Below are 72,089 nucleotides of genomic sequence, written 5' to 3' on the forward strand. Positions count from 1 at the left end.
GAAAAGTGGTTAAGAGGAAAGACACCAAATCCATGAGCCCTCAAAACGGTTCACTCCCCGGTCCCTGTTCCAGGCACCCAAGTACAGCATGAGTGACTATGAAATGTTAACCTTTTATGGTTAGCTATGTGATTAAGTGGATCTTGTCTTGCTTCGTTTTTGTTTGACAGTGCTATAAACACACGAAAGTAAAGCAGCGCCCCAGCCAAACCTTCCCTGATGGATTTCTGTTGGAATTTTTGTGGGGAGCAGCAGAGGGAGGGAGACCGGGGCAGGGACTAGAGGGCTGAGATGCCTGTGTCTGAAACCCTGACGGCTGAAACTAAGAGGCGATTTGATCTGTAGGAGTTACGCATGGTACCTAGGCAGCGACCTCCAGGAGAGCATCAGGGTGGCCACTGAGATGGAGGGCAGGAACGGCTTCAGGCATCTCCATCGGCTCACCTGCAAGTGCGCGTCAGGACCCCCAGTTCCCCTAAAAGTGCAGTCTGTTTAACACACCTTCGCTATATTTCAACTCAGAGAGGTCCACCTGAGACAAAGTAGGGGAACATTAAAAGTCGGTATGTGACAGCACCTGCTCAGCATGTCCACGTGTGCCAAGCTCTGCAGGCTCGTTACCTCGCTGTGGTTAGACACCTTGCCTTGAGATCCAAGCAGATCACCGCTAAAAGCTTTTCCTTCCGTTCGTTACTTCCTACTTCAGTGTTACTCGCATCGATTTTCTTATTCTAACTGCCCGGCTCTAAAAGCAGAGCACTGAACTCCTAGTCCTGTCCTGCTTTCTGACTCTTTTCAGAAGCAGGGCTAACATGGCTACAGATCAAGCGCTGCGAAAGTTATTTTTCCTTGCTGCTTTTTTGACTGAAAGGCAAAGAATTTGGTTTGGTTAGGAGGTATATTATGTCATTTAAATGCAATGTGTCAATAGGGAAGATAGGGCACATAGGAACGGGAAGGGACAGAAAGAGCACATCTCTCTTCACTGTTGAAGACAGCAGGGAAAAAAAGTCAGATGAAGCATGTGGAGTTATGCTGCTGCGATACTGGGGCAAATAAGAAGAAAATCAGGCACTACAGAAAAGGAAACAGAAAATTACAGCTCTAATAGCAACAGAAATGCATGTAATATGCAGCATAGATAATATATGTACGCATGGTAGACCTTATTAAAAACTACAAATATTTTCTTCTTCTCCCTTCTGCTATTGCTCGAAAAATAGAATAGTCCTCGCTCTGTCAATAAATCACATTAAGGTCACTCTGAGGAGCAGCAGAATATAAATGTCTTGTATGCAAAATCAAACTATGTTTGGGGTATAAATGTGATACAAACGCCATCCAAAATATGCTTGAAAGAGAGAAATGAAGTACTAGCGCATTAGATTTCGCAATTTATTTACAGAGTGGAAGTCATTGAAATCTACTTCTCCCTAAACTATCTGTTCCCAAGCTTTAAACATTCAATAACTTCTGAGCCAGGGAATGCGCTTTTTTTTCCCTTTCCCTCTATTTTCTCTGTGGTTTGCCTTATCATGTGCTAAATATATTATTGCAACACATTAGTTACTTTGGTCCACGGCTTTGAAACCTTCACACAAGGCTCTAAGAACCTCACAGATAAATCACTGATCAGAATAAACTGATTGTCTATTCTGGATTCTCTTCTGTAGGATTAAAAAAAAAACCCAAAAGATAAGTTCGGAAAACAAACCCAAGTCTGTTACTTCTCAAAAGGCCATGGGTTTTCACCCTCGCTCTCTGCATTTTGGATTTTTTTCCAAGTCTTCTGCAGGAATGGCAAAAGCTGCATTTCTCTCAAGTTGTGGGACCATCGCCCCACAATCAGAACATACTTTTACGACGACAAGCTTGGGTTTCATTTGAAGTTTAGATGGACTGTGTATATCTTTTCTCAAACCAGAATTTAAGAAATTGCTTTTGTGACCTACTGAAGCAAGACATCTGCGCTGCTCTGCACTTTTGTTTTCAATAGACTCATATTTAGCCTGGTACAGTTGATGTATAGGAGAGAACATCTTGGAACAGATAAACCATGAATAATTCCAGATCCTCAACTACTACAAGCACCTTCTTTCGACATCCTTATTCTGAACAGCATCTTTTTTTTTTTTTTTTTTTTTTTTAAATTAGTCAATGGATGCCAGATTGAGGTTATGGACTTAATTAATTTTATGTCTGTGACATGCTCACTGTGTAATTATACCAAGCTGTGCACTATTAGATAATTATTTTTGGTCCTCAAAAGAGGAATTCAATTTGTTTAAAATTATTTTAGCTGCTTCAGAAAGAGCGATATTATTTCCCTTCGAAAAGCCATCAAACTAAGTGATAAAGCAACCCCATTCTGGTAATAGACGACTATGGCACTGAAGTGGTTACAAACCATTTTGTTCAACCAGACTATTTACAAGTAGCAACAGGGTATCTGTTTCCTGTCATCTCCATCATATATCTTGAGGCAGAGAGATTGGAGCCCAATTACAGGCTGATATCTAATCAATACACACCTTATTCCTAGAGCAGGAAGTAAAGGAGGAGGCCCTTGGGAGCCAGAGTTCAAATTACTCCGCTGTCGATTCCAGATAGCAGCTAATGATAGGATATATTTCTGGAAAGGGGGGTGGGTGGGAAGGGCAGCACGGTTTAATGGGATTGTTAATACAAGGAACACATACATATATTAATTTAGACATCTGCTTCTGAATTCCAAAAGCCCTACGCAAATCAGGAGAAAAGTGACCCAATTTGCTCTTCACTCCCATAGCTCTGGGGACTTAACTTTGTTAAAATAAAGCATTCAAGTGACAAAGCCAGTCCAAAACCTTTAAATGAGATCTGCAAACTACATTTGGTTAGATTCCACACGCGCCATATGCACTCCGCCTTTTCAGAGCTGCGTTTTCGTGAAGGACTAACTTGCATATGGATACAGACTTTATAGTGCTCCAGGGACCTTCAAGCAAGGCAGTGAGCAGTTCCCTCTCCCAGCTGACCAGTTAAACTTACTCTGTTGTGTGCATTGACCCACCAGACCAAATCCTGCACTTAACTGAAGGCAGCTGTCTGTCGACTCTCGGTCAGTTACTAGCTGTTTGGGAAGATCTCAAACAGATAAATCTTGGGACTATTTGTCCCTAAGCATCTACTGCTAATTTTGTCAACTAGCCAGAAAAACAACCTCTCCCATTTACTAATTCCTTTGTGTTCCTAGCAATGGTTCAAAAAGCTGCCTTTTGCATAGCAGTCTTTATGAAAATGTGGTTGTTTTTTTTTTTCTGTCTTCCAAGAATTACCCTAACTCAGAAATGTAAAATACGAAGAGCAAATAGCCTGAATAATCAAAGAAAGTCACATGCTACGCTCGGTACTCCGAGAGAGAGAGTGAAGCACGGGCATAATAAATCTTGCTAGTACTCAGCTTTCAAAACGGTCTGGAAGGCTGCCTGGTGACATGGATTCCTTCTAGATTTAATACAGGTTTGATTAGCCAGGAAATCATTGTCTTCTTCTAGGGAGCCAGACCACAGACCTACAAAATTCACAGCAAACAAAAGCAGGCAACCCAAATCTTATCCATGGTTTTCTGCTTGGAAGCACTGCAGGAGGCTCCAAGACTCCCAGCACCAGCGGCCACCACGCCGAGCACGGCTGCACATGCAAGGCAGGGAAACGCGCAGAAGGACCAGACCGACAAAGGCCTTCGGGTTCCTAACTTAACTTTCTACACGCCTAAATCTGGTCTTGGGTGGTGAAACGCCTCAGTTCCTCATCTGACATACTTGGGTGAGTAATCCTTCCACTCTCCTGTCTTAACTATTTGTCCATCTTAACTACTCACAATATAAATTCTTCCAGCCGGTGATCACTGCAATGTATTTGTACAATACTTAGCACAATTTCAGCTTGGTATTTCTTAGTCTGACTCAATAGTGCTATTGCTAAGACAGAGTTTCACATAAATGGGGCCCCAAGGTTGAATGATACCTCTAAGTGCTGCTGCACTGCAAATAAATAATTATATGATATACATAAATCTTGCATTTTTAATGCTGAAGTCCCACGAGACAGAAAAAAGATTTTAAACGAGACAAGAACTTTCTAATTATACTGCATGTTGATGATCTTGGAATAGGTACAAAAACCATTAAAGACTCTTGCTTTTTTTTTCCTGCCTCTTAAATAGGAAAAATCTTTTCATCAAACATAGATTGAAGCCAGTGATAATGTAACTCTGGCTTACTAAATAATAACAGTGCAGGGCTTTCTAAATAGCCTACTTCAAATAATGACTTATATTATCCTAAATTCAAAAGCAAACAACTGGGGAGAAGGAAATCGCTAAACGAAGAGCAATATTAAATTCCAGAGGGTGAATGTGTGCTGCTAAAGGTGTGGTCTTAATGGAATTTGACCTATATCCATAACTTTGCTGTCACTCAGCACCAGCTCTCCCAGCACAAAGACGGCAGATGAGCAGGGCGTGAACAAAGCAGGGCGCTGCCTGGAGCAGAAGGGCTCCTGGAGGCAGCGCGGGTACGCTGCCTATTCCCCTACCACCAGCCACGGACACCTGGGCTAGCTGCCCAGGCTAAGGTGTGCTGGGTGGTGGCTACTGCTCGGCACGGCTTGGCGTCTCCCAGAGGAGCAATCAGCTCCTCCAACGTCTTTGCAGCAGCCACCTCAATCCTCCCCCAAGCCCCTTTGCGTCTCGAGGTGTTGAGGACGCAGAAACGAAGAGGCGGTGGCTACCTGCTAGGGCCAGAGCCCTGGGGAGAGAAAACGAGATGAGGTTAGTGAGCTGCCTTTATCCCAGCTGAACTGTTGGACGAACTTCCAAAAATATCCTTGAATTGGCATTCTGCGTACAGCTGTGTTTATGAAAGGCAATATCATGTATGTAAATAAATTCAGATGCTGCTTGAGTTATTTTAAAACAATCAGCAGAACACTAATCATTTTATAGGCACAATCTCATCCCAAGAAAGTGACAACTCGGTGTGGATATACTTGTACTAAAAGTTAAAGACACTGTTACTTGCATCTCCGTACGGACACAAAACAAGACATAGACTTGTCTTACAGCCCCAAGAAAAGCTACTTTTGTATTCCGTGTACTTTGCTTGCTGATGTGAGCTTTAAATACAGCAACCTTAAAAGATCACTTAGCCAGAGCTCTAGGGGCCTCATCCGAGGCGGAGCTCGTTAGCGGCAGGTATTAGATGCCACCTTGGCAGCCAGAGAAAGCCCTTGCGCGAAGACCAGCTCCTCCAGCGCCACCCACCAAGGGGGAGAAGAGGAGCAGCGGCGGGGCGCCGGCCCCTCGCCAGCACCCCGGTGTCTCTCCCGGGGCATGGCCGGAGGATGCCCGAGCCCCGCTCTCCCGGGCAGGGCGGCTGCTTCCAACCCAGGCTAGAGCCAGCCCGCTGCTGGGGCTCGGCCAGCAGCCACGTGTATCGCAGAGCTCCCTCTGTTTAAATCCATTAATTATTGCGCCGTGTAAACAGTTTGAGAGTACTGCGGTCGCCTGCTCATGGGGAGATAATGCAGTTCCACCACTGTCGGTTCTAACTTCATCGCTGAAGAGAGACAGGGGAGGCTGCAGAAACACCTGAGCGAGATGGGGAGATGACAAACGCGTTTCCTGGCTTCGGCTCCTATCAGCCCACGGCAGCTTGAGATGGTATTTCACCTCGGCTGGACTGTGGCTACCGCCTGGGCTGAGTCAATGGTGACGCTCCCTCCGCCTTCACGGGAGCAAGGACATCGCCTCTTAAGAGCGCCTGAACTTTGCGCTTGTTTTCCTAACAAACACCACAAAACCAAAACTGTTAGCTTATTCCTAGTAGTCCCACAGTAATCCCATGGCACCCAGCAGTTCTCTGCTTAACATCCGAAACAGCAAAAGCCCTGAACAGGCAGTATATCTGGGTAGTCAAAATATATCGAAGAATACCCTGGTTATGCCTTTGTGCCCCATTATACCATACCAGAGCTCTGTAATCCAGGTGACTGTTCTATTAAACCATCACACACTGTTCCCCTTTATTCTTTCGTGATTGGAGAACAACCTGGGACAGAGGGGGTATAATCTGTCATAGTCTGTTATGTACTATGTTATCATCTTTTCTCCAGTGTTAGCCTCCAGAGATGACATGTCTGGAAATACGAACACTTCCATTAACGTTAGCTCTGGTTTCATTTACATTTTCCGTCCTGAGCAGAGCTCTGCACGGCCAGGTGAGCTGGTGATACGACGGACGGGTTACACCGCGAGAGGTAGAGAGAATACAGCCACGTAACGAGGTACATCAGCAGTAGATGGAAAAAAAAAAAAAAAAAGCTTAAATTCGCGTGGTGATAAAACTCAAGTCTACCTTGAATTTCATGTGTCAGCAACGCAACGCCCCTTCAGACACAAAACAAAATCTGGTGGCTGACCAGTGCCGCTGCCATTAACCTCATCCTCATCTCCAGGGCCCAAAGTAGGAACTTTAAAAAAGTTGTTTTGTTTTTTTTTATAGCACAAAAGCTACCCTGTAGAAGGCTACAAAACCGCAGGATTACAAAACACCGAGGGTTATTGCAAACTTCCCTCACAAATGCTAATGAATTGTTTTCTCTTTTTTTTTTTTTGCTCCAATCCTGTTGTTTCAAATGAAAACACATCGCCGCTTTGTTGCTGAAGACTTTCTCCCACAGTGCCCTGCATAAAGACTTGCTTGTGCACCCTCTGGAATGTGCTTATTCCGAGATGTTTAATTGTCATTTCTTCCACCTCACATCAGAAGCCTGTCGCGTGCATTAATTACGTCCATAAAAATATGCTTGAAAACCCTACCCGTTAAATACGAAAGAAAGAGAAAAAGAGAGAAACGAGCGCTGTCATTTCCAAGAACAACTAACGCCTGGCGGAAGTTAATTCTCCGGACTGATGGCCTAATTGCCACGGTGGCTGAGGTAAGGCGCAGGGTAAGATCCTTGGCTGCTCGGCAGTGAACGCTGTCTTACTAACACCCAAATGGCAACTTCGCAATTGGTATTTCCAACTATGAATTCGGTTTAAATGAAAGGTTTGCCCGTGGAACAAACAGCAAGCTGCCATTTGTTGACTACAGGCGCACAGAGGAAGGGGAAACCGGGTCCCGCCACGGGGGCCTGGGAATTAGAGAGGGAGCCTTTCCGCACGATTACAGAGGCAAAGCCGCTCACCAACTACATCGGAGGCTCACGCGCTGCAGCATCCCGTCTCCAGCAGCATTCAGCTCCGGACGCCTCCACGTAATGCGTGAGAAACCTGTAACAGTGAGCTCATTTTGACTCCCTGAAGTAATTTAAGACAGACCCTTCCCTAGCCGGAAAGCCCAGGCTGGATTGCCCTCTCACGATAATATAAATATGAAGTAACTCGATTTAACCCACTGACACGGCAGCAAGGATTTACTCCCTGCGAGGGTTGGGAGGCACAGCAAGGAAGATACGCTGAGCTTAAAACAGCCCAACTCGGGCAACAATTTTTTTAAAAGAGCTCTGCTCCTGCAGTAGCATTGACGTATCCGTGTACAGGAACGGTAGTTTCTTTTTCTTGCCCCGGAGAGGAGAGCTGGTGGCCAGGGCTACCTAAGGGCGTTTCCCACCTCACACCCCGCTCTGAAACATCCAGCACGATTTTCTGTTCCCACTCAGACACGTGCTTTCCCTACGGCTGAAGATGGGTGATGGTAATTATTCCCACGTTGCTGCTGCTCTGCCGCAAAGAGAGGGGTTGAGCAGAAGGGGGAGGCTGAGGGACAGGGCTCCAGAGCTGCTGCCCGCCGTCAGGAGCGAGCCGCGGAACAGCACTCGCCAGGCTGCAACGCTACTGCTGGAGTCCCCATGAATTCGGGGAAGAACCTCCCATGGAACACAATTTGTATCACAACTTGGGGTCTTAAGATGTATTAAAGCATACGAGGATATTAAGACACGTTCACAACACACGAAACGCCCATTTGCAGACCAAGAAGTAAACCGCGAGCGCTCTCTCTTTGACATTCCTGGAGAAAGTGTAACCTGTAGGACTAAATGCAAACGCAAATAAAATTCAACTTTAAAACTTTTGCGTTTTCTAGTGTTGCCGTAGTCTTACAGACTTGAGGGAATTCAACCGCTTGGATTATATAGCCCTGAAAAATGAGACTTATTGTTCATTTATCAACTTAATTCTCCCAGTATTAATGGCTTTTACTTTTGCCGGGAGAAAATTCTGCTGTTTGTTTAGAGTGACCAGAGATATATGCAAAACGTGCCCAGGAAAAATACACAGACAATGAATTGCTTTCTGAAAAACTAAACCAGGTTTGTATTAGTGCACCAACTGCATTTGTTTCCACATAATTCTGATATTCAGGGTTAAACCAAACGCACGTCTTTACAAAATACATGTAGAAATCTATTCAAACTGTCTCAAATAAAACATCTTCCACCAGCATTTCCGATGATCTGTATATCTTTTAGATTTATAGCAACACTTATCTGCGGAGGTCAAAGTGCTCTGTAACATAAAAAATTGAAACTCGCAACATCCCAGATGAATCGTAAGCATGATTATAATCTGTTTTACAATTCTAAATATGGTTTTACAGTAGTCAGACACAGAGAGGTTAAATACTTCGCTCAAAATAAACCCATGCAGCCTAGCTCTATCTCCTCTCCCCATTCGTGGCTTTGTTCCTCCACTTCTGCTGACCAGACAGAAGAGCTCTGGTGGCTTTAGCGACAACAGTTCTTCAATTCTCACCAAGTTATCATCCCCCAGCGTAGTCTACAGATGGACAAGCCTGACATCAGCACATACTTTGGGTTTTAATTTCAATAAACCATAAATTTTAATACTCGGATCAGTCAAAGTGAGCTCTCTCAGGCAATTAACTTATAATTAGACTAAGGTAATAATATATTTAATAGAATTCAAAGGCAATTGTTACAGGGAAATACCCATATTGAACCGGAGGCGGGCACAAACCCAGAAGCGAGCATCCAGAACCCTCACGCTTTGGAAAAACTCAAGGTATGGATCTGAATGATGCTGATGACCTCTCCCTCCTCACGGCCTCGCTCTGCCCACGCAGGTGAGGGTCCCGCAGCCATCCCGCAGAAAACGGCTGTTTACACAAGAGGTTTTGTAGGTCCAAAACCCACAGCTGAAACCCCGCTTCTGAAACTTCCCTCTTCCCCCTGAATAACTGCTAAAATCCAGATCAGATTTCTGTGTCTTGGGCCCCACCGAGATGATGCCCGTTTTCCCTGATGTGCTTTACCTTTGATTCGCTGCTCTGTGTTGAACCTCAATGGAGCTATTTGACAACAGCACATGTTATGACGCCAGTTCTACCGATGAGAAAACTGAGATACAATGCGACCAAGTGAGATGTCCAAGGCTGTACGTGACGTTTATAAGGGAGCTGGGAGCAGACCGAGTCACAGGCTCCTCTTTTTTCTCCCTACCAGCAGGATCCTATTTTCTCTTTATTTTTTTCTTCTCTCATGCTTAAAATACAGTTGTGGCTGACTGAGAGATTTAGCAAGGGGCACAGGCCAATCTACCTGTTTACCCAGAGACTGCAGTGTTTCTAGAAGATGCATACCTTGGAGCTATATGCTGCATGACACCTAAAGATGCCGGATGGCTCGCCTATACTTAATTGGTGTACATAGTCGTCTGCCAAATAAGTGTAACGTTTTGTGGTTGTTTTTTTTTTTTTTTTTTTTTTTTTTCAGAAAAAAGCTGGGGCAAAAAGGCAGCATAAGTAGGCTGGAAGAAGCAAAGAAGATCTCACAAAGATTTTAGATATACATACAGCCCTTCCACATCACCAGAACTTGCAGCAATGTCAAGCAAAGCTAGCTCATATCTGGCCCAAAAGCTTCTATCCCTTGAAAAAGGAGGACCTCTCTGTTATCATCCCCATTCAGATGATGATGACCTTTAGGGTCCATTCCTAAAAGAATCCATCAGTGTCAAATAGGACACCATTCCCGGTAAGAACTGTGTGTCGTGTGGAACATCTGACTCCAGTACTCCAGGGGCCACACGCGCTGATCGACGGTCTCTGGGTGCGTACTCAGGGCTTATTTTGCCCAGTGATGACTGACCACCGGGAGCTGGCCTCATGCACTCAGCGAAGGTTGGACCAAGCCTGAAGTAAAGCCCCCAAAAATGCAGAGAACTTGCTCAAACATTCGGTGCCACCGCGGTGACCAGCGGACAGGCTGAAGCCGCTATTAAAGAGGAGCAAGGCATACGTGTTTTGCTATAAAGCAGCTGCAAAATAGATATCAACTCTTTCTGCAGTGGTCCATAATTGCCTGATAACATTGTACTTTGTCCAGTAAGGCCCTCTTGATTTAAGTAGGAATTAGACAGTAGAGAGGAGCAATAATACCTATTAAGAAAATATTATCAATTTGATTTCCATTTCAGATGGTTATTTCCTATTCTGGTAGGAGGTTTTATTCTGCTTGGGGAGTATATTTTATACATATTTTTAATAAAATCATTGCAAAATTACCCACAGGCGGAGAGAGAATAAATTAACAGGCTACTTAACTGAGTTCTTTTCAAGATTCCTAGCATCAGCTGCAACCGAGTGAAATAAGGAGGCATGTAAAATTTGCCACTTTACAAGCCACCAGGCCATTTACTCTCCCGGCCCGCTCAATGCAGGAGTTAATTCTTAACCGTTTTAAATGAAAACACTAAGACTGATGCATCAGCTTGGTTACAGAACCACTGTACCCAAACCAAATGCCAATTTCAAGAAAAGGAAGAATCATCCCTCCTTTACTGCTTCAGAAGTCATAAACCTGAAATCTAAAGGGTGTCCAAATCCTTCTTGACCTCAGTGGACATCAGGGACCTAAAAACTTCTGAGGATCCAGGCCTCTGTTCTTACCCTTTCAGTTACATGCATAATGAGGGGGGGGGGAGAAGTCATTAATTTACTTGACTCTTCCAAACGCCAGAAACGCAAGCACCTTTCTTTCAGCTGTACTTTCAGAGAATCATTTGGAAAGATTCCTTTCCCAGCCTCAGTGAGACTGTCGGGCTTTTTAGAAGAACACAAAATCTTTCCCCCTTTGATTTTTACTTTAACATCAGTTAATTTCTATTTGTTCTTCCTCCCCAATTTCACTAATGCCCGTTTTTGTATACGTATATTTGTCCATTACAATCTACAGAACAATCACCCTAATTGATCTGGTTTAACCTCCAGCAGCCTGAGATCCAGGCTGGTTTTATCTATCGCTCAGCCCCAGTTGCAGCATTAATTCCCTCTAGTGCTTACCTCTCTGTCACCGTGGCCACCCGGCCCTTTTACAAGAAGCACCTCTCTAAATAAATGCCACCGTAAACCACCCTTACGAGAGGAGCGGAGGCTGTTGAAAAGCCCCCACTGTAGCAGTTTGTTTTCGCCTTGTGTTGTATATAATGATAAATTTCATACAGGTGTCACATTTTTTAGCGGGAGGTGAGGATTGATGGGGAGCGGTAGAACGATCCATCATCGGAGGCAGGTGGCACAGTATTGGAATTTCAGAAATCTGTTCCCAATCACATCCACTGCCGGATGACTCAGTAACGACCCTATTTGCGATGCGTTACTGAAAATCAATGTGCCGCATTCAAGGTCAATGTACTGTTAGAAAACTCCTTAAGCACTGATGGATGGATTGTGTTCATTCAGAATAAATGTGAGAAGAAAGTGACAGCTGAGCATCCCAACAGTTGTGCCAACTTTAAGAGAACAGCTTCCTCCTGGAGAGAGAAAGGCGATTCCCTCGGGGATTACATCATTCCGTACATCCTTTGTTCTTTCTCTTTTGAGCGTTTCGGTAATTGTTTAATGTATCTATCTTCGTGCAATTAGGTGACTTCAAAGTTTGAAGACAAATACTGATGAGCAACAATCTTTGTGGGCTTCCCTGTATGAATAATGTTAACCATTATGAAAGACTATCAAAGTTTATAAGGATTAAGTAGACAAGAAGGAAAAACATTTGAAGAAGAAACTAAACCCCGCACACAGGTATAGAAAAAAGCCTCTCCGCAAAGAGCTCTGAAGATAAAATCCCAAGTCAAAACGTGGTCTTGATTTTTCTGTTATTATAGCAGTGAACAAGATACTTAGTGTCTTTACATATCTTTACATATTTTTCAACTCTCTAAGTGGTTTTGCATAACTTTAAATGTTTTAAATTTGCTGGGAACTTGCCATGCATGGTAAAACAGATTTTAGCTTATAAAAGATCCATGCTTATAAATAAAGCTCGCTCACTTTTTCTTTTAGCAGTGGGATGGGATATCTTATTCAACTAGTTTGCTAAATATGAATTAATGACACTTCAGAGACTCCTTCCAGAGGGATTCAGAAATTACACTCCTTTTCTTTCCCGAGAAATAATGAAATTGTCTTTTAGTTGATGGGGGAAAAAAAGTAATCATCAGCTTCCAAAAGAAAAACAGGATTGATAGCTCAAACAAACAGGAAGGGGGGAAAAGTGTAATTTACCATGTGGTTCACCAGCAGCTAAATCTGTTCACTTGACACAATAAATGATGTCAGGCTTCCTCACCCACTGTGTCAACAAAATGGGTGTTGTCAAAAACATTAAGACATCTTATTGACAAACTCTCAAGTCATTATACTCTTTGAAGTGGTTTTGTCTTCTGCCTAAAATTATTGCACCGACAGCATCGATTCATCTGATACATTGATACTGCAGCAACAAGCTCCGGGGAGGATACTGAGCGCAGCCAAAGCTATCATCCAGGCAAAGCTGTTTTCTACTGTTTTGGTAAGATTCTGAGAGGTGGGGGGGGTTATCAGGGACGAGCTGCTCATTTTCAATATTCAAACATCTATGCTTCCGTAAGAAAACAATTTTTCGCTGTCATAAAGTAACTGTACAGAGCACTGTTAAAAAGAAGTTGCTTTGCATCAGGAGCTATCAACTAGGGGTTAATTGCAAATACATCATCTTAAACAGGTTGCTGCGCATTATTTCAGTCAGAATATATTGCTTATTCATATACTTTAGGGAGTAGAAAGCTTCCAAAGCTCCTTTCTTTACTCAAATAGTTGTACTGAACTCCATTAGACCAATGCAATAAGGAAAATCTGAACAGTTTTGCCAAAACAGTTACGTTTGCCAAAGAGGAGGATTTGGCAAATATATATATATTATATATATAAAAAAAAAATATATAATATATGTATAAAAAATATATATAAAATCACTGCAAGTTAAGAAGTGGGAAGGAATTAAGGCTTGTCTGGGTGTTCCAAGGGTGAGTGCGTAGAGCAGAGTTTCTTTCCCAGTCTAAACTGATGTGGCAAAGCACGGGTCGGGTCGGGTCAGGCAGGGCCGTCTGCACTGCTGCTGCCCATCAGTAACTCTTCTGCGGACAAAGAGGAGACATCAGAGGTGTGATTTACAAGTGCTTCTGACCCTGAAGTTTAATACATCCTAGGCCTAACCCTCCCTGTAGGCCAAGGTCACTCAGCAGTACCTCCATGGAAGCCAAGGGCATGATAACAGCATAAAACCAAAATGGGAGGAAAACCGATTTTGTATGGGATTGAGTGTCTATTCACCCCAAGAAAAAAAAAAAAAGGCTCATTTCTTGAGCCCTTCTCTCTGTCGTTCTGCCGTACAGAGGAGTCTCCGGCCAGCGCAGAGCCAGCACAGCGAACTCCAGCACTCCTTTTCCCCCTCTCGCCTTTCGGGAGCGGGGTCGGTGTGGTAGGTACCGCCCGAGGCTGCTGCATCCCTGCAGCTGCACCCCTCACTGACCGTCGCTTACGCTGCTCTCCTCCCGGTTGGGTTTGGCAGATCCCAGACCCGCAGGCCAGCATCGGGGACTAATAACCAGGTCGCTTGATGCCACCGCGACCGCGCACGCAGGCTCCAATCGTGTGCCGTTGAGCATTTGGCTCCCTGTCCTTAACGTAAAGTACAGAGCTGAAGAGAGAAGCAGGCTGAGAGTGCCAGTTCTGTCCACTGTGGATTTGTGATTAACTTTTGCCATTAAAATACGGTATATAAAACACTAATTCAAGCCAAAATTATAGACTCGGATAATCTATGGCATTACGGTGCCAACAATCCACAATAAAAACACACAGTACAAATAAGTGAAAGAATCTGAATGTCAAAAATATGGATAATGAAAGTAAATTGTATAAACGTAATTAGTAAAGGCTTGGAATGGAAATTTCCAGTGTGTACTGGCTGAGCCTAGATCCACTGGATATCCACAGACTCTTCTAAATTTAAGCTGGGACAGTAATGACCAGCTGCTCATTTTTTGTTTAAATTGTATCTTTTCTATCAGAAGGCATCTAGGAGTCTCCGCTAAATTGTTTTAATTAAACTAGCCATTATGTTTTATTAGTTCCCACTTCACCACATTCAGATGAGGAATAAAGACGCACGTAAAAACCAGACTTTGACATGAAGGGATCCACTCCTGCCCGCGCGTTCCCATCGGCTGCTGCCCCAGCTCTGCAGGTAACACCTACTCTTTTGCTGGACCTGTCCCGTAGCCTGGAAGGCTGACAGGGTTTTGTTGTGATCCATTTCCAGCCTGCGCAGAGCCTTTGCTAAGTCGTTGCTCTGCTGTGCTCAAACCCCTGAGCTTGGGTGGCCTCGCTGAAGGATTTTCAGATTCTGCTACTAAGATGATGAAGAAAAGAACTTTTTTTTTTTTTTTTTTTTTTTTTCTGCATGAAGTACCTTTGTTTAAAAAATATTACAAGGGGGAATGGCTTCAAACTGGAAGAGGGAAGATTTAGATTAGATATCAGGAAGAACTTTTTCACTGTGAGGGCGGTGAGCCCCTGGCGCAGGCTGCCCAGAGAAGCTGTGGCTGCCCCATCCCTGGAGGTGTTCAAGGCCAGGTTGGACAGGGCTTGGAGCAACCCGGGCCGGGGGGAGGTGTCGCTGCCCAGGGCAGGGGATTGGAACTCGATGGTCTTTAAGGTCCCTTCCGACCTAAACCATTCTGTGATTCTATGAAAATACGGGGAGAACAGGATAGGACACTGCCTACCTTCTTCACACCCTCTGACCTCCTGGCTTAGCGCTGCACGTCATAGGGGCAATTCCCATAAAAAACCATAGGAATTGGCACCTCTATCTAACTCTCCATGTAGACATGGGTGAACTAAGTGGACTATATAGAATCATAGAATCAGTGAGGTTGGAAGGGACCTTTAAGATCATCAAGTCCAACCATTAACCTACCCTGATAAAAACACCACCACTCCTAAACCATGTCCCTAAGCAGCTCATCTACCCTTTTCTTAAACACCTCCAGGGATGGTGAATCCACCACCTCTCTGGGCAGCTTATTCCAATGTTTAATAACCCTTTCAGTGAAAAAATGCTTCCTAATATCCAATCTAAACCTGCCCTGACATAACTTGAACCCATTTCCTCTTGTCCTATCACTTGTCGCCAGGGAGAAGAGGTCAGCTCCCATCTCTCTAAAACCTCCTTTCAGGTAGTTGTAGAGGGTGATAAGGTCTCCCCTCAGCCTCCTCTTCTCCAGGCTAAACAACCCCAGATCCCTCAGTCGTTCCACAGTATGCATACTGTGCTGCGGTATCTACGCATTCCAGTGCAGAAGCAAACATCTGTTTGTATTACTTAAGCCCAGAAGGTGAAACCCTACCTAGAGCCCCCATTTTTGATCCCTCTAGTTTTGGTTTATCCATCTAATGAAAGGAATGTCTTCTTACTATTTTTTTGTATGACGGATGGCCACGAGCCACTGAGATTAAAGAAAGAATATTTGCTCACTAAGGCTGGGTAGTGAGACTCCTAGCCTAATTTGGGGGCTGTAAAGGTTTTGTGATCACAGAATGAAAAGTCGCTACCGGTTAAATCATCATGGTCTCACTCCCGTTGGGTAGTCTGTGCAGAGTTACACACTTCTAATACTAAGGAGGCTGTCCTGCAGACATAGCTCTTGGTTTCTGATCAACTTTTTAAGAGATTGCAATCACACAGAATTCTACTGAAATATATTTTCCGTCCGTAATCACAATGCACGTAATTAGTGAAGTCTCCTCAAGAATCTGGTGGAACCACAGGGCTAATTAGTTCACTTATACCACTCACGCGAGGCCGCAGCCCAGCGCAAACCAGCTTCTGAAACGCCTTTCCCAGCCCTGCTACGGACCTCGAGTTGGGAACTTTTGCCAGTGCCTTGGCCGCGTTGGCAGCGGCTGCACAGCTCTGTTGTGCTCTTGGGGCTCCCTCCAACCCGGGCCACCGTGTGAAGGAGCCAGTGCCACCGCCTGCACGGGAATGAGAAACAAGAGCTACCGGGAGCGATGTGGGGCTCCGAAACCCTCCTCCAATAGGTCTATGCCTGCAACAGATGACTTTCGAGCAGGCATGCAGGGAGAAGCAAATCAATTCCTTGCAATTTTCATAATAAACAAAACCAGGGTGAATCACTCCAGAATAACAGCTTCAGCAATTTGACCTCTCTTACTCTTTCAGAGAAAGCAAAATTATTTTGTACAAATTAAAGACTGGGACAAATTTCTGCCAGGAAATGAGAAACAATATCCCAACTAATGCAAAATATGAGGCAACAGGTTTAAAAAAAAAAAGTCACCCCATCCCTGTGCAGGAAAGGTACACCAAGTGGCTTTGTGAAGTTGTTTAAATTCATTGCTACATTAGCTTCCCTGTATTTTTAAGTCAGCTATCACGACTTTAGCAGAACAAAGAGCAGTCTGAGGTCTTGGTTGCAGCTTTGCTCCACGCTTCCAGTCAGAAGCAGCACCCGTATGAGTGCAGGTGCAAACCAGTGATCTTTCCCAGATCCAGCTGCAGAAGCCAGCGGAAGAGTGCTCGGCACCAGGCAGAGGCTACCAGCCTGCCGCCCAGCCGGCACGGGGAACCGCACAAGTCTTCACTGCCTGCTTCGATGCACACTCAGACAGCTGAGCAAAAATCGCCGATAGTCACGATTTGAAGTAATTTGACCGCCTTTGCATCGATACGGATAGAGCTACAGCCGTGCAGACCTCTCCGTTTCCTCCAGCAGACTCCGCAGTCGAGGCGAATTTCATCCCACGTGTTTCCAGAAGGAAAATATTCTATGTTTTCTTTCCTATCCACAAAGATTACGATGGCAGTATGGCCATGCGGATCATCATATTATCACACATACTTTGTGTTCTCCCCGCTCATCGTCTTCCCACTTACTTAGCAACTATTAAAGCAATTAGAAATATTATGTTCTTTCCAGGCAAGTCCAACAGAAAATTCTCTGCCCTCTGCGTACGAGCGATGCCAATGGAAAATGTCTCAGTGATGTCAGTCAGTGTATTATCAGCCTCTTTACGGCACGGCTTTTTGGGTAGTTTATGTCAGTATACTAAATTAGGTAATAATTAAAGTGAGTTACTCAAGAGTAGTTTGGATGTGCTTCCAAATGGAAGTCTTAACAGAAGGGATTCAAAAGGAGTAAGAGATACATATGTTTTGATAGTCTGAAGTGAGCCAGCTTACCCAAAAAGCCACTTAATTACACCAAAACTGAAACATCTGGTTTAGATTATCTGCTAAAAAGTAGCATGGTGAAAAGTAAACCACTTGGAGAGGATGTATGAACATCATTCCTGACTTACAGATTGTCACGACAGAAAACTAATACTTTTTTATTATTATTTTTGTATCTTCACATGATATACAGAGAGGAAACTCAGCAAAGCCAGGAGTCCACTTGCCTTCACGGTGAATTAGGAAGAAGGGGAGCTCTCCCTGCCCTGTTCCAAGCAAGCTGCAGGATGGCAGTCGCAGAGGGACTGCTCTGCTGGGGGATGCCGGAGGTACCGGGCTAATCTTTGTCCCTTGGACTCTGGAATCCATGTGGCTTTCTGATGTCCCGCCATGTACTTTCACAAGAAAAAAAGTATCAAAAAAAAAAAAAAAGCACAACATTCCCCAATTTGACTTAAGAACATTCCTCACATTTCTGTTGTCTTTTATTATTTGATTTATTTCCAGGGTTCCCCCTACCCCCCCAGTTGCAGCCAAGGAAAGACAAACCATGCAAAAGCCACGCCAGCTCTTTCCCCGCACATACAGTAGGTACTCCCCAACCTGGAGATATCCAAATCTCTCCCTGGCACAGTAGCCTGGTATTTCTTAACAGTATCTGTAGCTGAGAAGTCACATTATAGCACTTTAGAACATTTAGAGCCTAAGGAAAACCTTTTATGTGAGCATTTTAAAGCTCAAAGCTCTAATCTAGGACTTGGTATATTTATCCAGGTCCTTAATTATTAATGTTAGTCTATTGATTTGATACCTAAAACTCTAACAACAAAACCTGTGCAAACTAATTATGCCTGGCTTCCGACTTTACAGGGCTTCTTCGCTCTTCTTCTAAGTCTTTTTCTTCTTAATCAATACGGTCTGATTCATAAAACAGCACAGAGATGCCAGAATTGAGAAATAAAAGGCATATTAATTATCACTAACTGTGCAACAGCTACGCATGTTGCTGAAGCATTTATTCACCTGAGGGATCCCACTGATACCTACGTCCGTCTTTGCTTATTATCCGAATGCAGGCGGCGCAATCGATCCTAACTCTATTTTAATTAATTCAGAAACAGAATTATTTTGTTAAAAAATCTTTGGTGTCCCAATGCCGGGCTTTGCAACACCGCTTTCTTGAGGCGGTGCAGCTTTGCCAGCTTTCTGCAGAAAGAGTAAATTCATAAAGCCCGAATCCCCACAGGCTCCTCCGCTCCTCCCGGCAGTACTTCTGCAGTACCAGCACCAGCGCTGGGCTCCGCTAGTTTGCAAAGTTTAGCTGAGCCCCGATTCCCCTCGATTACGTTCAAAAATACCGAATCAATTCCCTAATACAGCTAATTTAGGGCCAGATTCCGATGCCTTGCTTCGCTCTGAGTAGCATCTTCAAGATAGACGAGATTACCTCTGGAGTAGTGTTCACGCAGAGGTCTGGTAGGATCACCATAAATAATTTAAAATAAGTTTTTAAACTACCTCACCAAATCTGTGGTGAGCAGTTGTAAATGTATGAAATGCAGAAGGTTTGCAATGCTCACTCCTGCTCAGTTAATTGTTTTTTCTTAATTTCATGCGAGTATATAACAGTACAGAGGGGGACAATCATCAACAATATATTTGGTGTTCTACAAAAGCCATGACTTCACCATTTTGCTAATACTCTGTGAAGAGGACATCCTCACATCCCTCCTTAAGATATACTGCTGTCATAAACTCATTCCTGAGACTGAGGCGTTGCCACACGGAAGACTGAGTAACCAAGATACTACACGATCTTAAGATTTTTTTAAGGTCACTACAAGGCATGACTTAAAAGTTAACGATGCTGGTGACTCTTTGGTCACAAATTCCTGAGTTCAGTGAGACCACTCCAGGATTATATCAAAACCAACGGTCATCAGAATTTGGTCCCAACATCTCCATTTTGACCAAGCTCCATTAGTTCCATTGAACAGCAACTTACATCACAGAGGGAGGTAATTTACAATTTTTACAACCATCATAATTTGGAGCACACAACGAACCACACGGTCATTCTTTCAAAACATGAAGATAAATCACGAGAAAATCAAAGGTGTGTTTAATGTTTGATGACAAATGGCTACTAACAAACATTTACTGCAAAGAATTGTTGTTAAAAACAGAGATTATGGGAAAACACTTAACAAAGGTGATTAGGACCACTTATTTTAAAATTCTTTTCCATTGCTTCTCTTAAGTGCACGGACCACCAAGTTTCATTTAATCCTTTCTAATTCTGAGCAAGGTAATTATGGCAAATAATGGTGAATGAATCACATGCCTGTACAGGAGTATCACAGCCATTGCGGCATTTAGATGAATGCTGTGTCAGAGGATTAATGTGGTATAATACCGTATTTGTTTTTGCAGCCTGTTATTTTAATCTTGTGAGCTGCCTTTCATCAAGGTGGGGAAATACAGTAAGGTTACTGTTGATCTCGGGCAGCCAGAGAGGATGCTGCGTGACATCCAAGTCCTTCAGCCCTATAGGGGACTCTTGGCAGCTTCCAAAAGTCTCGGTTTGTGCATTAATGGAAGGAGAGAGAGAATTTGCCTGTGATAGGGAAAAGTTGGCAGGTGAAGGAACGGCACAAAAGATGCCATTGTGCCAACAAGTTACTTAGTTCTGAGTATTAGGCAACATGCACCCAAGAACTCACGGGGTCCTAAAACCGCAGGGACAGCAAATCACTGACTTGTCACTCACTGCAGATAGGGAAGCAGAGATCTGGCAATGGCACAGAGCTAGATGGACTGCGGTAGCCAAGTAGTCTATGGAAGAGAGTGGAATATGATCTAGTCTACGGAGGAGCAAAAAAATCTTCTAACACTTTCGTCTTGCCTTGATATAGTTTCTCCGCTGTCTGGGCTGAGGTCTTCAACATTATACTGACTAATGGATCCCTGTGAGAGGTCACTCATGAACTTCGTCATGGAGCAGTCTGATCCTAATCAGTAGAGACTTCTCTCTTGCTGAATAATGGGAGCGTTCTGAAGTGCTAGAATTGTACATTTAGTTGTTGTGCCTATCCGATGCCCACCTATGAGTGTGGGCTCCACGCTCACAACTTTTGCGGAGAGAAAAGCAGCTTGGGGGTGTGAAAATTTTTCAGAAGCAAGTACTACTTCCCCAAGTCACTGCCCAAAACATAAAAGGAATTCAGAAGACGCTGCAGATCAGAAAAAAAGTCCATTAAATTCTGCCCATTATATCTTCTAAAACAAGATGGAGGAGTGCCAAAATACCAAAACAAAGCAGTTTTTTTCACACCATTTCCATCCCACTGAGAAGTAATAAGTCCTGGAGATCTTATAAAGAAACCTGTTCTTGAACAATTTACTGCCCCGATTTATAGGTCCAAGAAATGAGGATGGTTCAGATTAACTTCATATAAGCATCTACTCTCAGGAGTTCTCCAAACCAAACCCGAGCCAGAATTCCCCACCCCCAGTTAGCTGCCCCTTTACACTGGCTGAATCACGTGAAGGGGACGGAAGATGGCCACAACTGCATGTTTGAGAATTCCCCCAACTATGGAGAAGTCTCCAACTGCTTTGAATCACTGCAATCTCTTCTTACGCGTCCATTGCAGAGGAAGGACGTCATTCACACCAGAGCTCTGCTAAACCACCTCATGGCTGGTACCAAGTACCTGACCTACTCTAATTGCTCTTGGGGGTCAGCACTATGGAGCTGGCAAAGCCAGGAGCCAGTTGTGAGTATGCAAAAGTAGCTGAGGGTTTGGTTTGGGGTTTTTTGTTTGGTGCAGGTTTGTTGGTTTGTTATTTTTTTTTGCTCGGCCGAGTGAAAAAAAATACTCACTCAAGCTGAACAAAAGATTTTGGATTACATTTCATGTAAAAATTGCAGAAAAAGTCCTTTCAGCTGAGAATGCTGAAATTAAATATTGACTTTTTTAGCTTTTAAATTTTGATTGGACACAAGTAATTCAGGGAAGTCAACATGAATTAATTGGTGCAATGCTGGGCTGCCAAACTGGCATTATTTTTATTATTACTAGTTCTAAAAACGGATTTGGCCACTCAGCAGGGACCAGCTTTTCCTATAGGAGATAAACCCCTCCTCAAACTTACATTAATCGTCAATTGTCCACTCTTCTGTGTTGTCCACTGCCCCAGACAAAGCCGAGTAAACTTGGCAGGATTAGCAATTAGAATCCAAACCTTGTACAGTTCACCTCAGCAGGTCAAGTGAAGTTTTCAACATCTGGTTGAAGATCTTCTGAAGAAAACATTTCCAGGACTTTGAGTGTGGGAACAGATAAAAAATTCAGCCCAAATCGAGACTTTTGAAATGCAGTCCTCTGAAAATCTGGAACCAGAAAGGCTATACACTCCAAAAAGGCAACGAAAGACTGGGAGCCGCATGCCTTGACTTCATCTTAACTACCTTGATTAGAGGTCAACTAACCAGACGTTTTATGTCCCTAAACCTGACCACAATCCCATAAAATACTCTGGAAATACAGCAGTTTGGAAGAGCTAGTAAAGCACGTGTTCACTCTATGTGAGGAGAAGAGTCAAGTGTTGTAGCATGAAAATGGAGGCAATTTAGGTATTGAAGACAAAAGTAAACAGAGAGAGACTAAAAGTAGAGAAGTACAGCTTCTAATCTATAGGTACAGGTGGATGGGATGATAAAAGTCAAGGTGACAGGAATTAGTTGAAAATATTTTGAGCCCTCGGATCCTCTGAACCATTTGGGGCTGTTTCAGGCCATTTTTTCCTGGAGGGTAGAACACAGAGTTCCGAGCGAGAGTTGAAGCGACTGGAAGTCACATCAGGCAAGCTGAAGTCATGCAATTTAATCCTGCACGTCCCCTACCTTATTATATTCATTTATGATTACACCATACTTGGAGAAAAACATGTGTTCCCTGGCAGGCTGCAGAGAGAGCAAAGGCTGGTGATATCTTAAGTCAAGACATTGTATACATAGAGATTTGAATACGCATTTCCACGGGGAGAGAGGATAGTGGTGAGATTTCATTTTCCATTATTACTACATGCTGGTAATCTGCTTGATAGTGTAAATATCTTTAATTGACGTGAATGGATGATTTTATTTTTTTTAATCTATGGGTCCTCTCTCTTACTGTGCAGTAAATCAAAAGACACTTTGCTGATGTCAGTATTGTTGTATCGCTGTATAACGGGTGGAAAGCAGAATTACAGCCACTATTTTAAGCAGGAGTAGTTCTGGTTCGGTATATATTCTCATTTGAAGCACAGATGAAAAGGGGAGGACGGTGTTTGAGCCCGGACTGAGAGTACAAGATACCAACTCCACTCCTCATTCTGCCACAGACTTTTGGCACTCTAATTCAGGCAGATCATTTAGCGTTATTGTATCTCAGCATCCCATGAAGCTGGCTTAATGTTTTCCTAACACTGAGGATTTTTGTAAAGGGGAAAAAAACACAGTTAGAAACTCTAAAAGCAACCAGGGAAATTGTTTTTTTAGAAAATACCAATGCAGTTTTACAAGCAAATTCAGAAGAGTGACATAATTTTAATACTATTTTCAGGGTTTTTTTTTAATTGTATTAAACAGTGTCAGGACTAAATACAGAATGGAGATGCCCATTGGTTTAAAAAAAAAAAAAAAAGATGATTTTAGATTTCTTTCTAAGTGAATCAGTTACCAGGGATCCATATTCTGGCAATAATGCATCTACTCTACTTTATTGTACGTTTGAAAGCTATAGAAGCATATCAAGGTAAAAAATTACTTCAGATTTTAAATTAAAACCTTGGAAAAATAACAGGAGATTGAACTATCTTAGGGGAAAAAAAAAAAAGAGGGGAGGCGGCTTTAATTCCGTCTCTGAAAAAGATAATAGCGCAAAGCCTGACTGTTTGTGCCAAGGGCATTTTGCCATCTACCTCCACAGAGCCAGGACAACTGCCTTGTGTTTTGCAGGGCCCCAATCCTGCAAACTGTGTGATGGAGAAGGGAATTTCTAAAGTCAGTGGGATTCCCCACAGCTCTCGGGATCAGAAATTTGTGGGAAACTATGTATAGAACTTGTTTGAATTTTGGCCCAAGAGTTTTCTCATTTCCTTTGACAGTCTCCATAAAAACCCTCTTGTGCAACTCCACTATCTTTTCATCTTGGGACGCCAAAATATAAGAGTCTGAACATCTGTTTGAAAAACAGAATACGCCAATATTTAAATTAGCAATGGTTTCTTTTCCCTCCAAGACTATCAACTAATTATTTGAAATAGATTTACCCAAATATTGCACTTAGTTCCATATTACACATGCATAAATGAGAACAGAATTTGGCCCAATATGTTTAAGCTAAGCACATTTTTGCAGCTATGAAAAGTAATCTGATTTCCATGGAATAGTTCATACATGGCAATGTGCCTTCCTGGGCCTCAGATCATGTCAAGCCTTTTCACTCTGTTCATTTTACGAAGATTTAATTGAATCCTACTTAAATAGCATCAACTAGCACTTATTCATAAAGCCATCAAACCTTTCATCACAAATTCATAGTTTTGTAATTCTTAAAAAAATGAAATCAATCATATATATTCAGTCATACTATCACTGGAAACACTTGAAACAAACTCTTCTGTCCACAGTCCTCTACCACGATTTTGAAACCTCATTTTGAAGTCCCATTAGAAAATAATCATATTTTGACCAAAGGTGATTTTATTTTTCACTATTTTTCTGAAGGAAACGTGATGGTGATGGTGATGGTGAAGTTACTGCTGCAGGGACAAGGAAGGTTTGTCTTAGAATGAGGTGATGGAAAGAAATAAAAAATAATGAGAGGTGTGAAGGGCAAAGCTGTTGGGGCAAACCCAGCAGGGACGTTGCCCCGCGGCCCGAAAGGGATGGCATGGCCACGCTCTCCCTAACCCACCTTTGTGATGATCTCAACCACCAGCAAGCGTGGAAGGTGCACAACCCCTACAGGCCCAAAAATGATTCAAGCCAACTTCTACAGATGCAACTCGGACTATCAGAAACTCTTGCAGAAGGTAAAATCTGACCCCCAACAGGTGTGATTTATCAACGAACAAAGACATTTGGGTAGCAAAAAACCTCAAAAACTACAAAACCCAAAGAACAAAAAAAGCCAACGAAGAAAAAGATGCCCCAAAGCAGAGGGAAGACGACTTTTCTCACTAGCCTTGCTCCAGCAGCCCAGCCGTCCTGCTGGGAGAGAGGCAGTGGTCCTCTCCCTGCCCCCAGCCAGCACCACCACCTTCTGCACAACCACTTCATTTCCCTCCGTTGTTTTATCCCCCAGTTTATTGCCTCTAGCACCTCAGCACCAACACTGCTGAAAGTGTATTTTCGGAAAGAAAACCCGAGTACTTTGCCATTGGGTAAATTCTTTAATTTACTGCCCCTCCCACACCCCCCTTTGACCCAGGTTGTTATTTGCCAGAACAAATTGGGTCCTACGTTATTGGTTCTTGTTCTTTACAGTCTTTACAGTCGCAGGGCCGATACCATGCTGTTCATAACAACCTTTCCAAAATAACTCAGGCGTGCCTCAGGTACTTAAGGAATTATACACACCACCACCACCCCCCGCCAGCCAATAATACCATATTTCTTATTTCCATCATATAAAATGATCCCACAAGGGACCAGGAAGCATTTTTGACTCATAAAAATAGCTTACACAGGTGCATACTTAAAGCATGATTTCTTGTTATTATTTGGCATGGTAAAGACATGGTGGCTTTAACTTCTTAGCGGTGACGGGGTTGTGGCAATGCCCACCAATTTAGATCTGATAGTGCGGGCAGAGCAGGAAAATTGACTTTATTCATCCAGGATAGGATGAAGATGATTCACATTGCCTACAGTCTTCAGATTAACCGATTCTGGATTATACTTCTAAATAGCGATGTAGGAAGAGTCCCTTCAGTTTGACAGGAAAATCACGACGCAGATGAGGAGGTAGCCCATTCCACACCCACCTCACTGTCCTGGCAAAATACAACAGAAAATGAAAACTGTTTTCCATTTTGTTTCCTTATTCATTTTCACATAAAAGCAGTGCGAATATAAACCACCAGAAATTATCACAGCAACAGAGAGGAAGGGAAAGGTAAAAATGCAAAAGTGAAAACTTCAATCCATGACTGGAGAGAGGAAAAAAAAAAAAAAAAAAGGTTCACAGACAATTCTTGTATCTGATGTCCCCACCTTAAGGCTGACTCCAGTTATTTCAGACTTTTGTACAGTCAGCCCTGCACTTTCTCTGCCCATGTCACTCGGTGGGTGCACTAACCCTCTCTTTCCAGTCCCCTCACCTTCCCTTTGCTTCACATTCAGTCTGTGCTTAACCCTCTGTTCTCTGTCACATCTCCTCACCCTTCTCTTGTTTCACGTCTTCCTTTTTCTTTGCTGTTTTCGCCATGCAGTTTATTTCTTGCTTATTAAATCCACCGGAACACAATAATAATGGGGTTAAGTTGACTTTTGCTGACCCCATACTGTCCTCTCCAGCGCTTGTCTCCACGAGCCCAGTGAAGGACACTGCAGAGATGTGAGTTCAGGTCTGCAAACAGCAGGACTGAATTCTTGTGGAGCAACAAACACCGTGTCTCAGATTTGGGTTTGCTCTCACACCAGCGGTGCTGCCCTGCCCTGCTCCATGCCCATAATTGATCCACAGTTCATTACCACCTATAACATTTCCAGATAGCTGCTTTTAGGCGTTTGGGCTAACTCCCTCCACTTACAACAGCATGGGCAGGTTTTAGCAAAAGAAAAAAAAAAACCAAAACAGAAGTTTGAGAAATCTGGAAGATGGATTCCACCGCTATCACGCTGTTGAGGGTCCGCATCCACGCAGCACCCCCAGTGACACCCATCTGCCCCATCAGCAAACGGCGTTTGCTCAGTAGCAATCAGAGCGCCAACGGCTTCCCTGCTGACCCCTCGGTTCTGCATGTACTTGGAAGGCTTTACTATTATTTTAACCTTTTGGGCAATCCTTCCTTTTGTTCTCCACTTTCACTTTCCTTATCTTATTTTTACACCCTCTTATCTGCATTTTTTCGCATCTTCTTATTTAAAGAGGTTTTCTTCACTTCTATTACTATTCCCTAGAAGTTTAATACAGAACTTCTGAGCCGGCGGTAACTCGGTTACTCATCCGTTACTACCCGTCTGCTCATAAGGGCAGTAACATTTCAGGGAAAACGAACATTCGGGTCTCGTTCTCTCCTATTACTCAAACCCCATTTCCGAGGTATCGAGCAGACTCCTTCCAGCGTTCGAATGCACAGCCCGTGCGTGGGCTCCTCCCCATGAGCTTGTTCCCCCAAATATTCCATCTTAGCACATGGAAAGTATCTTGATTGATCTAACCCCAGAGAATACATATATGAAACTGTTCGAAATTAAAACGCAGTTCAGCCGAAGGACTTTCCTGCCTCCTCACAAAGGGTTGGATTCCCTTTGCCTCATACAATTGCAGAACCTGTCAATACGCACATTTTACGACAAGCGCGTCCATTCACGGAAAGGTCCCCTCAGCTTCCTCTCGGAGCCAGGTGTTTCCTGACAATACCTATTGTCCTGCCTGGCTGGCAGCTCCTCGCTCCATGACACCTACAGTAGGGCTCTCGCTTGCTTCTTTTGTCAGAACATCATCTGCTTCCACGCACGCTTTTCTCACACTGAGAAAGCATCTCCCATCTGGCCAGAATCAACCTTCCTTTCCTTTCTCACCAACCCTGCCAGATAACAACGGGCTCATCCTCCCGCAACCAGAGCCTACGGCTGCGTTCTCCAAGCAGAGCAGGACCGTCGCCAACTCAACATCGTGAGCAGCAGCCCGCTGTGAGACAAACAGGGACATTATTCCAAGTTTCAGCTTCCTCTTCCCTTTCATGGTACAGTATCTGCTTAGTTCATCAAGGCAGAGCGCAACGTGCAGTCCAAAAGCGTGTGCCAACATCCTTCCAGTGCACATTAAAACTGAGACTCTCAGCGCTCTGCGCTAAATTAACTCCCGTGCACTGCACAGAGCATTAACCACTTTAATGCAGTCGGGGTGGACAGGGCAGGGCGTGCTCTGCTCTGTGGAGCTGGTCCTCAGCCGGACAAGTCCTCCACACCTCCCGCCCCTCCACAGGCACCGAAATGCCCGCACTCGCCTCTGCAACAGCACGGGCTTTGCCCGGCATTTTGGGAGACGGGGTTGGGGTTAGCCCCAGGCGGGCCAGCAGGCTGGTGGAGATGCCGTGGCGCAGCCCCGAGGAACCTCAGTGCCACTTACTGCGGTGGCTGAAGGTGGGACACCCCCATGGGCACCAGCAGCCAGCGTCCACCCCTCTCCTCTCCCGGCGCGGGACCAGGCGTACACATATAGTCAATATGAAAACGCCTCTCCGAGACTGCTGTAATTCACATCAGGGACCAGGAACTCCCACTCCCTGTACGGCACATCACTGCTGAACAGCCCATGGGCATCAAGCACTTGATCCAGCCCCCGGGGCAATGTCAGCCTTGTGGTTTTTCACGTAAAACAAAATGGGGTCTTAAGCCATCCATAATCGCACCCCATGTTGTAAAACCACCAGAAAAAAAAAAAAAAAAAAAAGCTACACCTTGGGTTTATCCTTGTCAATATGGTACCTTTCTCAACTCCCTTTTTTTCATTTTTCTTTGTGGAAGATGGGGCTGCTTTGTTTTGCTCTGCTTTGTTTTTTGTTCCTGCCAATCGTGTGAAATGGAACATATTTGGGGGGAATGAATTAAATTTTACAAAAGCTCTGCTAATAATATATATTTAAAAAAATAAGCAAAGAATAACAAGTATTTGCCCAGTAGATGAACTGTAAATGTTATCAGGCAAAGTAAACATTCCAACTGTAATTGTTATTGTAGATGGATGAATTCATAAATATGGAAACACTAAAAAAAATGGTGTAACACAGAAACAAAATGCAATGGACTGAGAAAAGAATGCAGCGTGCAGCAGGCTGGGCCAAGGCAGTTCAGCAAGGTTAGAGAGCTAACAAGCGCACCGAAGAACAGAGCTTTCTAACGTGGCACCAGCTCCGTGGAAGCCGATGCAAACATTTGTCGCCTATTCAACCCCCGGGATTTGGTTGGCACTGCATAGGAACCCAAAGGAAAGTATTTCTATCCCCTTTGTCCAGCACCGAACAAGGTGCCCTCATTAGCAGTTTAGGTTTCATCCAGAGAGCGCTTTTGAAGTCCGTCTCCCAACTGTCCTCACTTCCCGTGCTTTGGCTCGCAGCACGGGTGGTCTCGGAGCGTACAAACCCCTTTGGACACCAGAGGACGTGCTCCAGGGATGCACCTGAAGTGCCACCATCACAAGGAGTTGTTGGGCTCAGCCTAGTGGCAATGCAAACTAAAATTCTCAGCAAGGGAGCGCTGTGGACACCGGGTACTCGGCACCAATCGGTTTGTTCCTACTGCTCCACGAGTCCCTCCGACACGGACAATCCCTGCCATACACAGCCCAGGATGGACGCGGCTCTCCTGAGGCTTTAACGTGGGCTCCTCCAGAGGACAGTGCACCTAAAGAGGGATGCTGTTCACTCCGTACTGCCCTCAGGAGGATTTTTTCACTCTCATTCTCTTTCAGTGCCGGCTGTGAGGCAGCATAAACACGCGTGATACAATCACACTGACTGACTTTAGGGGGTTTCACGTTACTGCTGTTTTTCTTAAAGCTCTGCCTTATGGGAGACCCCGGACGCCCGACACATGCCAGACCAGAACCAAAGATGTCCTGGATTGTTTGACAGCTATGACCGCATGCGAGGAGCGAAAGTACCAGCCGTCACCCTCTGACGCTCTCCAAAGTCACTTTGGGCAAATTCGGGGGAAGCAATGCAACCAGGTTCCTACTCAGCCCAGAAAAAATGAATTCTTCTCTGCGCACTGCATTCGCAACACAAATCCTCAGACGGCCACCCCTCGGCCGGAGCGCGGTCAGCAGCGAAGGGGCAGTCCGGGCAGCCTCCTGCTCTCCCGTCCCCTCCTCTGCTGCAGGCACCGTCACGCCAGTAAAACTGGCAAGGACATCAAGACCTCCAAAGGACATGTTTTCCCCTATCCCAGCCCGGGTCACACCCGATGGTGGATAGAGATGCTCTGTTCCCCCCCCTCCCCCGGCTGCTGTTTTGGCACCTACACATATAAGTGGCCTTCTGGTCCCGCAAAATCAGACCAGTTCTTTCCCTTCCAAACGCTCCAGGTCCCTGGTGGGGCGGTCAACGACAGCAATGCACTTCTATAATTTCCAGCTCGCCGAGTTGCTCAGCTAAAATCAAGCTGTAATTTAAGGAAAGGAGTAGTATCTGGAGGCTGACACTTTAAGAAAGCCGCCCTTCATTTTGCCGGAACACCATCGATACTCACGCTCCCGGTTTCCTCCTATACAATGCATCGCAAGCACAAATACTCGCCCTTAGCTGATCTGATCTTCAATCATAAAAAGCTGTCTCGGAGCTAATGCCTGCACCCACGGTTCATTAGCAGGCAGAAGGGGAAAAAAAAAGCTGCTGAGAAATAGGAAGGCTGGCCCCCTGCTCATCTGAAAATTTATCTCTGAATATTCAGTACAACCTCAGTCATTAGTTTCCAAAGTCACATACGGAGCAGATAGATGTCAAATCAATATCAAGACAGATAACTTCTTATCAGTGGGAACGGATACTGAGAAACAGCCTCTGTGTGATGGTATCGTTTCATTAGGTTAGTTATCAACAACCAGTGCTGTATGTGACAATCTCATATAGCCCTGAAAAAAGCCTGAGAGATAATAGTATGCCTTATAGCTTAATTCTCTGCCCCAGTTAATTATATGGCACATTAAATCCACCTCAAAATAAACAAATATTTTAATGATAGCTAGAAAAAATTTACATCATTCTCATCAACCAAAGTCCGACTGGGGGAGCTGGGTACATTTGGACATCTAAATCAATATGTAAGCCCTGCGAATGGATATTTAGATGACTTCAATCCTTACATTTGAAAACTGGTGCGTCAAACAGACAGCACTAAATCAAAATATTACTTCTGGAAGTCATCCTTCCATTTTTTGCTGTTTAAACAATCGCTTCTACATTCAACTGCTTTGCATACCTACTAGATATAACTTCCTTGAAATGTTGAGGAATCCATATTTTAGATGCATTTTTACCACTCTTGCATCATACGGCGTATGCAATAAGATGCAACGGAATTAATTTCATCACTGCGATGGATTATTAGTATGCAAATCTAATGGATCCCCTAGTGTTCCTTTGCTATCACGTTACTCCCGCTTACAAAGGATTGCAAAACTTTCATTATGTTGGCCAATCAGTCAAACATTGAGTCAGCTAGTTCATCTTGTTCTGTCTCTCCCAGTGGCTCTATTTATATCAACGAGATGCTGGACAATCCTCTAAAGAGCAGGGACTGAAATACCCACCCCCTTCCAGCAGCAAAGACCTCTAAAAATCAGATTCACGGAAACTCTTCCGGCCCACCTCTGCTGCAGGGTTTGCAGCACGGGCTGTATCACAATACGCGCTCTGTCCTGCGCTTCCCGTCTCCCAGAGTAAATAAACCGAGCTAATTAGGTTAAGGGATAACCATGAGTAATGTCACAGCTGCAGCAAATGACTCTCAGAGAGGAACTATGGACTGACTCAAGCATTTGAAGGAGTACAGAAGCAAGTGCTCTACAATAACCCACCATACATCAAATTAATAAAAAGAGACAGAATTTGGCAACAGTGAGGACGTGGCAGTATTGACATACACAGAGATGTCCAACATAAATATTTCGAGGTCTTTTATCGACGGTTTCTAAACACAACAGGAATGTGCATGAACTGCTGCAGCTCAGTTCCAAACAGCACCGCGTTGGAGATGACCAGATTTTAGATTTAGATTGCGAGTGGAGTGGAGAAGAAAGGAGAGGGGGGGAAAACCGGTTTGCAGCTTAGTAGGTCACTTTCAAACTAGCAGCATTGGTGCCAAATGGAGCTTTCTAATTACTTTTATTTTCCTGCTGAAATTGCAAGAGAGGAGCACAAAAAGCTGCAGAGCGCCGGGGTGATTCACGTGTTTCTGGAAGCTACAGCCCAGGCAATCCCTCCCTGGCACTGTGGCCGTTGTCTGCTGAGGGAATTAGGGCTGAGTAGCTCCAGGCTGCTCTCACGAAAAGGAGTGACAGATATTCAGTCTATAGAATTGCAGTAGGGAAAGCCTAAACCTTTGGCTTTTCAAATTGTATACTTCAGAAGTGGCAAAAAGACGTTGTTACGTTGTTTTTTTTTTTTTTTTTTATATTTGCTCTCCGTAAAAGTTGTTGATTCATAAATACTGTGATATCTGTACCATTTCTCTATGCAACAGCCTTTAGAAAGATCTCCTAAATTAAAAGAAGTGTTATAAGCAATTTTTATTTCCTCTTTCTGAAAACACGCGCTTGAACGTGTGAAAACAGCCTGAGCCAGCACGAAGTCATTTGCTCTCCAGCCCACCCATCTAGTGCCACAGCGAAAAACGCCATTTAACAATTCTGCACACCTCTCTCCTACTGGGCGTCTCCAAGCGATCATCCGGCTTTCTCCGAGACACACCGACAGAGTCCTGGCTGGGTAAAAAGGGTTTCTATTTACTACTGCCTTCATGCTCACCATCAAATTCCTGCGAGCGGCTCCTCGCATCCTACAGAGCAGAGAGGTGGGAGCCGTCCTTTCCAGTTCAGCTTGGTCAAGGGGTACCTAAACCCTCAAAAAGGTAAAGCAGAACCCTGTGCCTGTGTCTGACCAGACATCTACTCTACTCCCGCTACCAGGATGATTCAAAGGATTCTTGCCGCGGCTACCAAACCGCCACCAAATACAGCCTGCAAAATTAACTGGTGCCGGCTTCCCCCGACCTGCCGCGTACCACGCTTGGTATCTCAAAGTGAGCTGAAACGCCTGGGAATTAACACACTCCAAAGGGTCCAGAAACCCTCACAAACACCCAGAACTTACTTGGCCGTGTTTTCAAGACCCTAAAGAAAGAGTGGGGTAGGATTAGGGCGTAACAAGCAAATAAAAATTACATATTTAGCTTTGAATAGCTATTACTTTAAGCTGATGTTTTCTCCCAATTAAAACAAAAAATACAAAGGAGGGAAAAAAAGAAAAAAAAAAAGAACAGGAAAGGAAGCACGTGAAGACTTGTAAATCCTTGTATGAGCCAGCTTTATGGAGAAAACACGTGGAAATCCACGCTCAGAACCCTGCAGACATTTAGAGGTGGTGCTTTTCGTGCTCTTCCACACTGGGTACAGAGGAGCAGTTGGCCATTAGCTCACGGCTCGGAACAACGCAACACGAGATGATCCCTGAGCCTGTGTTTGCTGGAAGGATTTTGGGAGATGCTGCCCTTGCTCTTGAATTCTAGGAAATTCCAGGACCATCTTTCCTCCTCTGCATTACAGACACACTACCTCGGCTGAGAAATCCCCTCCGGAAGAACATCAGAGGTGTGATGTCGAGTACAAGTGTTGCTGTTCTATACACCACCCAATACGAGAGGGGGAAGTCTGTAGAAGAAGTTTCATTGGCAAGTTAATTCCCATTTTCCAAATATTATTTGCCATGTACTATTAGCAATATTTTGGGCTGCGTTAAGTTTGTTTACTACAAGATGTATTGTTTACCCTTTTTGAAGCTGACAAGGAAATGCTCATACTTCTCAAAATTTTACACACTCTGCCTTGGGGTTTTGCCCTACCTAGAGCCTCCAGAAAACCATTATTCTGGCTTGTACTTCCAAAGAGGGTTAAGGATCTGTGGAAAAGGCGATTGCCTCAGCATCTTTTTATCCATATGTTCATCCTTAGCAGAGTGCAAGGTATTACAGTTTAATTCCATTAGGACACCCCCCAGCAGGATACTGGAAACCTCCCGGGGCTGGTTGTTTAAAGGTGAATTGGAAAGCTCGCTGGGACTGAGCTGGGGATGAAGGTCAGTTGGGCATCCTGAGATCTGGTGACCGTACAGGTTGGGCTTTGCGATACCTGTTTTTAAGGATGTGGGCACTTCTTCGTCACTTGGGTGAGTATGAGAATCCTACCCTTCACTCCAAATTCTCTAGGGTTTTTTTCCCCTGTTTTACACAGCTGCTTATTGATTTCACCACCTGGTTTTGGCACTATGATTTGCTCCGCCTAAGCAGGACTTTGACCTTATACTCGCTTATCTAAGCTAGCGACACGGCTCCGTTTGTGAGGTGTGCTCATCGGGCCTTTAAATTCCAACACATTTTCAAGAAACGTCACGAGGAAAAACATCCATGAAGCTCAACAGGATGATTCCCACTGTAAAACTGACATCGCACTAGTTTAACTGGGCTGTAGAAAATTTATACTGTTTTTAAGAGAAGAAGTCCGTTAATTGTGCAAGCCGAGAGACGCTTCATTTGCATCAAAAACAATAAGTTGGCAAGAAAGCTCGCTAACCGTGCCAGATCTAAAGGTGTTACCATGACGGTAAGAAGAATTGGTTTAAGAAACCATTTATTTGATGAAATTGGAGGATCCCCAACTTCATAAATCAATTCCCAAATTGCAGGAAAAAATATTACCTTTTAAATGCCCCTAATTGTTATTCATTATTCTAGGCCCTCTAAACCTCACCAGAGTGGTTTATTGATGATGTAGTCTTCAAAGAACATTATTCAGGCAATGGAAAGGGGGGAAAAAAGAGGAAAGGAAAAAAAAAAAAAAAAAAAAAAAGAGTACTGCACCAGAATAATGAATTACAGTGGACAACATCGAGAAGTTTTAGTTTGTTTGCTTCAGGCTAATTTAACGAATAGGAGGATTTTTTTTCCCCTCATTCTTTCTTGAAGTCAGTTCAAAAAGAAACAAATTTATTTAAACAGGAAAGAGAAGGCAGTGAGATTCACATGGAATTACTGTGTTTAAATTTTTAGGTTAACTCTTATAATACCTAATCCTTTGATATAGGGCAGGGTTCAGTTGCTGGAAGACTCCTGGCTGCAGGTTTTGCGTTCTTGGGGTGTTTGTCTGAGGGCTTAACAGTTGAGGTGCCATCCTGGTTCCACGGACGTCGCAGACAGCTTTGGCACTGGCCGCAACAAACCCAGGTTTTCACACGGTGACTTTAAATTGCAAGTTTTTTAGACCGCAGAATTTCTACTAAATCAGGGGAAGTTCAATGTGCACATTAGAACTGATTTAGTGAAGGACTTCAGTGTGCCTAACGTTAAGCATGCAAATTGTCCCATTCATTCCACTCGGACTAATTCACTGGGTAAAATCTTGGCTCCAATAAAAGTATAACTCCCTCTTAAGACGTTTCTTTAGAGACGACTCCTTCGCAGGACAAAAGCAGATGGAGGCGTGAGGCAGACATCGCTGAGAAACTGGTATCAGGGAAAAAACATCATATAAAAGAAGGAATAAAATCAGATTTGGGGGAAGTTAAAAAGAACAGTCTGCAGAAAAGTCCAAGAGAGGCATCTGGCAATAGGGAAGAGGTGCTAGCAAAGAGTGAGAAAACACAGGGTCCCGCATGGGGCTTGAGCAAGCCTACTTGAAGAAGGGTCTTCATCTGCCCTGGGGCAGTGGGTAGATACCCGTTGGGACAGCAACTGTAGTTACAAAGGCCCTGAAAATTTTAAATCTAAATAGATGAGACAACAAAAACCGAGGAAGAAGAACTACGACCTTCCCCATGTTACAAACTGAGAGTAGGGCACAGACACCTCCCGCTCCGGGCCAGGAAAGGGGCTCAAGCACTGAGCTCACCGCTCTCCATCACGCTCGCCTTGCGCCGAGGTTTGGGTGGGCGCCAGCTGGCCCTGCGCCCCAGTGCGGCCACCGAGGAGAGGAGGAGGAAGGCTGGACACGGCTGCCCTGCCCAGGCCAGAGGGGAGATGGTCAGGCAGGTGGCACAGCCCACACCATGGGGCTGCGGCTCCATCGCCGACCCGTTACGCTGAGCGGCGTTACGGACACGGCCGGGGGGGAATCATCAGCCCAGGGGACAGCGCAAGGGCACAGCGCAGCCAAGCACCGTGCCTGAACCTCCCCGATCCCATCCTCAGGCTTTGCACTGTCTACTCTCTTGCAGAAAGATAAACAAAAGAACCACAAAAAGGTGGTAGTTTTCTTTTGCATCCAGACCATTGGAGGAGACGTGTTCCTGCTCACACACACACTACAAGCTGCTGAGCCCCCGACCGTTTCACCAAATGCTCTGAAGCAGGAGTGCGCAACACTGAAAATCAAAGTTATCGGTGTATTTGTAAATGACACTTGAATAGTTTCATTTCTGCACACAGTTAACTTCTCACAGTGAAGAGAGATTTTGCCCCTTTTGAGGGCAAAATCCAAAACAGCAGTACTGCCAGGGAGGATGCTCCCTAAGGGAGCATCTCACCTGCTCGAAAACAGACAGACGTTTGTTATAGGTTATCAATCATGAGAACACTCCTCATCCCATGTCTGAAATTAAATAAAAATAAAACTCAAACTTTTGAAAGCTGTTTTCAGTGCAGCAGGTTTTGCACGCAGGATGCTGTTTTTAAAACCAGGTACAACCAGTCCCTCAGTCCTGCCCTGCGCACTGCTGTGGGCAGAGCCCTCCTGACTTTCCCAAGTGAAGACGGGTCCCGTGTAGCAGCAGTGGTAACCGTGAAGAGTTTTCATTCTCAGCGCAGCTAATGCATTTCTAATGAAGCCACGGAGGTGCCACCAGCCCACGTTTAGCCATAAGAAGAGTTCAGAGATGGGAGACTTACTGGAGAAGCGGGAAATATCTAAGCAAAACACAGAAGGTCTCCAACAGCAGGACCGCACGCAACCAAGTGGACCAAACCTCATCAGGCGTTGGGGCGGGGAAAAGCACATATAGCGCATGGAGAAGAGGGAGAAGGTACATCCCAGGGACAGACCGAGGTGGCATTATTGGAAGCGGGGCGTTTACATGGAATTTAAAAGGATTTCTGAGTGACTCAGAGGTGAGATCTAGGACAACAAAAGAAACCAAATATTTAGCAGAGGATGCTATCTGTAATTAAAACAACGCAAAGAAGAAAGGAAGGTAGTTCCTTGCTCTTTTCCTGCTTAAGGATCAAATGTTCATGAATCCTTCCTTGGCTCTCCTGAAAAAGCTAGCAAAGCAATAGATTGGGATTCTTCTGGGTGGAGTTTATAGATAATTAGTATATCAAATAGGCCCTAACTACAGGCTTGGTCATCTTTAAATTACAGGGACGCTCCTTTTCTTTAGATTGGAACAAAAGCAGAGATAAACATGCAACTCTAAGAATCAGCTGCACCCCAGAATGGTCTCGGTACAAAACTGGCTTTGGGCACACACAGACACAGGTTATAATCCAAGTAATTAAACCTATACAAAGGAGAAAAAGTACCGCTCCAGAGACGGAAGTGATTTTTAGCATAACTCATCAACTAATACAATATTGGGGTACAAAGATGCACCAAACCCCAAGATACAACCATCCCAGGAGATGAGAGCCGAGACCAGGATTTCCAAACCTGAAATCCTTCCCAATTTCTAATTTAATTCTACCCTCGGTGACACTGCTTTTTAAACACTGACTGCTTACATTTTCCTGTCCTAACTGAGAACTGAGCTGGTGACTTCAGAAGATCAGTTATAGCATCAGACCCAAACTTATTTAGGATATGCAAGGGGAAAAAGAAAGAGACAGAGCAAAAGACACTTTAGCATTGCTTAGTCTTTTAGGAAAAAAAAAAAAAAAAAAGAAAAAAAGACAATAGTCTGCTTTCTTTCACTTGCATTACAGAATTTACGCTGGGACTGGGACAGATTTCAGAAGCGTTAGTACACAACAAGAGAAGGTGAGGGGGGCACTGCTCCATTAATTTTCTCGTTTGCCCCTTTGTTCCCTCCGCAGCAATCTAAACAGAACTAATTCTGATGTTCCAGTGTGTGTTGTCTGCCTCTAAGTGAGAACAAAACAAAAGCAGCATTAAACTGAACTATGTGGTCATCCACACACCATACTGGTTTGGATGACTCTCTGTCTATGCGGCTTTTTGTATTAGAGCTCGTATCAATGGCCTCCTTGTTGTCTGTTGAGCCCCCGTGGGGTTACATGAGTACTATCTCAATTCAATAGCTTTTCCCTCAACCATTGTCTTTTAATATAGGTTTATAGTCCTCAAGGATATACGCTGCATTACAATTAGTCATAATGTCCAGCAGTTACTGAGGCTTATTTGCAACACAGAGTTTATTGCCCTTTGTAAGGCTGACAAAGAGATACTTGTTGAGAGCCGTATACAAAAGGCAAATACAATGTATGAATTTCCCAGTAATACAAAAGACGAAAATAATAGCCGGTCAGTAAAGCAGCTCTGTAAGAGAGCAAGCAGCATCTCTTCTCCCACCTCCCCTGGCCCCTGCTCCTGGCTTTCTCAAATCGATGCAGCTCAACTAATTTTCAAACGGTATCTTGCAGAGACGGGAAAAAGCGATTCCGGGCTGTGCGTTCGGCTCTGCCTTCCACTACGCTGTCGCTGGAAAGAAACGAAGTGGCAGGAACGACGTTTTACACCCTGCGCTGGAGGTGCCTGTCATTTCTCAAGTTCAAAAAACACATCGCGAGTCCTCTCGCTGGGGCTCGACGCCGTTCAACTCGCAAAGAAAAAGGAACAGCAGCTCCGACGTGACAAAACGAAGCTAAGCGCGTAACGAAGGCTTTCCCCATCTCGGCACAGCCTCAGGCTACGCTGCCCCGGGAACAACTCCGCTCCTGCACACACGCACCCGGTCCTGGGGGACGCACGGGCACCGACGGACACGGTCCAGCCTCTGTTCGCAAAAGGACCGTACTCCTCTGGGATGTCCGAGCGCAGCAGCAGCGCCGACCCATGCCCTCGCAAACCACCTCTGGCCCCTCAGCCACCCCTCAACGGCCAGCGAGCCGTTTCAGCAAGCCGTTGCCCGCAGCGGCCGCGCTCGGCCCCGGTGCTGGCAGGAGACGCGCAGACGAGCGCCCCGGGCGAGCTGCCGACGCGCAGCGAGGTGAGGCAGAGCTCTCCTGCCCCACGCACCCCTCCGCGCAGGACGGGGGCTGGAAAGGCAGCAAAGCTCGTCCTCCACGAATCCCTTCCCACCCTCAAAGGCGTGGATAAGCAGGAATGGAGGGCCTGAGCCTCTATTAGTTTACAAAATATAAATTCGGTCTGAAAATCGCCACCTGGACCGTAAGGCTGAGGAGCAAAGTGGGATGTGACCGGGCAAAAAGCAAAGAGGGAGGCAGCAGAGGCTCCGCACTGTTTACCCCAGAAAAACGGGAGCTTCTTCATGTAAAATATTTGGACAAGATACCGTGGGGTGTAACGGAAGAAGAGCTGGGACAGGACCCAAGACAGAACAGACACTGCATCTGCCTCCTCTCCTCATCCTCCTCTCACCCCACTCCGCCTCCCTCGCTCCTCCAGAGGTCTTGAATTTGGGGAAGGTTCACATCCAAACAATGCAAATCTACACAAGTCTGGGGTAAACGGAGAGAAGTGGGAAACAAACCCAAACACTTCTGAAGCACAGGGAAGCTCTTCTGCTTCAGGTGCTAAAAACAGGCTTCAGACCAGACTTGCAATTGTCGAGAGGAATTTGCACGGAGGGGCTCTCAGCAAAGTGAACCCCAACCGTGCTCTGGTTCTCTGGTTCGGAGCTCCTCAGTGTTGACAGAAACCTAGACACCATGGCAAAAAGCGGTCACCTTCACACTAGCACTGAAGAACGAAAAAACTCACTGCCGGGAGGGAAAGCAAAGGGTCATCTGTGGGTGGTTATTATTCAGGGGTTATCCTCTCCAACCAGAAGATTTCAATATTAGAAGTTGAAAACTCTAAACACAAGGAGCCCTTACATATCTGCATGTGTGTCCAAGTACAAAATATCCCTGTCACTTATCATGAAGTCCAAAGATACACAAACAAAAATAACAATGCTTATATTTGTTTCCTTCTCTCGAGTTCCTCAGCACTTTGGAGAATTCCTTGGACAGGAATCTGAGCTCATTAGCCGATGAGGAGCTTTTTCTGCTGTCTCATGGCTTCTTCTCAGAAACAGTTTCAGCCTAACTTGCCAACTTTCCCTGGCCTACTCCAGGTCCTGCCATTAGGTTGGCTTTTTCTCTTAAGAAATCATCTTTTCCTTCTGCAGAGCTACATCTGCGTTTCTCGTTCCTCCATTACTTCTTTTTCAACAAATGTTTCACCCCCTTGCTTCTGTCCAAGAAATTACCAAAGCCCTTATTTCTCTCTCTTGACAGTATGGGAGAAAATCCATCCTCCCGACTCGTCGTTCAGAACCCGGGCGTTAAGACGAGTGACTCTCCACAGTCATTATACTGGAGTACGTGACAGACCTTTGTGAGAAAACGATGGATTCATTATCTGCGGCAATCCAAGACTCTGCCATTTCTCACAACAGCAACTTCATAACTTCAACCAGAATTCATAAGTTGTACTTAAGACCCCCATATCAAGGCAGGCTCCAAAAAACCTCAAGGAATTGTCACGTCTCTAAGGCGTTAAATCCATCTCTCGTTCACCAGGTAGCTGTGCGGGTACTAATACGGAAAACCTCTGTCAGCTTTGTAGAATCAAAGAAGAGTAACGAGTGTTTTTGGACTCCACGTGAACGTTTGCCAATATACCTTTGAACACGAGTTTAATTTGTTCCAAGGCAGACGTATGTGTGCAATGACTCTTCATACCAAAATAAAACATTTCCCTGGTGAAAACATGTATTTCTCAATGAATTCAAACAGATAACTAACAGGGACACATCAGTTCAGGATATAACCTCTTGTGTGTTTCAGGGAACGCTACTTTTTATTTGATCCTAACTTTTGAGGGCTGAAAACATTCTCTTAGCACTTAAACAGCAACATCATCTATTAGCTTTTCAGCCCAGAAAAGCTTTCAGAGGGAATTGTAAATCACTGTTCCCTACAAGCCCTGTGCTATAGGATCTTTAGTCTGAAAACTGACAAATTGCTTGCTTCTTAGATATTCATCGCGTAGATCTAGATCAGATGCAGAAATTCCATTTTTTCCACATGCCAACCTTCTATATTTTAAATTTATCATGAGGAGAAAAAAAAAAAAAAGCAATAGGACATTAGAAATATGTCTTTTCCTGAATGTGCCAGTTTATAGACATAAGTTTCTGTTCTATACTTTCTCTGGCAGGTATTAGCAGTGTGAACACTCGCATTTAAGCACCCTTCCAGTCAAAGGTTTTGTCTTTACTTTAAAAGTCATATATGTCCATTAATAATAACGCTGCATTTGTAAATAAGGGTATGTAAATAAAAAAGAATATGTAAATAATAATAAAGGTTTCATTTCAAACAACGGAATATGCTCCTGAAATTTAATTGGATGCAATAAATATTCATCAGGACATTTAAATCAAGGGGAAAAGAGGTGTAAAATATACATATGGATTTAGTAATAAATGCGTACACATTTCAACAAAGCACCTACGGGCCGAGTTTAATCCGGTACATTAAAAGCGCTATAGGTACCACTGCCTCGGGGTTAGGGTTGGGTAACTCAGGGGACCCACGGCGGTCTCCGGCCATGCCCCTCTTCCCAGCCCAGGCGACACGCAAGGTGCGGCATCCGCAGCCACGCAGCTGAGATTAAATCCTTGCCAGCCCCACAGAGGGCCAGTAAATTAATTTTGTAGCACTTCTTGCAGTCTGCCGGACTCCGTCCCCGCACGCGCCCTGCGGGGAAGGGCACAACACAATTCGCCTCCCCCGTGGCTGCTCACGCCTACGATAAGGAGAGGCGAGAAGGGTCAGACTGTCCCCTGGGAGATGAAATAATCCATTATAAGTACGTTACTCATTACAGTGAATCAAAGAAGATACAGATGCAAAGAGCTTCAAAAGGCATTACGGGGTCGGTTCTCGTAACTGACCAAAATTCAAAACTTTTTGCTGCAATTCCCTTTTCTCTTTCCTCTCTTTACGTACGTCTCCGTGTGTTGGTGTACATACAGTTCATCAATCCCCACAGCATTTTTATGCTCTGCATATCACTTGCGCTGTTCTTTTGGACACGGCCCTTTGCAGACAGACTCGTTAAAAAGACATTTCTGGCCACGCATCGCAACACTGTCAGCACAGCAACAAGCAGAAGTGAGGGAGAATAAAACAGATATTTGGAGGGGGAATAGACTGAAATTACAATTCAGTCACAGGAAAATTAAGCTAAGCCTAGCAAGCACACATTGGCAGGATATTACGGAATGGTTTTTCCTTTGTGTTGTTCACATAAGCACTCCTATACGCCACCATAAATTTCCAACAAACGATTCTTCCTTGTAGAGCAGTTTAAGGCAGAAGGATAACACTCCCATCATTTTATCCCTACGCAAGCCCATTCCTCAGATAGCGTAAAGCTCTGTAGCATGACTTGCTTCGGTGAAGTGAGACTAATTTACCCCTCCTCCCCCCAAACTCTTTTTTGTGGTGAAGTTTGGTTTCACTCTGCTGCTTCTATCTTCCAAAGCAGAGTAAAAGTTTCTTCCACCCAAACCATGGGATTAGCTGTCGTACAACAACTATAACTTCAGTGACGATCGCAACACAGTTTTCGGGAGTAGGAAATACATGCCCCAGGCCGAACAGGAGACCATTGCCTGACTTACTCCTGGTGCCGCTCACTGCCAGGCACAATAAATGCGAGGCTGGCCCTGTTCTCCAGCTGCTCCTTCATTTTCTCCAGCAGCGCTCGGTTCCTGCTTGCTCCGTTCCCAACTCCTTTAAAGTTACCTCCCTGGATTAAGTCCTGAGCCACTTCAATTAATATCCTCCCTAATAATCCCCAAAGCCACACCACTAGCGAGCTCCGTGTTTCTCATAGTTAACTTTTAATATCCCAACAGAATGCAAGCCATGCCCCTGAACTGTCACCCCTTTTCCCAGGGTCTAAACTTAGCTCTCGTTCTGCATTGTTGCCACAGTGTCTCTGTGGTTTGGGGCTGTTTGTTTTGTTGTTTTTTGTTTTTTTTTTTTTTCCCCGGAAATCCACGTGTACCTGCTTGAAAAACCTTCACAGACAGAGCTCACTGGTTGGGTGGATACAGGTTTACCCCTGATCCACATGACCAGCTTCGCGTCTGTTGGAACAAGTCAGTCGGTTGTTAAAACAAGAGTCCGCAGCATCCCCACTTTGCGGACATTTGTATCTACACCACCCCAGAGATATTCGCTGTGGCTTTTGGAGCGTATTTAAACACCAAAACAAGACATCAGCCCCATGATTTGGGGGTTGCTCCCTGTGCCGGGAACCCAAAAGCCTGAGAGTTCCCGTTCAGCAGCCCCTCCAGACCCTGCTTGCTTGGGAGTAGGTTTTTCCGTACATGACTGACCCCCGGAGTCCAGTCTAACTCCCACTGGAGTCACAGAGGATCTTGCCCCAGTCCTGTATAAGAAACCACTGTGATGATTCTATCTTTTAAACCAGGGACTACATCATGCTCCATACCAAGGACTTCTGGACAACCCTGCTGCTTTAAGATCGCCTCCCGTCAGGATGTCCTGTCCCTCTCTTCCCCTCCAGTCTCCGTGGTGTTTCCCACACAGCAACGTTCAAAAAGACCAAGGACGCAGAAGAAAACAGAGTTTTCCCGAAATAAGTATTTTCTTAAAAGCCAAGAATGCGTGTTTTGTCAGGAAAGAAGCTTGTTTAATCTCGAAGAACAAGAAAGACGGAAGGGCAATTCAATTATGCAGAAATATGCTACGTTTATCCCCTACCATGATTTCAGATTTCTACATAAGCCTTTGGCTAAACAATGGCGAGAACTGCAGTGCTGCTTTTAGAGCATATAAAAAACTTCAGATGACAGGGAACAGCCCGAGATAGACTGGTTTATGATTGCTGAATTCCTCCTGACGCACTTAGGTAAGAAAGAATGGATTTTATTTCTGACTCGTAAATGATCTTGCACGGGGGTAGCAAATCCTCTCCACTAGCAGAGACTTTCTTCCTGGGGAAGCACAATCCCTGAATGGCGGATGCAGATGATGCTTAAGACAACCCCCCACCCCAAAATTTTGCGTCTGGAAATGAGAAATTCAATCTGAACGTATAGCCTGATGCTCTATTCTAGGCCTGCAGTATACTAAACATATTCCTCTTTGTTCTAATAATGCACCCAGTTATTAAAATAGAAATTATGTAGCGCTCTTCCAAGGTGCCAAATTCACAGCCACCAAGAACACAAATAGGGCCCTTTATTTCCAGAGGTAGAAAAGCAACCATTTGCTAAAGGACGTTTTAAGAGTTCTAATCCTTTTACAGATGGCAAGTACTTCTGCTGGTGTCTACATCGAGTTTGTCCACATTGCCTAGAGGAGCACGAAAGAGGAGCTTCACTGTGGTGGTCCCCGTGGAGGTGACGTGCATGGCTCCGCATTCACTGCTCTTCATCCGCACAGATACAGAGCTTCGCAAGCAGGAGTCTTAAACTTTTCTGAGAGCCAATATAACCCTGCTTTATCTCTTGTCCTTCTAACATTGTCTGGATGAGACATTGGTCTTTCGCTTTGTTGCTCCCTAAGGAGAGGGTAAAAGTATAAAAGGGAAAGAAAAAAAACCTCAGAGAAACAGATAAACATCTGAAGTTTCCAACAAAACACATGGTTTAACTTAAGGAAAATTTAGACAGCAATCTCTTAGAAAAATATGTATTTAAGTTTTTCTCTATATGGAGCGGAGGAAAAAAACCTCAAAGACGAGAGGGAGATATCAAATGGGAAAGCTGAAAAATATCGAAACGCTCACGGTTCGCTGCAGCTCTGCACAGTGCTGCTGACACCAGCTTCGAAGAGCAAAGTCCAAGCCCTGCAAACTCACTCTAAGATAAAACTCCCTACTCAGTGATCCCTAAGCATCCAAGTGATAATAAACACATTGAAGAATCTTGTTGGAAAGAGCCAAGAGGAAGACGTTTTCAAGAACTGGCTTGCTTTCACAGCCCTTCGGTTTTCAGCCTAGCGCAGGAGGGCCGACTGACCCTGCCTGCCTCTCGCTCAAACGTTACAACAAGAGCCAGACAAGCACATGCTCCTCTTTCCCTGCCCACAGCTCAGCGCAAGTCTAACCTCTGGCTAGCGTTTAATAACCACGCCGCCTTTCCCGCTGGTGGGTTACCTAAAAGCCCAAAGCTGGACAGACCGCGGGGCGGAGCACCGCATGAGCTAGCCCTGCTTTCCTTAAGTTATCCGGATGCTAATTTCTTCTCTTTTCCTTTCTTGTTCATGGAAACGGGGATCAAGGGATGTTCTTCCTGCAAAGGGCTTTTCTGATAGCGTACTGGCTCAGAAACAAGCCCCAGCACCATCCATCAGCAGTTTTATGTGCCCTACTCTGAACTGCTTAAGATTTCTGACGGAGTTTGATCCAAACCTCAGTAAAGCTGGTAGAAAGGAACTTCAGAGCACTTCGGATTCCATCTGATTAAAATTAATTGCCTGGCATCTTTGCTTTATGAGCCTCGCGGAATGTCACAAATACACCTGCACACGTTTTTAGATAGAAGTTTTAAGAAACTATCCACATCCTCCCTGGAGATGCTCAAAACAGCACTTACATCTGCATAGGAATTTACAGCGTACTCTGAATGGAGTTTTCCAGCACAAGACTTGAGCTCCAGAGACCTCTGCAAAAGCTTAAAAGATGCAACGAGTGAGTTTTTGAAATATGCAAAGGAGCAAGCATTTTGTAGAGCAGTACAACCAGACAGGCTACAAGTTTCCTCCGTAGCCCAGCATTGCCCAACCATCAAAAAAGGGTGAGAAACATCAGCAGATCATGCTTAACAACCTGTAGATAAATGAGAGATTCAGCACGAGAGATTCACCGCAGCCACCTCCACGAAACAATCATCTACTACTACATCCGTCACCCACCAGCACAGTTGGTTCCTATTGGCAGATGGAGATACAGAAACACACCACTGTTATCTTAACATTGACACGTAGGTCAACACCAACCCCAAAATAGCACCCAGATATCCAAACTGGTGCCTTAAAGAGGGTAACAGGCCTTTTCCCTAGTCAAAGTTAGCTTTAACAGATAGGTACCATAAATAAGAGTAGTTCCAAATTGGCAGAAACAACTTTGATCCAAAAAAAGTTGTTGCACATAAGGACTGTTGCTGTGCCAGTGTCATCCGTCTCTTCTGACCACGTCCACCGCATCGCTTTTGTTTGTCCCCCCTGAGATTCCCAAGTACTTTCTTGAAATTTGGCCAAGCAGACAGAATGTGACAACGCAATAAGTAAACTCCTGATATCGCAGGGGAGAAATCCGCATCAGGAAGGTCGGAGTCAAAACCTTGGTAATCTGGGTCTGCCCAACTACATCACTGTAAGAACCAGACACTTGCCTTCTGCACCATTCACCATCACCACTTTTTATGGTCCCCTTTTCTTCCACTCGCACTTTAAATTTCGGATTGGTTGCACTCTACTGGGAGTTCGACCGAAGTCTCTGCAAAACACCGAACCTTGCAAATCCCAAGTGTGGTAATATTCAACCAGATTAATATATCCAAGCCATGGCTAAGTCAAACTTTAGGTAAAGATAATGCCTTTCTGGGTGGGCTGATTTCAGCAGATCAAAACAAAAACACGCTTGGGAAAATAAAATGCCGATTCCGAAACCAGAGCGACCTGCCTGAGCCGCTGTGTTCTCGCCATGTGTCCTAATGTCCTGGTTTGAGGTAAAACAGAAGCGATTTTCTGTTCAGTAATTTTACTTTGCAGCTAAGCCTCTTCTAACTATAAACTTGTCAGTGGTTCCTTCTCCCTCATTTGATAGAGACCTCATCAAGTGTGAATCACGGAACCGCATAAACTGCAACAATGCTGTCCTTCTACTGACTTCTCGGAACATAAACAATAATAACGTAAATACGACTTACCAAAGACTTAAGTAGAGCACTTAAAGGAAATCTATATTTTTATATAAACCGCGGATGTTTAGTGATGTGGTCTGATATTTCTGCTTAGCTCTGAATAGCTGGAAATTATCTCACTACTGAAAAGCAGTATATTCCTTGGATGCTGAGAATTAAAGCCAAAATGGTATCTTTTATTTATTTATTACATATCTTTGTGGGTTTATATCAAGCAGCACAGTCATGAACATTATAGACCGGTAAATGATTCCATTTTGATCCGTTTACAAACGACAACAAAGTGCTAGCAAGCCTCTTTGTGTAAAGCGTGAAGAAAAGTTCATTTCAAACAGCTTGATGCCAGAAAAAAGAATAATCTAGAAGAGATCTTATTTGCAGTTTATTGACCTCTCTTGAGTGTTCATTTGGCTGTTGTTGGATACTAACCTCAGCTGATACCCAATATCCTCAGATGGATCCAACTACCAAGTCACGCAATCCTCGTATTTCCATCAGCTGATTGGTAACCACAAATATTTGTAGTTTGTGTTATCTGAGCAATAATGAAAATCCAGCATGGAAAAACCCAGACATGAAAAAAATCAATGTTGAAACCACCTTAAAACCCTTAAGATGATAAAAGACAGAGTCAAGCCTGGAACACTGTCCTTAGAGTACCCCATTTTTACTAGCTCAATGCGAGGATCTTCCAAGAGTAACTTCTCTGACAAGATCTGCTCGCACAGCACCACAACCGCTTCTTCACCTCTTACCAGCCAAAGCAGCCCCTCGCTAGATTATAGCCACTCTCCACCTGGCCTTCATCGAATCATAGAATGGTTTAGGTCAGAAGGGACCTTGAAGACCATCTAGTTCCAACCCCCTGCCATGGGCAGGGACACCTCCCCCCAGCCCAGGTTGCTCCAAGCCCCGTCCAACCTGGCCTTGAACACCTCCAGGGATGGAGCTGCCACAACTTCTCCGGGCAACCTGGGCCACTGCCTCACCACCCTCACAGTGAAAAACTTCTTCCTAATATCTAACCTAAATCTCCCCTCTTCCAGTTTGAAGCCATTCCCCCTTGCCCTGGCCTCTTCCAGTCTAACTCCCACGCTCCCAGGCAAACTTGGCTCCACACAGAGTAAGTGCCCAAATCCCAGGGCTCACACCGGGCAATGGGAACACTGCTGCTACCACCAAAGCTTTCAGTAATTAACAGACTGTGAGACCTCAGTACGTGAACCCTCTGCACCGAATCGAGGGTTTCCCGGAAAGGGAAGCCTAGAGCCTTGTGAAATATGTTAAAGCAGATTTTGAACACCGTTTTTGTCCTAACTGATAAACAGGACTGAACCGCATCCCTGTTAAATGGGTGACGTATCCGTGTCGCTGAATGCTGCAGCCACGCACCTAACTTTAGAAGGAAGGTCTTCGGAAGAAGTGTCATACGCTCTTTTTAAAGCACTGGGTAAGTTTTGAGGAAAGAAAACAAGCCTAACCAGAGCGCACGCAAGGACCGATGGAGTCGCTAGCTGTTTTTAATCAAAAACTACAATCAAGAAGAAAACGGCAAATTAGGATGCTCGCTGCCAATTACTGGAGTAAGGGAGATTAAAAATAGACCCGTTTGGAAAACCCACGATCCCTTCCTGCCCGACACTCGCTTCTGAAAATTCGCAAGAGCAAAAACGGACCTCCCTAGGATCAGGAACAGCAATGAAAACGGCAGCCAGAATATGGCTAACACCACGCGTGCCATATCAGACACAGTGGTCAGATAACGAACAAGACTGAATAGTGCCAACCTGAGGATCTAAGGTGCCTTCACACGGGTACTATCGCTGGTGATCGTAATGGTTTGTGCTGATATTCCAAAGAAAACTTCCATCTATTGTCTCCATCCTGCTTAATTCAATTGCTTAACAGTTTCAGGATCTATGGGTTTAATCTAAGGAGAATCTAATTTAAAGATTCCACACAGCTGATAAATGCTTTTGCAAGGAAATCATAAGGAAAACTATAAAACTGTCAACAGGTCAAAATTCTGCAAAAAAAAAAATAAAATATCTCCGATATGAAAAAAGCATTTACTGTGTTTCTTGCATCAATTCTGCATCATCCGAGTTCGTACGAGGGAGCCCCCCGCAGAGCCAGGCCGCCACTCCTGCCAGCACTTTCAAGCGCCGCATTGCCTCCCTCAAAAGGTGACCACGGGCAGAAAAACCCAGCAGCTCATTTGCACGGGAGCCTTCTGCCCTGCCCTTGGCTGAGCCCCGCGCTATTTTCCCCTCTGTCAAATGAGAGACAGTGACGCTTCTGCCCTTTGACAAGCGCTTTGAGATCCATAAACAAAGGAGGCCAGGTATCGAGATGCCGGGTACGCTCGGCTTGGCACGTTCCCCGAGCCTGTGGCAAGAAAGGTGCCAAACACATACGGATAAATAAACGCAGCGTGGGAGAGTCAAGATTTTGACTATTCCCTGATCCTTTGTTATTCTACCTGGGAAATGGAGGGTAAGCTAGGGAACGTCTTTCTGCTCTCATTGTTTTTCCCTCCTTCATTTTTTCAAATCTACAGTATATTAGAGCCACACGGTACAGACTAAAAGTTGGTATCTCGGTCCACAGAATGACAGCGACAGTACATTTTACTCCACTGTTTTCTCAGGTCTGCTTCTATTTTCGTGTTTATTTATTTGAGCCACTAAATTATCTAATTAGTGGCATATATAGTTGAAACATGAGCTGCTGTGAATATTTACTGCACACTTGTTCAGGCATTTATCTAAATAGGTGGCATGCCAGGCCTATGTAATAAGGAATAATGATTCTTTAGAAGAGTTACAGGAAATTGTGGAAGACAAAAAAAAAAAAAAAAAAAAAGAGAGAAAAGTTTTGCACAGTGGGTTGTAGCTTCCAACAGCATATATCAATTCTTCCAGAGATAGAGCAATTGCATAGTAATGACAAAAATTTTATTGTAACAAATAAATCAATACTTGCCCTACTGCAGTCTCAGATGTTACTTTTATGGATCTTCCCATGTCTATTATATAAAACTGTTCCTGATAGAGTGCATTAAATGACAACTGCTGGGGGGGGTGAAGAATACAGTACCACGTCTTTGCGCACTGTGCTCTACCTGCTATTAATCACTATCTCATTGCACGGAGATCCATTTATATCACTGCAGCAACAGCGCTGAGTGGCTTACAGTGATGGACTACGCTGCGCAGGGAATGTTTGTTTTTGCAGCAGAGCTGTCGCCGCGTGCCCAGCAAAATGAAAATTCAAGATATCCCCAATCAGAAGTGATTTTAAGGGGGGGAGGAGGGGGGGGGGGGGGGGGAGACCAGTAAAAAACTTGCTGTGGGGCAAAGGTAAAGAAAACTCCAGTGTCCTATATAGCGTCAGTCCTCATACAAACATACTAGAAGTCATCTTCTCAGGGGCTCATACAATGCAGACGATCTCCCCCACACCGCGAGTGCCGTACCAGTCCCTTTTCGTACCCATCTCTTAATGTAACAGCAAAGCAGTTATTCACGGTACATTAAGTGATTGTAGCAGTATCTTTCGGGATATCTGGTAGCTCAAACAGAAGTCAGAAACACTAAACATACACAAAAAAATTCTGTTGGGTGTAAGATTGTACCATAGTCTAGAGACCTTTGACTGACACTCTTCTTCTCTGTCTTCAAAGTACTAAAAATACCATTAACAACCAAACGCATAGTTCTGACAATTCAGGAGGAAACCAGAAGCCCATCAGAGCGGCTTTATCCATTCTCTTTGACCAATAGCTGGTAAAAGGAGGATACCTGTCCCTTATATCTATGCCTTTAGTCTTTCACCCTGCAGCAAACGCGCCAGCAGGGACCAGTGCCAATGAGTAATAGGAAGTGCCTTTGAAGTCAAGGGAATACCACGCGTGGGCAGAGACTAACACCACTGTGACTGTTTGAAGAATTACAGCTGTCAAACACGTTACCTTGTTTTACCTCACTTGTTGGCAAACGACTAACGAGTTTCCCAACAGAAAGGATATGTTTCATTTTGTTTTGTTGTTTTTTTTTTTCCCCATTTTTTAAAAATACTTAAGTTAACAAATATTCATAACAAGAGAATAGTTTCTGAGTAGTACTGTCTTCAAGAGGTATTAGCAAAGGCTAACTGCATCATCTCATTGCTTTACCCCTCTCCCTCATCTTTTACCCATCAGGCACAGTGTTACATCAGACCTTTCAGGGAGGCACGTCATCATCTTTTTTTACCGCACTACAATTCAGACATTACAGTGGGAAACTATAGTGATACTACAGAGCATACTCTTTTGGGGATCGCTTCTCAGAAATCCAAGTTTATAAAAAACCAGCATCAAAGAGAGTCCTTCCTTGCCCACCCCCCCAATCGTTGGGAGTCACTTTTTACCTGCAGCTGAAAACCAGGTCTCAAGTGATACCAACAGGAGAAACGTGAAGAAAGAGGCAGCTTACGGAATTCTCTCCTTATTTCCCCGTTTTCTTCACTCTAAAGTGAAATGATGTTTTGCTGTTGGATTTTTGAGTTTCGGGGAATTTTCGGTACAATAATGTACTTTTCTGTGTGTTACACTCAAACAGTTGCTGAGCACTTCAAAAGGAATGCTGCTGAGCATCCTCCTTGCCCTTTCCAATGCAGTACTCTCCTGCCAGGTTCCCGTTTCTCAGCCTATGGGTGTCACCTGGATGACATTCTACAAGGCCAATTTCTCTCTCGTGTATTATCGACACCCCGTAGGGAAAAAAAATCCAAACCAACACTTTTGCACTGCACTTCAGTGCTTCACGTGGATACAGAAGTTCCCTCCTGGACTAGGATTAATTTATTCACCAGTATGCTAATTTCATTTGCCTATGGCTATTAGTGAATAACCTGAAGCCTGAATTTGGCATGGTTGTTAGGAGTGCCTGCAATGATAAATGACCAAGTGGGTATATCTACATGGATTCTTTTTCTTCTGCATTTTAATTCATTAACCAAATGAGGTCCTAAAACCATTTACCTATTTCCTACCCTTCTGATAGATTAGTATGCGTTTCATAGTCATCCATCTGATAAAGGCAAAACAAGCAAGACTGTCTTCCACGGTGTTACAAGCAGGACTGTCTCCACCCTTCTCGTTCCTCAGCTAAACCAGATTTTGTTCCTTTCATTATTTTCTGTTTGTACAGCCATGTGCAAGTGAATCACTTCACTCTCTGAAGAGGCTGGATCAGATGCGGAGTAATTGCACCAGGCTAGGACAAGTGGAGCCGCACATCTCACGCTTGCGACCTCCCCGCTTAACTTGGTTATTTTCTCACCACCCTTTTGGAGCACACACCTACAGAGCAGTTCAACCACTCTGCTCACCCTAAGGGATGGGTCTATGAACATTTTCCACCAGCATATGCCTCCTTTGGAAGAGACACCCCTTCACCCTAGGGCCAGGTTTCCTCTCTCCGCCCCCATGGGCATCAGCGTTTGATGGCTGCAGGGTGAGGGATGGCAGAGAAGGAACTCGGCTGCAGGCTAAGCTTTTACTGTTACTGCTGGGCTAACCAGGCCAAGGAACACTCCTGCTGGCCTGGGAGGAGCACACAGCCAGGCCCAAAAGGAGAACAGCAGGAGGGAAGGAAAACCATCCCACCGGGCAGTTGTGCTGCCTAGAAATGATGGTGGAGCAGCAGTCAGTTGGGCAAAGAAGGGCCTTGTCTAGAGGTCCTTTGCAGGGAGGGTGAAGTTCACTTATAAATAACTTTACCTCTAAGATACAGTTGTCTCTTCTCTTCAGCCATTTGTTTTGGGTCTTTGTTTTTCCTGTTTCATTCTGAATTTTCCTTGCAGGCATTTGGCTTGCTCTGATAAGGCTTTTTAAAATGTTTTTTCCTTACCTAGAAAAAGCACGTTACCTTAAAGTGAAGGGAGCGGGGAAAGTAAATTAAGGAGGGAAGCCCATAAACAAGCGTCATAGCTCCAGGGAGGGCTGCAGCCCATCCTCGTACGGTTTTGGGACACAAGTTCCAGACAGATTTTGTGACAAATTCCCTGCCTCCTCCACTTCCAGCTCCAAGGCTCTTTGTCCAGCAAACTTCAGCTTTCATTAATTTATCAGTGCCCGTCCTTTGGAAATCTCATACTTTAGAGAGACTTCTTAATTATCTTTCCTTTTAAAATTCAAGTAAATCACCTTTTGATCATTCAGTTCAAACATCTTTTTAAAGAAGCAGCTCCTTCAGAACATCCTCACTATTTATTGACACCAAGACTGAAAAAGTGTCACCTCCTCTGGACTCAGTAAATATTTGGTCATTCCTTCCAGAAGTAGCACCTGTTTTTCAGCTCATACATGGGAAGTCCCCAAGTACTACAAAATTATATTCAGTTTTTCTTTCAGGATGATGGTGGTGGTGAGAGGAACCATACAAGATACCACATCCTAAAGACACACATTATCTGTTGCTCCATTTGGTGACTGTCTGAGCTTTCCTGGTCCCTGCCCGAGCTCCTGAAACTGCTACCTACAGCTCTGGCCTTTACCCGGCTTTTAAAAATGTGAATTTAAAAACCATCAATTGCTCTTTTGCTGAAGAGCGTGGATGGAGATTGCGCTATACCATCTGGTCTCAGCCGATTTTATGCTATTAAAAAGAGACAGCTTTTTAACTCAGTAATTCCAAGTATTTTTAGTTTGCATTTGTTGCTGTTCTACAGCTGGGATCACAATGTTTTGAAGTAAATCAGATGAGAATTATACCGTGAAGAAAGTAGCAGCAGATATTCAATGCACCTATATTAGGTTAATGTATTCTTTTTATGGATTTATTTTTCTTAGTTCAAGACACGCAGAAAAGAATAGGGAAAATAATAAAATCCTTCAAACAAGTGATTTACTTGATATCAGGGATGTGTTTACCTGCCCTACTTAGATGGGGGAAAAAACAAGTTAGCTAAATGTTGCTAGATATGAATATTTTCATCCTTTATTTCCATAAAGATTAGCTGCATATGGCCCCTTGAGTAAACAGTGTGTGTTGGCTCATAAGCTCTACTGGGAAAAAAAGCAGCATTAAAGATGGATCTCTGCTCTCAGTTCCACTGCAATCACACTACAACCAAGAGACTAAAAGAAACAAAAATGTTTATTGATTACTTTCCCCATAACTTCGTATAAAGAATATCGAAGACCAGCAGAGCGTACTAATGACTTAACTTCTTTCATTTAGTTATGACATGAGGATAGAAGCAAAAAGCAACAGGGAAGCCATTTCTCTCAAAAGCGTTTGGATTAGGGAGAACTACATGACCTTCACATCTTTCAAATTAGGAATTGTTTCAAGCAGAATGCACATATAACCTTCAAAATAAAGACTGAAATACAGTTTTGTTGACTCTCTGCCGGGTAATAGCACAGGGCAATAGTGGCTCCATAGCCAACAGACTGTCTTTTAAGAGAGCTGTGAACAGAGATGCCTCCAAAGTAGCAGCCCTTCCAGCACAAGGATTTACCTTCCACCACCTCTTGCAGCTCTCCTCCACTTCTCCCTGTTGGTTCACAGACATTACTTCATCCTTTCTCTGAACAATTTTCATACAGATACAATACAGAGATGGGAGGTGGACTGTGGGCAAAACTGAAGTTACAGTTCAAGGTAACCACGCACCGCAGACAATGGCATGGCTGGAAACCTTCAGAGGCCGTCCAGTGTCAGAGTATGGTGGTCTATACTCAGCATAAGTAAATTTTCCATTTAAACTCCAGTTAAATCATCATAGATCATCACCTCATTCTACTGCACAGCCATTCAAACACAAAACCATGTCCTGAGTGCATATTTGCTCTGCCTAATTTTAAGTGTTTAACCTAAGTGTCTGGTTAGAGGCTCACGTTCGCTGCTTAGACAGCAGAGAGGCACCTCTGGCATAGACAAAGTCAACCATAATGTACACATCTACATTAGACACCTAAAGCTCACCTCCTGGAAATGACAATCTTCAGAAATATGCTCGGATATTTTAACCATCAATGTCATATTGGCAACAGAAGGATTTTTCCGATTGATCAGAGGTACTTCTGTCTGTCAATTAGACACAATCCAAGGAACGCTACTTCTCAATTCAGATTTCTTTGCTGACCGTCCCTAACCAAGCAGTCAGCAGATACAAAATGCCAAAACTTGCTTATACACTTGCAGTCTGTCAGCATGGTTCAGATAAGGTTGTTCCTGGCCCTAAAGTCCACTGGAAAGTGGTCCATCAGCACAGTGCAAACCCAGCAATCTGATCACCAACCTTCCCTGGTGGAAATGCCCTGAAGGCTTCTGCGCCTGCCACAGTCGCTCCCTAGCTGCAGCTCGTTACCAAGAATCAGCAAGAACCTCATTTCATAAATTATTTGGGCTCTAATGAGATCATCTTTCAAGTTCCCAAACCCCCACACCAACGCTCTGCACTACAAACACCTCTTTTTTTCTTCAACATCTCAGCTTTGGGTTAGAAAAGAAACATACTTAACAATTGTATTCTGTTCGAGTTCACAGAACTTGAACATTTATCAGCTGCTCCAGTGTTTAAGGCGTTATTCATGTCAACAGCATTTTGCTTGCTTTTCATCCTTTCCCCAGAGGAACAGTAAAACAGATTTATCTTTACTTTCTGATCTTTATTCTCCATTGTCACTTTATATGGAAAAGCTTCTGCTTTGTTTAGCCTACTTCCAGACAGGTTTGGGTTCTGCCTTGAAATCCAACTTTCCTGGGTGCTGCTTTGTCTTCTGGCAATCATCGCTTTGCTCTAAGCTTCACTAAATTGGCTTTGCCGCTATCGATCTCATTCTGGTTTGTATTACAAAGCGTCTCCAGGCTTTTAAACTTAAAGCCAGCCTTCGGCAAGAGAACTAGTCGTGGATTTGGTGATCCTGAAACACCAGCATATGCCTAAAAACCAGGCCTATTTCAATCATGGTTGACCACCAGTGGCTTTCCTAATGATGGTTCTTTGTTAATTCGGTTCTGTTACTCTCACCCTCAATTCCATGATTAGATAGGACTGCAGACATGGCTGCCTCAGGATATTTAGTCTGGGAAATTTGAGAAGCATAAAGAGCATGTTTGGTCATCTTGATGCTACACCGAGAGAAAACTGAGAAGAGAAAAGGTGAGGGCCATCTGGAGTATAGCTAATTCCCTCTTCACCAAAAAAAAAAAATAAAATTTAAAGCCATTTTAAAATGACAACTTATTTGTATAAATACATTTGATTAATAAATAGTGGAGTATTCACCAAGCTTTCCTAGCAGCTGATGCAGCTTTTATATATATGCCTTCGCCTGCTGCCAAACAGGTTTGTCCTCCGTGTACTGGAAAAGTACAGTCCACAGAATTTTACTGTAGACTAGAGCTATGCTACCCCCCTGCCTCTCTCAGAAAGCAAGGAGCATTACTTTTATTAGCAGGGAGTTAAGTGAATGTGGATCCCCGAGTACCGTAAGCAGAGACATTATTACTGGGAGGGGGGGTTGACATACGAACAAGTATAATCCTAACTCTTAGAAGAATCAGAGTAAAAAGAGGTTTTTCCTATTATCCATAGCCATTCCTGATGGCTCTTAAGAATAAATAAACTTAAAAGTATCATCTCTGTCTTTTTATTTTATTAGGACTTGGTCATCACTGTCCCATCTGCTCCATCACTCAATTCCAGAACATCTGAATGTAATATTAAATTAACCTAGTGTGGGATACTTATTCCTGTTTCTGTTTAAACAGCAGTATATTTCAGTTTTGGCTTGATCCAATGTAAGTTTTATGGGAACAAGTATATTACCGAACACAGTTTTTAAGTTTCCTATAAATTTTCTATAAATTGAACGTGTGGATATTCTCTACAGGAAGTTACTCCCCCGATATTAGGAACTCCATGGCAAAGTTGACTCAACGCTTGCTTCATAGCACAGCATGGCACAAAGCCATATGCCTTTCCCACTTGGGTTATAGAGCTAAAACTGACCTTTTTTGCCTTGATGCACAATTATTTTCCAAGCACCAACTGACAGAGGCTGATCAGAGTACGCAGAGGCCAGAACCCCACTGCTCACAACCACGGTAGCTGGGAGACAACAACTATCACCGTGTCAGTGAAATGTTGCCATGGGGCTGGGAAATAAGCAAAACAAATTAAAACATGGATTTCACCATCTGAAGTTCATCTGCCACAACTGTACAAGGTCAGCAGCTCAACGGAAGTTGTATTGAGCAGTCGCTTCGTTAAATATCACGGTAGGAAACACGAGAATCAAACACCAACATTTTGGTCTTTGGTTTAAGAAGCACAAGTTCACCATGACTCCACAGCCATTATCAATCAAACTCACCAGAAGTAGCTACTACAGCTAAAAGATTCTTCAGGTCAGAGAAAAGGGTCATTTTCAGTTACAGAGATCACTTGAATTTATTTTCATCTGGATTCCTCTCAAATATTCCAAGACTTTTTTAATTATATAGCAATATAACAAACCTCTCTTGACCCAAGTGACCCTGTTTCAGTACAGGCATAAATAAAAACTTAATGGAGAACTTTCAGCAAGGTTTAGTCCTCAAATTTAACTATGCTAATCTAAACAGAAGATGTGCCAGTGTCCGGGAAGGGCTCTGCCATCTGTTGTGTCACATTTTGCTTGGAGATGTGCATCTTCCCATTCTTATTTACTTCACGAGGAACTCGCTGGCCTTAACCCGAGGCAGAAGACAAACCTCCCGTATGATTTTCCCCCTACCCAGGCAGTCTCCTTTCGAGCATTGTTGAAATAAGCAGGTCATGTGTGCGTTTATAAGAGATCAGATATCATTAACAAGACAAATTATTTGTGTTTACAAGAAAGGATTTGCTAAATAAATATGGAAGAGTCACTGTTTTATATCCAAGTGCAAATACACGAGGAAAAAGTTTACAATGTCCTTAAAAGAGAATGCCTCGGAGAAGTTTGAATTCTGTTACCCATCACAAGATGACATAAAAGGCCAGATAGATTTAAAAGAAGCCCTAGGATCCAACTGGTATGGTTTTATACGTACAGCTTATGGCAAAAGAGCAAGACGCAGCTACCACCTCCTTCCCCTTCACTCAAAAATTCATCCTAACTAGTGTTAAGAAAGATAAAGGAAAAGCAGAAAAAGAAATGTTAATACTTATGGCCTTGGATTCGTAACAGAGCGAGACCATACATTTATGGTGACTTGCCAGGAATTGCAAAATTGCACAGAACAGTAAATAGTTCTGCAGGATCTGAAACAACAGTAAAACCATTTTCCTGTGTTTGCGAGACACTGCCTTCGGCCAATGCTATGCCACACACAAGTTTTCCTGCCGTCCACAAGCTGTCAACAAAATAAATGGACAGTGATTGGACAGTGCCTTTTACACAGCTGGATTATGCCAGGACAGCACCGACTATAACATTTCATAACAGACAACCAAGAAAAAAGGAGAGGGAAGAAATGGAAAATCATGTGCAACTGTGAAAAAGATCCGAGCGGTTATACTTAAACTCTGCAAAAAACAGATAAACAAAAACTGCAGAAGGGACACAAACAATTTTAGAGAAAGAAAAAGGACAGCGCAACCTCAGCAGTAGGCAACCGAGGCATCTCCAGAGGGATTAGTCCATGGTTGGCTCCGAAAACTCAGGTTGGACTACCTGACCCTTGGTGCTTTCACTCAGATTTATCTTTTCAATTTGCACTGTGTAAAGCACTTTTGGAAACATATGGTAAATGGAGACGTTCTTGAACACATCCCATATAATAAATGTTTTATGTTGCATAATAAATAACCAGATTCAATTAAGCTCAGCGTAGGAGCCATATTTTGTGAGTATTGTTGGGAATTTTAACATCTAACACACTTTTAGAGTAAAACATTTTATTAGAGGCTTTACAAGAGAACGTGAAGTTAAATCGCCTGAAGTCTCCTTTCAGCAACAGGAAAAAGAATCTGGATCTAATTATTGTAGTAATCCTGAGAACGGGATTTTGACCTCTCATTGGTGCAATCCAGGGAACACTCCTTCAAATCTTTATCTTTACAGCTGTGGAAGTTAGACACTAGACCACAATTGGTTTGTATTAGATTTTGGTACTGCGTAATGTAGGTGGTTAAATCCTGGCTGCGGTGGTCCATTTATTATTCTATATTAAGGTCTTTCAGACTGCCAATATCTTGGAACAAAGTTGGGGGACCAAGGAATTGAACTTCTGCCTTCTCAGAAGGAAACAAAACTGCAAAGATCAAAATAAAAAAGGATCCTTGAAATTCAGCACAGAATAGAGAACTTTTCTTCTCAATTTGGGCAGGCTTTCTTAAGTGCTACCTTTCTATTCCACTGCCATCGTCGTGTGTGTAGCTTATCCTTACTCCATCTGTTTTCAAGGTATAAAATTTTGATAGTCTCAAATGAATGGTGTGGGGGGGTTTGTATTCTTTGGGTTGCTTTTTGTTGTTGGGTTTTTTGTTACTGGCAGTAAAAGCCGGGTGACAAGAGAAAGGGAGTTACATGAACTTTCTTCTGCTTGGAGAAATATTTGAGTAAGTATCCTACTAATTTGATCTGTGAAAAGACAAGTGAGTGTTTTTTACACGGACTGTGCTAATTTGACACAAAAATGGGGAACATTTTCAGATGACTTCACCATCATGGTGGATTAAGGTGTAATTCACTGAGCATGTAGAGTCATCAAAAACATTAATAGATGAGGCTCCTACTCACTGATTTATTAAGGATCTCTTGCATGATACAGAGTCGCTAAAAAAAACCACCCCAACAAGGAGGGGGTAACCATCCGAGGTCAGAAGGACCACTATGACTATTGAATTAGGATGACTAAAGCCTAAAAACACGGGAACACAACTTTTTTAAAGGTATCCAAGCTTGAGTTAGAGACTGCAATAACAGAGACTCCACCATATGCCTATCTTGTTCCAGAATAAGTCTGTTTGAACAAAAGCTTTATATCACAATTCGTTTGCGTACTTTCCCCATTGGATTCCGCTTTGCTATGCCCTGCTGGAAGCAACATCTGGAGTTACTAACAATGCAAAGATGAACCTTGCCTATGAAAACAGGCATTAAAGAGACTATCCTTGGAGATAGCACACTTATTTCCTACCCTGAATCTGTGACAACTAGTTATTATATTTCCTATACCAGCTGTGGTATTTCAGCTGTTGATACTCTGGTAACCATTGCTGAATAACAACTTTTCAGTGGCAGATACTTAAGCTGTACAAACTACCCTGCCTGCAAAAGAGGCTACGACTGGGTTTTCAGTCTTCCATCTCCCTAACATATTCTCAAGTCTACACATCAACTAGGAATATTTTTCTAATTCTTTACCATAGAACAGTCAAGATTGAAAAGGGAAAAGAGAGCCAAAGTTTCTGGATCCTTTGAATTTTCCATTTGAGTCAGTGGAGTATCTCCCGGTTTGCCGGAGCAGACTGCGGTCCTGTAAGATGCATCTCTTGTGGTTCACCCGAGATGCTATTTGGGAAAATTGGGAATCTTGCAAATGCTATACTATTATTTTAAAACAACTTGGTAGTTTGGTTTCTTATGATGCATGCAGGATGAGCCTGGAAACTACAGCAATCAACTGTGGCCAAGTTTTGGATGACAGTCAAGAGATTTCAGTACTGGAAACTTGTCCAAGATATCCTATAGGCAAGGATGGAGAACGAAACTTGTATTTGCACTCTGATACTCTATCACTCCTACTGCCATTTCATTCTTTCATTCTCCCACCACCACACTTATCCGGCTTGTTATATTTTATATCTGTATCATAAGATTCCCCGGGCTGGAACAGCTTTCTTTGCAACTTCTCTATACAGCACATTCATGGGGAGATGTAAATATTCGGCCAAAGTTATGAGGTAGATAATACCAAACAAAGTCCTTTACACAAAAATGAAAAACAGCCTTTAAAATACTTTGAAAACAGGAGTTGCAGCCCAGGTTCTCAAAGCAAGAAAAATTATACTCAAAGAAACCAAACAAACTCTTGTCCACACTGTCAACACCTCAAGGGTTTTCCTGCTTCAAAGCAGGATGGTTTCAGCCCCTCCAGACAGCAGTTTCTCAGACTGTTCCCCAGTAACATATCCCTTCCTCAGCCATGGGAAGACCAGCCAGAGGCGGCTCTCGAGCACAGAATAGGCTTCAGACCTAAAAACCCCTTCAAGAAAAGGGAATTTTATTTTTTTTTTTTTTTAGAACCAGTGACCTGAGATTTCAACCAATTTAAACCGAGTTCAGCTCCTTTACCAACAGACCAGGTTCCTCTCCAGTGCTGTTTGCCCCAAAGTGTTTGTTTTGATGCGTGTTTAATTCGCTTTAGGTAGATGTCAGGTGGGCATACGGTGTGCTCCGGAGTTTACTCAGAGTCAGTGTAACAATTAAAAGGGCCCGGGCACCCTGCAGCACTCCACTTGATTTAAAGAAATGAAAAGCGGCATCAAACAAGGAAAATACCAGGTTACATTATGTTTCATGTTGTCACATATCTCATATTTCATAAAACCCTGTAATAACAGGAAAAAAAAAATCCCAGGAACAGAAAATCATTACCAGCATTTATGATAACCTGTACCTTGAGTATTAACAGACCTGCTGAATTTTTTTTAGTCTTACTCTCCCATGTAAACACAGGCTGAGGCAAATAACAGACAACTGATGTTGCATTACAGAAAATCCCACATCAGCTCCATTATAATATTTTAAAATAATGTTACAACCTCTCAACCATCATATGCTATCAGCATTGCACTAGATTAGTTTTCCGCATTTTTTTTTTCATCTTTGAAAATCTGGACAGAAGATTAGTTTAGGTCATACCATCAACACAATGAGTTTGGCAATCTCTCAGGCTAAATTAAGGACATATATCTTTATCACAGGAGCCCAGTTTTACCTTTGTTACGGAAGCTGAGTGCTTTGCACTTATACATGTATTTAAATTTAGCTTTGGTTGCATTTTTACAGCACTAGCTTGTGTAGTAGTGATAACATGGTTTAAGTTGTGTTGCACATGTGTATGGGGGCTTCTATGCGGGACAAAAATTTAAAAGCTGGACTATACCACTGTACAGCTGTAGTTATCCCAGTTTAGCATCCTCTACGTTCACAGTCATTTCAGCATATGAGTGGTTCTGCTGGATACGCTGCATACAAAGTGACACGGTCAGTGGCAAATCTCTCACAGTAATTCCACATACCTCAAAACGTTTCTCCAGCAGAACTCCCCGGTTGCCATGCTGGTGAGGGCAATCTCCGCGAGGGGCAATTCTGCCCTCTCAAAACACAAACACTAAAAAAAAGAGAGAGAAAAAAGGGGCTGAGGAGCAAGACCAGTTTCCACCCTGAATGAAGGTGACTTTCAGCTTTAAGAGCCTCACCTAAGACTTGCACAGTTTGGTAAGGATGAGTTTCACAGCAAAAAGAATTGCTACGCGACCATCCATTAATTAATTACAGTTGAAGGTACTGCACAGGACGCACACTCATGGGAAACACATTAGCATGAGATCTGGAGAAGGAGAAAATCCCCTTCCCGGTTCTGGAGCTGGAAGGACTGACAGATAAACTAAACTAAACTAGCTGGGGTGTACGTGGAAGCCACTTAAATAAGCTGGTACCAATTCAACCCATTGGGCAGACTTCGCCTTGTACATATATATGGGCACTGTATGTATCTGTACTCCTCAGTTCTTTCAAGAAGTCCCACATGCAGTGGTTTAAGGTAACATAAATTGTACGGACCTACTTCGCAAGTCCATGCAACGTACTGACAGGTTTCAAAGCCAACGGCTGAAGCCCAGCCCCAGACACCATTTAAAACAAAGCCACAAGATCTCCAAGCCTCAAACTGGCATGTTTCACCAGAAAGGTGATGATTTAAGTCTCCTAAATTTCACACAGGGTAAATGAACTGCTGAAACTTGGTCTTTAACCAATGCTTGGAGCAGACATCAAATTGCAGGGTCTGAGATGAGAAAGGTTCATCCAGAGGACACTGCAACAGGTCTGGGCCCAAATAGGTATAAACAACCCGAGCGAGTTGTACAGCTGCCTCATTATTATACTCAGATGGCCAGAAACATATTTTATGTCTTGATGATGCAGTGTACAAGGGGTGGGAAAACCAGTTCCCTGTTATTATGTGGAGATTTTAAAGATGAACACATACTTTAAAAGTTTGAAGGAAAAAAAAAATAAAGAAAAATCAAATTAAGATCCTGCTGATCGTGAGCTTATGTTAATTTTAATGTTTCACTTGAATCAGAATCAGCAAGATCTATTTTTGTAGCAGTTGGAGCCTTTAAGACATTTTATATCTCTCTCGCTCAGTGATATCACACAAGAGCCACGTGCAATGAACTCAATGTGCGTAGGCACCTGGAGGACCGCAGGAGATGCTTCCGCAGCCTCACATGGTTGGAGCGCTGCGCTCTCTGAACCAAGGGGTCGCAAACGCACCGCGGAGTCAGGAAGAAAAGAAATACCACTCTCCACTTTTTGCCACACAAAGTGTTTGAAAAACCAAGCAGGGCTCCCGGGGAAAAGCGCAGGTTCAAGCCACCTATCTTGGAGCTTCAACCGATGTCCTGAAGGCTCCAACAGCTCTGTCTCTTAAGAGCCTGTTCTTGTGTCAGTGGGGAGTTCCCTTGTTGATTTGCCCCAGGGACACCAAGGACCCAGAAACAACCACATCTCGGTCCAAGCCCCACTGCTGTCGAAGCCATTGTTCGGATTAAAGTGCATCAGCACTCAGGAGCGCTATAATGGATAATAGCGTTCAAATAGATGGAGCTAATATTCTCTGAAAAGTAGGTTAAATAACAGTATTTCTAGATTGCATTTAAGATTTCAAACAAGCATTAAGATGTTTGTTTTATTAATGATCCAGATATATAAACTACACATTAGTTAAGTCGCAATATACCCCTCATTTAAAACATCATTCTTGAAAAAGTTGGTCATCACTGGCAGTTAATATCCACTCAAATAAGGTTTAGGTCTGAAACAACATTTTTAACAGCTAATTGGAAAGAGATTTTTTGAAAACACATCTTAAACGATAGGAGACACTATGTATTTATTAAAAAAGTGGTTGCAAGATTTCACAATTTTCTTAAAAGTATCTTTTGTAGCAGTCAATAACAGATCTTCATTTGCTATAAGGAAAGGTTATCAGAGCTTTGTGACATAATCCTTGTCTAGAAGTTACCAACATAAATTTCCACATAACTGCATAAAACGTGACCTGCCCCAAGGAATTTGCTTGCAAAGAGGACAGTCAAGATCACTCCCACTGCCCACTAGCTGGAGTTTTACTGTTCATTTTGATGAGACATAACGAGGCCCCCACTCAAAGCAACATACTGAGTTCCCAAAACTTAGTTTTCACTGAAACCAAGAAGAAAATACACACACGCCTGACAGTACATTGCGATTCATAGTCAAGAGTAACAGTGCCAGATTTCACCAGATTATCTATAAATTTCATTAGGATTCTATACTTATTTGAGGTCAACTTCCACAAATTTGGATTAAGCCATCCAAATCTAGTTAACTCCAAGAAATTGGTTTTATTACCACATATGGATTATTTCTTAATATATATCTTTAAGGCTTTACTTCTATTAATATCACCGCTTGCCTCTGTACGAGAGCCTCTGCTATCTTCTTGCTCTTGATGCAATAAGATCCTCAAGACTTTTTTTTCCAATAGGAAAACATGGCATATAAAAATAGCTTAATCAGGTCCTAGTCATTTTCAGGAATTACCCAAAAAGAGTGATTAGAAGCTTAGTGTGGTCTACCAGATTACCTAGGTATTTTTATGTTTAAGTAATATTGGTGGATTACCCTACGTTAATAACATAATACAAATTAATGAGGCACTCTAAACAATAGTCAATGCAATACTCTTCTTTTGCTTAATTGCATATAATCTCCATTTAGTTCCATATAATACTACCTGCAAACAATTAAATACAGTGGTAAGGCAGTTCATCAAACTTAAGGAAGATCCATGCCAAGTATTCAGACCTCTTTCCCCTGAGGTTAGAAGTTTTAGATCAGAATAATACTGAATCATATCCCTACTTGTAGCCCCATTATCTTTTCCTTCATTAGCTCTTAAACAAAAACTGATGAAGAAGCCTAACCTCTAGATTTTTATCAAGCAGTAAGAACAGATTCATCACTTGGTATAAATCCACAGTGTTTCACTAAAGTCAATGGATTTGTATTAATTTACTTCAACCAAGGTCTGGGCCATTGCTTTTATCTATTCAAAGCTACAAGCACCAGATAACAATCATTCAGGTGGTTTTTTTCCTAAATCAGATTCAGCACATCAAATGCCTCTTTGGTCTTGAAAAGATTTTACATGTTTTATTGGCATAATAATTTGATACTATTGAAAACACTGGTTGAATATACGCTTTTATTTTTTTCCATTCTAATTCACCTGCGCTACAGAAGTGCACAGTATGTACTTACAGATCTATAAATAATTAAAATCTAAGAGGACTGTTGGGAAAATTGTCTCAACTGATCATTAGCCACACCTCACCTGTCTACAACTATTTACATAGCATTTATTCCTATCTTTAAAAGGGGCCATATATTTTACCACCCACAGGTGCCAAACGAGGATGGAGTAGAAGCTCCCTTCCTGAACCAGGCACGTAGGTCCCAGCAAGAGCCACTAGCCTCAGATCATTGCAGCGCTTTCACAAACTCCTCATAACCTCTTGTCTCATCCCATCCAGAACACCTTTCGCTTCCACTTGACAAAGATACCCGTCTTTCTCATCCATAAACAACATTGATTTCCACAAACATCCTTGGAGTTAAAAATTAGGAGCTGTGAAGAAAGGCTTTAGGAAAGCAGGCAATGGTTAGCAAATGCCAAGAGACCGTCAAAATAAGTCCATCAGCCTCCGTTTTTCAAGAATCCTTCTCCAGAGAAGCCATTTGCTCAAGCAGACTTAACATTGGGAAAATACTGCCTTTAACAGTTGGTACAGAGCAAACAAAAGAGTAGCCTAAAACAAACATACAAAGTACACCCCAAACCCCTTCCTCTCTCAGAGGGAGTAACTAATTTTACCAGTCAATTAAGAAACTGAAAAACATGCTTACGATTCCCAAAAGCAGGTCACCTAAAGCAACAGCTCAGGGTCTCAAGGATCAAGCAAAAGAGTTGTTGGCATCATCTTCCTCCACAGCAGAATGCACTCCCAGCGCAGCTACCAAAAAGAGCCCCCCACCCCCATTACAGGGTTTATACACTCTCTCTCGGGAGCTAATTCACCGCAGCTGAAGGCAGCGCCACCCTCCCCCAGCCGGGCCCCCTGGCAACAATTTTGGTGATAACGGGCACCTGTGGTAGATGTTTGGTTCAAGGAGAACGTTAACCTCTCCTGTGGCAGCGATTTAGCCCCGGTCTATATACGTCTCCTCCCAGCCTTAAACACACACAGCTATTCCAACGAGAGCAGCCTGTTCCTCATTAGCAATTTCACAGAGTCCGAAAATAATGATGTGACAACAAACTCAACAAAATTTGCTCTAGGGCACAACAAGAAATAGACAAGATTTCCATATTTTTGGAGGACAATTTACTGTACTTGAAAGAGATGAATTCTTTCTGTTTACATTAACCGCCTCACTATTTGGTCCAATTATTCCTACTACTTCAGCAATCATGTTATGCTTGTTCAAGAAGAAAGAAATAACAACAGCTTATCTTGTTGAGAGCAAAGAACAAACAGTAAAAAATCAGTGGATGCACTTAAGCACTACAGTTGTTGCTATTGTGCTAAAGAGATGATTCATGTTCTCATAGCAACTAGGGTGAAAGAAAAATGCTCTTCTGAAAAGGATTCTGTTGTAGTGGTTAAAGAACTCTCGAATAATCAAGCCAAATGGAGAGGGGAAAAAACACTTCCCTATAAAATTACGTGCACTAAGCTCAAGGACACGTTGATCTTTATATTATATCGATCTTCATACGTATCTCAGTTAATAATCTGTCACTGTTGTACGGTATTAAGCGAAGACGTAAAAAGGACAGCATCAAATACCAGAAAGCACTTTAAATAAGGTAAACCTTCCAGCCAACAGCTGCGGTGACCGAACGTTTATCGAGGCTCGCTAACAGGAGGGACCTGTGTCATATATTCCAACCCAACTGCTCTTCAGTCAAAATCATTCATACCAACGATTACTACCAGCTCTTTACAAACTGCCCCATGCATTTCGCATTCACGTGGCTAACCGGCCACGGACAGCGAGCACCAAAGCTCTCCTGGCATCGCTGTCACGCCACGCTCGTGTGTCACTTCGCTCTCACTGGGTGCACATCGCAGTCGCAGCGCGTCGCGGGGAACTGGCAGGAGGGACGGAGAAGTTCCAGTGGCCGGCGGTCACGTTAAGCTGACTTCATGGTTTCAGAGCACTGTGATCCTGTCCTCACCCACTGAGGTTTACACTGTTATCACAGTCAAAATAGATCACAGCTTGCTAGCACATCACTGTCATGTTTTATTCATGCTGAATATGCTTTATTCCCCCCCCCCCCCGCCCCGGCTCCCCCCATCCATTCATGGCGAAATGGCTTTCACAAAGCACTTGGTAAGTCGCTGCAGGCACGGAGGGCACGCTCGTCCTTGACCTGTGCTTTAACACTCTCCTTTGCGGCAAGCTTTAGTTTCAAATAATGGCCAGGCTGTGGAATTAGGAATCAATATTCAGGAGCACTGGCAAGAGAGAGGGGGTTTCATTCCCTGATACGTGTCAGCATGACAGCAAGTTAGACCTAGTCCAGGTAGCATCCGTTACCAGCACCACCTTCTGGGGCGGCTCCTAGAGCGAACGGATGAACGCATCTGCCATCAGCTTCCCTTCTCTGGCTTTACTCTCCTTTCCTCTCTCGCTCTCTTCCTCTCCCTTATCATCCTCCGCTCACTTCTTTCCCCTTCTTCTTTGAAAAGCACCTCGGCTGTCACCGACCCCCTGTGCCAGAGCTGTGTGTGACCGGCCCCACGCAGGAATCCCTACTTCTGGCAGGACCGGCTGGAGGCTGTTTGGATGACAAAAAGCCACGCTGGCCAGAGGTAAATTTATTGAGTCTTTTGGACCAAGAGCTGGGCAAAGAATTACTGTAAAAATTAGCAGAATCCCACCCAAATGAGGGGATCCCAAAAGTATGCCTTTTAATCTTACCAAGGTATGTTCCGCATTATCCCTGCGAGGGAGTTTTCAGCTGGTGGCCAACAGCTGGCTGCAAGATGGGCTGCAGCCTTTCATGTTTATTTCCTCTGCAAGTTTCTGTTGCAATTCTGTAGCCACAGAGAGTTCTCCAAGTGACCTTTAATTAGTAGTTTCATCCCCGTTAACACTCGGAGCATCTGCTCTGTCACTAACTAGTACTTTGGAAACTAAAGCCGTACTGGTAAATCCTCTTAAAAGTTTTCTCAGCAAGTTTTGACAGCTTTAATACATGAAAGCGGGGTGGTAGCAAGATACCTATCAAGAGATTACTCCGCTGTTTCCTTAAGCTCATCCAAAGCTTTTTAGGAACTTTTTGGAATGCTCAATGGTTTCACCATCCTCTCTCTCCCCCAGGTGGGAGTTTGGCAGGGAAGCACTGCCGGCTATCAGAGAGCACCAGAAGAGGCTGGACTGACTCAGACACTACTCCCACTGGGATAAAGCTGCTGTGACTGCCCCAAGGTCCCGCTGGCAAAACGCAACTGCAAGCTCAGCCCCGAGCCCTACAGCTTCTGGGGGGTGCGCTACGGCGACCTCCTCTGGATGTCATCACTTCTGGGGCCGTGCGCTAATCGGTCTTAAGACAATGACTCAAGCGGGTGCCTTAGCCAGAGCTTTCAAGGTACCCACAGATATATCAAAACCGACATGCAAATTAAAGCACTGCCTAGGTAGGTAAATAGCTTTGATTTTTATTAAGGCTATTATATTATTTTCAAATGCGTGCAAAATATATAAATATCCAATAAAGAAATGTTCCTCTGCTCAATTTTAGAGTCATGTCGAAACAGCTAAAACAACTTTCTGTGGACCAGGTATACACATCCCCAAAACCGCCTGAAAATGACATTATTCTTTGCCCTACATCCGGCTTCGTCCTTCTTTTAGCTTCTTCGTGCCAGTTAACAGCCCCACCAGGCAGTAAACTTTACTTTACAATTGCATCGAGGACGTACTCGTTGCCGTGCGGCCAGTGCAGAGGTGGGGAGCATTCCCGACACGAGCTTTTCTCCACTCCTGCAAGCTCTGGGAGCTCGTACCCGTTTGGAGCGCTCAAAGCACTTTTCCCCCCACACAAGCATTTCAGAAATAGGCCAAAACGTCTTCTAGCTAATTTTGGTTTCCAGAAAAGTTAAGCTGCATGCATATGGCTCTATTATGATTAAATGATGCAGATCTAAGTACTCGGAGTTTACAAAAAGAAAATGGTTATGAAGCGACTGTTTTCGCTAGCTCTCTTTGTGTGCTTAGAGCATAATTAACTGGAGGACAGGCTTGCCCTGGCACAAGTCAGAAGCGATTTAAACAGAGATCTTTCAAATTAAATGTTTGAGAGCCTGCTTGCGGGTTTTATGGATTTTGGGGAGGGCAGATTCACATGGCAGAGTATGCCGGGAAGTATGGGAACAACCCAAGGAATGCCCGTTTCTTGCAGTACCTCTCTTGCTCGTCCACTCCTGAAGCATTACAGCAGATGATTCATGAGGCCCAGGGTGTTCTGCGCCGCAATTTACCGTCGGTGCCGGTGTCACTTCTCAACCCGGGAAAGAGAAACTTTAATGCACCATAGTTTGCTCCAAAGGAAAAAATAATCATCTCCCCTAAGAGCAAGCTGGCTCGCTGGACTCTCGCATCCTGCTTGTTCCCCTTGGATGTCAGACAGGTGGCCCCATGTAGATCTCAGCTCTATTTCCAGAATGCTTCAGCTCCAGTAGCTTTGCTGCCCCAAATCACTGGGCTGTGGTGACTACGCAGTCGCAACCCCACCAACATCTTCATGTGACCGCTTGGCTTGATCCGCGGGGAACTTCGTCCCAGCAGCACCCTGCGAGACACTTCGCAAGGCATTTGGATGTTGTAGGGAACGGAGCCCAGCACGGAATGGAGCTCCATCTTCCTCCTTCATCACAGCAAGATGATGGAGCTTAACGCGCTCGGACCCACTGCCAACAGTGCAGTACTTTTTAAATCAGCATCAATTTTCCTGCATCTGTTGCATGTTCAAAGCAGGCTTCTGAGGAACTTCTGCCACTGTCAGCATATCACGGTGCCTGCCACCATCCATACCAAGCTAAGCCAAGGGACACTTTCCTCCTGGACACTCCTGTGTTCAAGGGATTTCTCCTGTCTGGTTGAACGTACTGAAGACCAGCATAAATGATCCTGCACAGCTTCTAGGGGCAGAAAATGGACTTGAAAGCTGTGGCCCTTTCTGCCTAAAAGATGAATTCTCAAATGCTCATTTTGGACACAAATTAGATCTACTACCATGGTGGCACCACTAAGAAAGGAAAAGCTGAAGCTTGATAGCAAACATGCCCTGTACTACTTCATATTACTTTCTTTCTTTCTTTCTTCGAGCGTGCTAGGTTATTAACGTTGTGGTTAGGGATATGATCCAAGTCAAGGCGAATACGGGTTACTGCTGCTGAAACAAGTGGTTCCCAGGCCTTCAACATGTTCACACCACCACCTTTGTGCACAGTAAAAAAAAAAAAAAAAAAAAAAAAAAAATCCACAATTACATCTCAACCACATCAGTCCCCTGATATATCACACCACCCAGCCACACGAACACTAGCGCCTGCCCCGAGGGGGAAGCAGAAATGCGTTGCTGGGGGCAAGGATGGTTTGGTTCCTCAAAAGTTGCAGACGGTGTCGTAAAAAAATAAAGATTTGGCTTGTACCCAGCAGAGCTTTCTGGTAGACCCTACCGGAGGAAGGCATCATGCCTTACAAAGGCTCACTTCTCCAGGAATTCACCTCCTTCCCCCCCTTTCCTCCAGAACAACGTTGAATTCATTGCCGAAATGCCTTCGGCAGAAAGGAGTTACATTTCTGCTTGGCTGCCCCAGATCAGATCTTGAGTGGCACGGACTACACAGAGTCCAATCAGGAAACATAGCAATCTTCTGCTTTAGCCACATATATCCAGACCTGGAGGTCTGCTACAGCTGCGTCGACGATTCAGCAAGTGGCAGTGCCAGAAATCAAATACAATATTGCTCTTTTTGGCTGCCAAAGTAGCTCTAAGGAACCATTTACACTGAGTAGTGCAGAGTCCAAAATGTGGGAGGTATTGCCCAGAACGCAAGTGAAAATGTGACTTCAGAACTGCACGTTGGCACCCAGCCCTCTCGCTGCACACAGAAAGGGCCAAGGCCGTTCCTGCTCCGAACCGAGGAGGGCTGAGTCCCCACCCGTGTGAGCGAGACGTGAAACAAACCGCATCGCCGCAACCGCGATCCAGAAACTCTATGTCTATAATCAGATCTGCTGTCCTTCTCAGAGCTGCGGGCTGACTAGAATTTCCATTAAGCGGGCTTTTGGAAAGCCATCCGCCTCTTATCAATGGGGTACCAGCTATCCATCGGGCGCTGCAGCCATACCTTGGGTTTGGGCCACAACGTGAAAAGTGGTAAGCCAGTTCCTCATCTTTGTTTTATCATAAGTTCCTCTTAGCCCAAACCGTAACCACCTGGAGCGCAGGAAAGATTCCCTCAAATTGTGATTTAGTTCTCAGTCAGATCCCTTAGGGGTCCATTCGTTTTCTACTCTTTCTCTGTTTCACGTGGTTTTCATTTGGACCACTTCAGTCTTTAAGGATGGTTTGCACACTTTAAGAAATGCATTTCTTACAAAAGTAGACCGCTCCTTTCTCCAGGCACTGCTCTTCCTTTGGCCGTCAGATTTGCACTGTTTCATAGAATCATAGAATTGTCCAGGTTGGAAGAGACCCTTGGGATCATCGAGTCCAACCATCTACCCTACTCTACAAAGTTCTCCCCCACACCACATCCCCCAACACCACATCTAAACGTCTCTTAAACCCATCCAGGGAATGGACGTTTCTCACAGCTATTTCTATTCCTCTGCGAGTTACTCTTTAACAGAAGTATTATTCCAAAATGCATTCCCCCCAGGTCCCCAGGATTATCTGGTGGGTACAATACTCCTCACCACGGCATCTCAACCCACTTTTACGAGGTATGAAAATATCCAGAAGCCTCACTCCGGGGAAATGCACTGTTACGTTTCCTATTGCTGAGAAAACTGCTGCCTCGCTCTGCCACGCATT

This window comes from Vanellus vanellus, assembly GCF_965231255.1.
Source record: "Vanellus vanellus genome assembly, chromosome: 12".
NCBI lineage: Eukaryota > Metazoa > Chordata > Aves > Charadriiformes > Charadriidae > Vanellus > Vanellus vanellus.